The 72,089-nt window shown below is 41.8% G+C and overlaps 3 protein-coding genes across 3 annotated transcripts; 2 read left to right on the top strand and 1 right to left on the bottom strand.

Moving 5' to 3' along the window:
- Nucleotides 1-5,442: 5,442 nt before the first annotated feature.
- On the bottom strand, nucleotides 5,443-30,069 carry ALDH7A1 (aldehyde dehydrogenase 7 family member A1). Its single transcript, XM_084628245.1, has 18 exons — nucleotides 29,835-30,069; nucleotides 29,172-29,225; nucleotides 27,373-27,438; nucleotides 25,634-25,714; nucleotides 22,382-22,505; nucleotides 21,193-21,325; nucleotides 20,551-20,595; nucleotides 19,386-19,463; nucleotides 17,959-18,056; nucleotides 16,906-16,947; nucleotides 14,552-14,646; nucleotides 12,812-12,896; nucleotides 12,449-12,555; nucleotides 11,086-11,202; nucleotides 10,469-10,566; nucleotides 10,219-10,292; nucleotides 7,422-7,497; nucleotides 5,443-5,943 (listed from the first exon to the last, which is right to left on the bottom strand). The coding sequence occupies exons 1-18, from the start codon at nucleotides 30,024-30,026 to the stop codon at nucleotides 5,889-5,891; spliced, it is 1,620 nt and encodes a 539-aa protein (XP_084484371.1). The 5' UTR covers nucleotides 30,027-30,069; the 3' UTR covers nucleotides 5,443-5,888.
- An 8,875-nt stretch (nucleotides 30,070-38,944) lies between these two features.
- Nucleotides 38,945-54,196, top strand: PHAX (phosphorylated adaptor for RNA export; the record flags this gene model as incomplete). The annotated part of the gene is given in 6 exon segments (XM_084628728.1): nucleotides 38,945-39,013; nucleotides 39,015-39,281; nucleotides 40,901-41,517; nucleotides 44,073-44,193; nucleotides 48,213-48,296; nucleotides 52,073-54,196. Coding segments are annotated over 6 exon segments (1,428 nt in total). The 3' UTR covers nucleotides 52,343-54,196.
- Nucleotides 54,197-54,759: 563 nt separating this feature from the next.
- On the top strand, nucleotides 54,760-60,086 carry SPMIP10 (sperm microtubule inner protein 10). Its single transcript, XM_084627767.1, has 3 exons — nucleotides 54,760-55,196; nucleotides 56,167-56,275; nucleotides 58,985-60,086. The coding sequence occupies exons 1-3, from the start codon at nucleotides 55,162-55,164 to the stop codon at nucleotides 59,189-59,191; spliced, it is 351 nt and encodes a 116-aa protein (XP_084483893.1). The 5' UTR covers nucleotides 54,760-55,161; the 3' UTR covers nucleotides 59,192-60,086.
- Nucleotides 60,087-72,089: the final 12,003 nt, after the last annotated feature.

Consider the following 72,089-nt stretch of genomic DNA (forward strand, 5'->3'; position numbering starts at 1 on the left):
GGCTGCAGCCCCTGTTCCGGCATCTCACAAATCTTTTATTACGTTTTTGGTTGCATTTTTCCCCTCACCTTTTTATTTATGCATTCCCCATCGTGGCCTCACAAAGTCGCAGGATCTCCTAGTTAACCTTCTCCTAGCCCTAGCTAAAATGGCCATCTATAAAACCAGAGTGAGGAGGTTGGCCAATGGAGTTTCCTCTGACCGTGGGGCCATTTTCTGATCCTCAGTCCATTCACGTATCTGGGCGGAATTCCTCTGGGTGGCGTCCACCAACTCCCTTGATGCTTTTGAGGAGCGGTGGGTGCCGTCCAAGGCTCTCTGCTCGGTGTCCCCGTCCGGCTTTCTTTGTTTTGACCCTTTGATTGGGGGAGAGAGTAAGGGACCCCAGCCCCAGCCATTGCTGCTGCAGACACCACCACCTTACAGGGATCCTTTCACAAGTGATTGCACATGCTCCCCCTCCCCCCGGGTTGTCCACCCCACAGCCTGCCCCTTTTGTTGGGTACTTTCAGAGGAGGGAATTGTTGGTGACACTCGGGCGTGGCGCCAGGTAACTTGAGGGGGTGGCAGACCTTGAGAGTCGAGGAAGTCCCCCGCTCTAGGCCCAGGCAAGCTTGAACACTTCCCTCCCCTGAAGCTAATGAGAAAATAATGGTGATTGGTTGCTGTGTTACACATTGCATATGCTGTTGTTTTGTAAGTGTGTTATGCAAATAAAAAAATACCTTTTTTTGCTTAAAAAAAAAATTACTCTCCTGTAGCCATCTGGCCCGACCCTGTCACAGTATCTAGTGAACTACATTATGCAGGAGAAATTGCTATACCAATAAAATAAAAACCAGCAGGATCTTATTAAAGGGGAAAAGGCAAAATACCACATTTATTGTAAATACAAACAGAATCATAGTAAGCAGGTAGTTATAGCTATAACATTCCATTCAATCTCATATTTATTCACACATTCATTCATACAAACACACACACACAGGTTCTGCAAGGTTGTTATCATAGTTACCAGCCTTAGAGTTGCTCATGCCAAGCCACTGGCCAGGTGACCTGGACATGAGGCGGGAGCAGGGCCTTGTCAGATGCTCATCTGATGCTCCTGGAAGTTGGTTTGCAGAATCAGACCCCCAAAGTTCTCACTTTCTAGAGTCCATTTTTATAGGAATTTCTTCCTATACCAGTCTATGGGAATTGCTTCATCGTGCTGTTGCTGAATCAATCAGCAGATAGCACATTCCTGACGGCTCCGTGCTGCCAGATGTTATCATGTTCTTTGGTTCTGCCAGTCTTGAGGCTGTTGGGTGGATTCCAGTCTGCCCTTCGGGGGGGTCCTCTGGTTATTTCCACTTGACGCCTTCTTCAGCCGATGGACACTGGATTCTTAGGCTGGCACCTCCCTGATCATTCAGTTATTATCCACACCAAGCATCCATCCACATACATCCTCTATCTCTATTTTAGTCACAATTGTTAACAAAGCAAGATGAATACAACAAAAGGGCGGGGAGTCTCTGGGTGCTGTTTCTGTTGTTACAGAGTACTGCTTTGAGTCTCTCTCTGTGTGAGTAGTTGTTATTACAAAGAATTGCTTTGAGAACAGACTCTGTCTTAGAATGTACTAATGCAATTAGCAGCTTGCAAGTTTCACACATAGAGGGAGAGAAACAGTACCAAAGACCAAGAGACCTCTTAATTAGTAATACCCTGGAATTTAAACTATGGGAAATCAAACTCATTTGTGATTTTAATACAGAACTTCTTTAATATGATCCAACAAAACGTGACATATGTTTCACAAGACAAGCTGAGCAAAGAGCTTTTCAGCATGATCATCGATTCAGGGACAGCTTTCATTGAAACTAATGCAAAGACTTCCACTGATTTCAATACAAGTTGATTGGTTTCTCATACAGTAGAGACAGTGGCATCAAATTAGAGTTCTGGTAACCCCAAGGTTTTGAATCCCTATGATGTTCAGCAGCAAAACACAGATTTGTAAGAAGGATATCACAGAAAGAGCAGAGTGGTGTAATAATATGTGAGGTAGGCAATTCTGAATTTGCTGTTGTATTAGTACTAGATGACCACGAAAACTTGCAAGGTTGTTAAATTCAGCATCGTGGGGCAGCTATTTTCAAAAATACAACCTGAGACTCACTCTTAGCTAATAGTATTCACTAGTTCTTGAGCCTGAAAGCAATTCCAATGCCAGCAGGCTGGTAGTTTATTCTTTTATTACAAACTGTGCTAGGATACAATGGAATGTAATAGGAACAGCATTTCTTTCCCATGGATTTGTAGGTGATTTTTCATGATTAGCTGGTGACAGAAGCCACTGCTACACTGCTTATAAAAGGCATTAGTAGTATGTATATGTTTAATTGGCTACAAATAAAAATGCCCCCCAAAAGGGAAGGCATTTGCAAGTGTCTTCTCTTCAAGGTCATTTCATAGTAAATGATACTGTACTAAGAAATTAATTATTGACCACATAACATTTGCAATTAACTGATGTTTCACATTCAATCGTAATCAAGTTTATGCACCAGAAGCCACCAACAGCAGTTGCATTATATTGCAAACTGCATTATGTAGCTCACTAGCAGCTCTACAACATATATTTCATAAATATTCAAACCGGCTTCCTCAGCGTGCAACAATCAAATGACAGTTAATACAGTTTAGTCTGAGTGAACTCTGTAATTCCACAGAAATTAAGAAACAGCTTGTTCACGGTATCTTTGAACTTACCCGACTTATTAATTCACAATATATATGGCTGCTATGGGCATCTAATCTATGGCACAGGTATCCATGCCAAAAACTACCCCACCATCATTTACACCCTCCCCCCGACCAGCTTCAATGAAAGCCACTCTGGTGACCAAATCAGAGACCATCTAGTTACCCATTTTTACAGAGCTGCTAGAATCACCCAAGGGTAGCAGGACCAGTCTAGGGATCTGATGAAAGTGTGTTAAAATACAACCAGTCATATGGTGAAGGATTGAACTGTAATTCCAGATCAAATTCTAGCGACTACACTAACATGAGCTTTGACCTCATGATTTGGATGTGGAAAAAGCTAATGTACTCAATGCTTTTTTTGCCTCTGTCTTCACTAACAAGGTCAGCTCCCAGACTGCTGCGCTGGGCATCACAACATGGGGAGTAGATGGCCAGCCCTCTGTGGAGAAAGAGGTGGTTAGGGACTATTTAGAAAAGCTGGACGTGCACAAGTCCATGGGGCCAGACGAGTTGCATCTGAGACCGCTAAAGGAATTGGCGGCTGTGATTGCAGAGCCATTGGCCATTATCTTTGAAAACTCGTGGCGAATGGAGGAAGTCCCAGATGACTGGAAAAAGGCTAATGTAGTGCCAATCTTTAAAAATGGGAAGAAGGAGGATCCTAGGAACTACAGGCCAGTCAGCCTCACCTCAGTCCCCGGAAAAATCATGGAGCAGGTCCTCAAAGAATCAATCCTGAAGCACTTACGTGAGAGGAAAGTGATCAGGAACAGTCAGCATGGATTCACCAAGGGAAGGTCATGCCTGACTAATCTAATCACCTTCTATGATGAGATTACTGGTTCTGTGGATGAAGGGAAAGCAATAGATGTATTGTTTCTTGACTTTAGCAAAGCTTTTGACACGGTCTCCCACAGTATTCTTGTCAGCAAGTTAAAGAAGTATGGGCTGGATGAATGCACTATAAGGTGGGTAGAAAGTTGGCTAGATTGTCGGGCTCAACGGGTAGTGATCAATAGCTCCATGTCTAGTTGGCAGCCGGTGTCAAGTGGAGTGCCCCAGGGGTCGGTCCTGGGGCCGGTTTTGTTCAATATCTTCATAAATGATCTGGAGCATGGTGTGGATTGCACTCTCAGCAAATTTGCGGATGATACTAAACTAGGAGGAGTGGTAGATATGCTGGAGGGCAGGGATAGGATACAGAGGGACATAGACAAATTGGAGAATTGGGCCAAAAGAAATCTGATGATTTCAATAAGGATAAGTGCAGGGTCCTGCACTTAGGATGGAAGAACCCAATACACAGCTACAGACTAGGGACCGAATGGCTAGGCAGCAGTTCTGTGGAAAAGGACCTAGGGGTGACAGTGGACAAGAAGCTGGATATGAGTCAGCAGTGTGCCCTTGTTGCGAAGAAGGCCAATGGCATTTTGGAATGTATAAGTAGGGGCATAGCGAGCAGATCGAGGGACATGATCGTTCCGCTCTATTCGACATTGGTGAGGCCTCATCTGGAGTACTGTGTCCAGTTTTGGGCCCCACACTACAAGAACAATGTGGACAAATTGGAGAGAGTCCAGCGAAGGGCAACAAAAATGATTAGGGGTCTGGAACACATGACTTATGAGGAGAGGCTGAGGAAACTGGGATTGTTTAGTCTGCAGAAGAGAAGAATGAGGGGGGGGATTTGAGAGCTGCTTTCAACTACCTGAGAGGTGGTTCCAGAGAGGATGGTTCTAGACTATTCTCAGTGGTAGAAGAGGACAGGACAAGGAGTAATGGTCTCAAGTTGCAGTGGGGGAGGTTTAGGTTGGATATTAGGAAAAACTTTTTCACTAGGAGGGTGGTGAAACACTGGAATGCGTTACCTAGGGAGATGGTAGAATCTCCTTCCTTAGAAGTTTTTAAGGTCAGGCTTGACAAAGCCCTGGTTGGGATGATTTAATTGGGGATTGGTCCTGCTTTGAGCAGGGGGTTGGACTAGATGACCTCCTGAGGTCCCTTCCAACCCTGATATTCTATGATTTGTGAGATCAGCAAACCCCTAGATGGAATTATAGTCCCAATAATATGCAGGTGCTTGTTACTTATTCTCTATAAAGGAGCTAAATGGTGGCAGTAGTCCGCAATGAACAAGGGCAGTGGCAGAGGTGCTTGAAACTGAGAATTTCCCTGAAGTCTCTCCAAGAACTGAGGAGCATCAAGAAGGGGAAACAGTTTAATCATGTAATGACTAGTGATCAATCTGCTGCTCGGGGACTGGGCAGTCTAGTTTTGAATGTCTCAAGCAATGCACTTTATGTCTCTACAAAGGCTATGTCCTAATTTAAATAAGTCAGTTTATAATCAAAGGCTAGATGTTCAAAAATGTTTGGGATCGGCCTAAGTCTGCTAAAATTCCCATTGACTGCTCGGGTAGTAGAATCAGGTCAGCTTTCAGTTCTTTAGAAAGTGCCACCCAAAACACTTCCCATGCTATAGAACTATCAAGTATTTTAAGTTGATAATCTATCTTGTTTTACTTATAAAATTATTACATGCTATGAAGAGCCCAGGCTCAGCTAGTGCTGCAAGAAGCAGGATTGTGACATTTGTAGCCAAATCATGTGATAGCTCACATAGGACCAGTAAGGTGAAGAGTCCTATCCCGATGTCAGTCATGGAAAAAAAAGTCAGAAGCATCGTGAGTCTCTGAAATGTGCTTTTATTTATACATTTAAGAGGGGTTCAGCAGCCCCCGTACTACAGTCCCTGATATGGGACCAGTACTGGTTAAACACTAAACATGCATTTCTGAAGCGTGGATCTAACAACCACACCCGCAGCAAGATCAGTGTTTGGACAAGGGCATAGAAATTCTGCTGACACTGCAGTACATAGAAAAGGCATGGTAAAATTCTGCAAGCCACTTTAATCCAATGCAAAACCCCTCCCCCAAAGATCAAATAAGAATTTGATACACTATTTAAATTGATGCAAAATATAACAATTGGCTTTCTGGCATGGAAGTACGGTAGCTGCTGCCGTTATTTTGGTGCAATATAGTTTCAAATCATTATCTCAATTATAAAGGTTAGAAAGTGCGTGGCTCTGAAATGTCAGGAGTTTTCAGAATACCCTGTTTCACAAGGTTGTTATTGAAACTTGATTCCTTGAGCCAAAGGCAAATCCTTGCTGTAGTTGATTGTACTGAAAGAGAAAACAAGAAGAATTTAGGAAATAGACTTGATCATTGAAACCAATTACAAGAACCATTTCAATTATACAAGCCTTCCTTAACGCAGTTGCCAGTTTGTTTTAAATTAAAAAGCATGGCGAAAAGTCATTTTTACCAATCTCTATAGTGTAGAAATTGGGCAACACAGGAGGATTGTATCCCCTTCCTAACTACCTCCTCTTCACCCGACTGAAGAGAAGATATAATCCTCCATTTGTCTCCAACCAAGAGTGTTGTGGCAGACAGATTTCTACTACTGAAAGCAACTTCTACTTCCTCGTCTATACTATGTGGCCCTCTGCATACAGAAACAAGGATGTTAGTTATTGGCATACATATGGTTTAGGACATGTGTTTGCTGCTGTGTGTCAATAGTCACCCAGTAAAAATGGACATTCATAGAAATTAAGTATTTATCTAAATACTTGTCACTATCAGTAGTGACCTTACTCTCTGTAGAGACCAGCTCACAGATTTCCTTACAAATCAGAGCAATTATATTTTACTCAGTCAAGTTCAAGATCAGGAAGATTAAAATGAATATATTTAAAAAGATAATAGAATCATAGAATATCAGGGTTGGAAGGGACCCCAGAAGGTCATCTAGTCCAACCCCCTGCTCGAAGCAGGACCAATTCCCAGTTAAATCATCCCAGCCAGGGCTTTGTCAAGCCTGACCTTAAAAACCTCTAAGGAAGGAGATTCTACCACCTCCCTAGGTAACGCATTCCAGTGTTTCACCACCCTCTTAGTGAAAAAGTTTTTCCTAATATCCAATCTAACCTCCCCCACTGCAACTTGAGACCATTACTCCTCGTTCTGTCATCTGCTACCATTGAGAACAGTCTAGAGCCATCCTCTTTGGAACCCCCTTTCAGGTAGTTGAAAGCAGCTATCAAATCCCCCCTCATTCTTCTCTTCTGCAGGCTAAACAATCCCAGCTCTCTCAGCCTCTCCTCATAACTCATGTGTTCCAGACCCCTAATCATAATACCCCCTATAATACCTTCTATAGATGTCAGGGCTTTTCCCCCTTTTCCAAAAAGGATGGGTACCTAGATTTTTGGCCTTGTATTGGATGTTTTTAATACTGATGTTTTTAATAATGTTTTAATGTTTTTAATACTCTACTTCCTTCTTGGAAGAACAGATCTCCTTTCTGTTCTTTAAAAATGGGCAGATTCTTGTAACAAATAGTTAACCAATTACAGGTATAATCTGTTGGTCTCTGTAGCTCTTTGGGCAGTCTAGCCAGCAGACCACTGACCAATCTCTGAGACTACTACTAGCTAGGAAGTTCCAGTAGTGCCCACACTACCACTAAGGGACTATTACTGCTGCTGTGGGAAGTTCTCTTGCAACTTAAGATTTACAAGCTATCAACTTTAGCAAGTTTCCCTGTGCATTTTTACATTTATATGTAGCTAAATTATGTAAGCCTCGCTCTTACCAAGTGGACCTTCTCATGTACAGTTTCCAGGAATCACTGCCAGATTCTCTTCCACCACCAGTGTGCTTTTCACCACCTTAACAAAACAAAAACAAAAAAAAAGCTACTCCACTGTGGGATAGAAGCTCCTTTGTGGTTATTTTATGCTCCCACACTTCAACCAAAGTTATATTTGTACTGCAGGGAGGATGAGAGTTTTTTTATAAATTCAGTTAAAACTCTCAGAAGTAAAAAAGCTCCTCTCCTTCCCCAACTTTAGAAGAAAAACAGAGACCCACTTCCACATACTCAGGTTGAAATTGCTGGCCTTCACGCACTATTGTCTCTCTGCCTTCCTGTTGATAACTGTATTATATGAATGGTTGGTTTTAACTGAAGAAAATAACTATGTAGTGTGAGAGCAATGCTGTGACAGTTTTATTTTCTTTTGTTGCAGGGTGGGGAGGTTTAGGAGAGAGAAGTGCAAAAGGTGAATATATGTTTTACAGATCCCCTTAGGAAGAAGTGCAGTAGTTGGCATGATGTATACACATGCACAGCAGATCTTTAAAAGCCATTTTTCTTATGCATGCAGCAATTGGAATTTTGGTTTTAACAGTTTGTGCTTTCAGCCCAGTGAGAGGTTGTTCTCCTAAGCTATGAGATCTTTTCTAACATCCAAAATACCTTGTTGATGGGTGTTACCTTTCCTTCATAGCAATAAATGTTCCATATGCTATTCTTTAATTAGATAAAGGGTTTTTTTAATGGAACAGAAAATTTGTCACTGGCCAAATTCTAGTCTCTGCTACACTAGCAAAATGCAGAGCAATAACATTGATTTCTGTATATTTACAGTGAAGAAATTGGGCAGATGTTGGCCTTTAAAATCAAGTGAAGTCAGAAGACCTGAAATAAGCAATCCTTAAAGTGGCAATGCTATGACTAGTCTTTACCAAAAGCTATGCAAGAAAAAAACAGTGTGTTCATAAGAAAAAAAAGAAAAGAAAAAAAAAAGTACTTTTTTAAAAAATTGAACCTCAGGTTTATACCATAGGCCCCACTGCTGTATAACAGGATCATCTAAAAGCATCATAAAATAAGAATGGCCATACTGGTTCAGACCCCTGGCCTATCTAGCCCAGCATCCTGTCTTCTGAGTGGCCGGTGCCAGATGCTTCAGATGGAACAACCAGAACAGGGCAATTATTGAATGATCCATGCCCTTTAGTCCAGTTCCAGCTTCTGGCAGTTGGAGGTTTAGGGACACAGAGCACCAAGTTGTGTCCCTGATCATCTAGGCTAATCGCCACTAATGGACCTATCCTCCATGAACTTATCTAATTCTTTTTTGAACCCAGTTATACTTTTGGCCTTCACAACATCCCCTGGCAACAAGTTCCACAGGTTGTCTGTGTGTTGCATGAAGTACTTCCTTATATTTGTTCTAAACCTGCTGCCTATTAATTTCATTGGGTGACCTCTGGTTCTTGTGTTGTGAAGGAGCAAATTAACACTTCCTTATTCACTTCTTTATTCCACACCAGTCATGATTTTATAGATCTCTATCACAGTCCTCCCCTCCCAATCATCTCTCTTCTCAGCTGAGCAGTCCCAGTCTTTTCGATCTCTCCTCATATGGAAGCTGTTCCATAACCCTGATCATTTTTGCTACCCTTCATTGTACCTTTTCCAATTCTAATATCTTTTTTTGAGCTGGAGCGACTAGAATGGCACGCAGTATTCAAGGTGTTGGCATACCATGGATTTATGGAGTGGCATTATGATATTTTCTCTTTCATTATCAATCCCTTTCCCAATAGTTCCTAACAGTGTTAGCTTTTTTGACTCCCGCTGCACATCGAGTGGATGTGTTCAGAGAACTAACCACAATGACTAAGATCTTTCTTGTGTGGTAACAACTAATTTAGACCTCATTATTTTGTATGTGTAGTTGAGATTATATTTTCCAATGTGCTTTACCTTGCATTTATCAACAGTGAATTTTATCAGCCATTTTGTTGCCAAGTCACCCAGTTGTGACAGATCCCTTTGTAACTATTAATAAAGTCCAAAGCTGACTGCCATTTTGAGTAATTTTGTATCGTCTGTGAACTTCGCCACCTCATTGTTCACCCCTTTTTCAAATCATTTATGAATGTGTTGAGCAGCACTAGTCTCAGTACAGATCCTTGGGGGATCCTATTTCTCTCCCCTGTGAAAACTGACCATTTATTTCTACTCTTTTTCCTATCTTTTAGCCAATTACTGATCCATGAGAGGAACTTCCCTCTTAACCCATGACTGCTTACTTTGCTTAAGAGCTTTTGGTGAGGAACCTTGTCAAAGACCTTCTGAAAGCCCAAGTACACTATATCCACTGGATCCCCCTTGTCCACATGCTTGCTGACACCCTCAGAGAATTCTTATAGATTGGTAAGGCATGCTTTCTCCTGACAAAAGCCATATTGACTCTTTCCTAACAAATCATGTTCATCTATATGTCTGATAATTCTATTCTTTACTATAGTGTCAATCAATTTTTCCTGATACTGAAGTCAGGCTTACTGGCCTGTAATTGCCAGGATTGCCTCTGGAGCCTTTTTTAAAAACCAGTGTCACATTAGCTGTCCTCCAGTCATCTGATACGGAGGCTGACTTATGCGAGAGTTTACATACCAGAGTTAGTAGTTCTGCAATTTCATATTTGAGTTCCTTCAGAACCCTTGGGTGAATACCATCTGGTCGTGGTGACTTACTGCTATTAAATCTATCAATTTGTTCCAAAACATCAAGGTAGGAAATGTAATTGACATACCAAAAGCACCTCCAATCTCAGCCCCACTGGTTGGAATGTTAACATTTACAACACCACAGTCTGATCCCTTAGGCCTAAGAGCAAAGACAAGATAGACAAATGATGTGATCTTCTGTAGTCACATGGTAAGGAAAAGAGCCAGGTGTCTTCTCTAAAAGAGGCTTTAATGTTGAAGAAGTAATATTTGACTAAGTGTTTGCAAATTAGACAATCCTGTGTTTTAGAAAGAGGAAAAATGTACGAGTTATACCCAAGCCAGCGGAAAATCCTGCCCAAATCCTTGGTGAAGATGCTGCTAGAGAGACCTTGTTTTACTTCATTATTCCAAGCAAAGACCTCTTCTTCTGTCTAGAAGGAATTACATAAGTAATTATGCCAGGACTACTGAAGACAAGCAGTGAACACAACAAAAAGGTACCATGAAAAACAGAATGCTAACTTAAACTAGCGCCATGATGCATCTTGTTAATCACATGGCAAATATGTGACTAGATGTACAGCTATTAGCATGCCAGGCTGTACAGAAAGGCAATGACAAAGAGCTTTTTTCCCCCCAATCTATGCAATAAATATCTACAGTCCTGTATAGACTCCCATCTTTAAGCCTGGGTGCTTTTTAAATAAGATATATAAACATAACCAAGTCCTGAGCCATGCAGTTATGCTGGATACCCCTACAGTTGAGAACCATAATAATTGGCCAATAATACACCTATTAGGACCGTTTCATGAACATGACACACACGTGGGAATACTTCTCTCTTCCTCCCTCTCCCCCTTGCATGGTTTAATTTAACATACAAGACATATGCACTATTGAAACAACACTGAACCAAAGCTCATTTAATTCCTCCTATTTTGTTTTACCTTGAATTTCAGCACATAAAGAATGGGGGCAAATGTCTCAGTGTGCACGATGGATGCATTATGGGGAAGGCCAGTCACAATTGTTGGCTCAACATAGTTACCAGGGCGATTTAGAACCTTCAAAACACACACAAAAAAAGTGATAGCCAAGTTATTGCTTCAGACAAATCAGTCTTTGGCTTAGGAACTAGGTACACTTAGTTGCATCCCATTCAGTGGTTTGGATGCAGTAACTATCTCTTGCAGTGAGAAACAGAAAACCTTCTATGAGTAGCTAAACGGAACATACTGTACCAAGTTCTACTCAGTAACACATCTAGAATAGAAAAGAAAAATGTACAGAATTACACACACAATTATACACACAAAATCAAATTACAGACAGCCAGGTAAACTTCTCTCTTCCCATTTGTGTTGTGAATGGCAAGCAGGGAAGATCACTTTACTGGCGATGTTCTGAATGCACTGAAGGTGAAGACTCAGACTTTAAGGCCAGAAAGGATGATCACGATCATCTAGTCAGATCTCCTGTACATTTCAGGCCAGAGGACCCCACCCACCTACTCCTGTAATAGGCCCCTAACTTCTGGCTGAGTTACTGAAGTCCTCCAATCATAATTTAAAGACTTCAAGTGACTGAGAATCCACCACCTACACTAGTTCAAACCAGCAAGTAACCCGTACCTCACGCTGCAGAGAAAGGCGAATTCCCTCTATCCCCAGGGTTTCTGCCAATCTGAACTGGGAAAAAATTCCTTCTCTACCCCAAATATGGCAATCAGTTAGACCCTGAGCATGTGGGCAAGACCCACCAGCCAGAAACCTGGGAAAATATGGGTGTCAGGGAGATTGCAATAATCCAAATGGAAGGCCTGGTTAAGAGCTTATTATCCTGCTCCACGGGGATGCTTACATGACTCAGGCTGTCATTCAGAGCCCTAACTTCTGTGTTTCATTGAGAATGGGAGGCCAGGGTTTGGAGGGGAGGGCAGCTGCTTTTCTTTTTGTGAAAATGTGAATTGCAATTAAACAACACAGGAATAAGGAAAGCAGTATCCTCTTTCCACAGATTGTGGAAAGTGCAAGAGACTTGTCCAGTGCCAGACACTGAGTTAGTGGAAGAGCTGACATTGAATTCAGAATTTCATTTTCCCAGACTCGCCTCGATTCTCTAAAACATGTTGCCTCAGACGTCAGGTGGAGCCATCCCCACCCTCCACATGTCTGACTTGATAGACTTACATATTTGAAGTCCCTGACAGCACTGGATACATTCAGTCGGAATATGCTCTCCATGACCCACCAATCTGTGGTCATTTTTCTGATGCTCTATTCTAACAGCCCGGATAGTAAAAACAATCACCTTCCCACCATACACCACCGAGCCACCCTGCTGTTTGGCTTGTTCCACTGCATCAAGGAACATCGTCACTGCTTGTTTAGTGTGGAGAGGCCCATACAGAGTGGTAGCTGAAAAGTAAAAGAGCATATTACATAGAGTTCAAAGACATTATTTTAAGACAACTGTATACATTTCTAACATGCCTATCACCATGATAGCTGGGAAAATAGCCACAAACAAAAGGAAGATAAACAAAACAATTAGGATTAATTAGATTCCTCCTTCTTATTTCACAGCTTCAGTTAGAAGAGGGGCTAACTTGATCATTTTGTAACAGTCTTTTCCCTCCATAAGTAGAAGCAAATAAAATAAAACCCTACTTACAGTCCCATGGGTCACCAATGCGAATCTGTGCATAGGCCTTAGCGAGTTTCTCCACCACCTCATCATGGATGCTTTCATGCAAGAACTAAATAGAGTCACAAGAATTTTATGTACAGTTAGTAATATGTCACAGCTGTTGAAATTTGCAAAAAAACTTTGTGTGTTGAGCTTTGGGCAGCCCTGCAGAATAGGAGCTATATAATAACCTCAAGCATTCAAAAAAAGTCCAAATAAGGCCTCAAAAATCATGAGATTGGCTTAAAAGCTATTCTCTTTTTTAACTAGGGGGGTCTGAATTTGCCTTATGGTTTCTGGGTCTTCAGGGAACGCGCAGGTCACATTTTCAAAGCTTTCCTCCACAAGGTCTAAAAGGCATATTTTTCCAAATGAAAAGTTGAGATTCCCTCTCTCTCTCTCCCTCACACACACACAGCTATAACCTGGGGATTTTAAGGAAGAAACCCTCCAAATATCCTAAGACTCATGATAACATTGTGAGAGTTAGCAACAAAATGCCTGTAGAAGAGGAATCAATCCCCAGTAATACAAAGAGAAGATAAATAGATTTTAAATCTATTGAGCAACTCTGAAATATTTTCTCTCACCCCACCCTACCCCAGCTCACTGGACGGAAAATTGAAGACATGTAGCCTCTCTCACTACAAAAGTACTGAAATGTACAGCAGAGCCTTGATAATCTTCACACTCCAGTCAGTTTAAAAAAAAAAAACAAACAGATTTAGCTGGGGTTGGTCCTGCTTTGAGCAGGGGGTTAGACTTGATGACCTCCTGAGGTCCCTTCCAATCCTGATAGTCTATGATTCTATGAAAAAAAGTGCTACTCCCCATCTCAAGCGAAGTTTGATATCAAATTACTGTTGTGAAGTCTCATGCTACACAAAAATCAAGAGCTTACACAAAAATCCAGTACATAAACTATCAATTTAAAACTAAACACAAGTCAAAATAAATGGTGAAAACACATTGATATGTTATTCTTGCTTTGTTTGCTTATGGTTAATTTGCAACATTCATTTAGAATGGATCTCCCTCATTCATTATAAATGTCTTTCTAAAGCTTTTACCGAGTTTGAGAAGAACTTCCTCTTACCAAAATTGCTTTGAAGTCTGAAGTGTAATAATTAGACAAAATATTTGAGCGCTAAACACATTAGTTTTAGAATCCTAGACTGGGCAAACTAGCTGAAGTTTTCCTGCTCAAATTATTGTTTTGTTCAGTAACTATTCATGTAAAAGGGACATCAGTTAAATTAGGATCCAATATTTAGATTTTGTTGAAACAAGCTTTTATAAAATAATATCATCGGAGATGGTCAAAACAATTTTAATCTGACAAATTACTTGTTTAAAAACTAAAGAAAATCCCTGTATGCTGTAATCCAAACACTGTACTACTTGCTAGCAGGAACTGCAGTATATTTCAAATAAATGCAGATGACTGCCTTGGCAATGAAAGCAAAGTGAAATTCAATAAGTATAAAGGATGAGAAATATTAGATTTTATATTTTATAGTTTTAGTGTCATTGGGCATTTTTAAAAACAACATGTAAGGAAATAGTTCTGGAACTTTCAATCATGACCTGCAGGTGAATAGTCATTTTTCCTGTCGCACTGGCTTTAGATGCATTAGAAGTATGTTTTAAGAATACTACTGCCTGTTCTCCAACTTCATACTGGATGATTTAACTATCCCAACTGTACAATACATATTTACTCACCAGCCTTCTGGCAGTTGTGCATCTCTGGCCGGCTGTCCCCACAGCAGCAAATAGAGCAGAGGGGATGACTAGGTTAAGATCTGCATCTTCAAACACTTAAAAGAGGAATTGAACATCAAGGTGTAAGTTATTGGCTTCAAGCCCCTCTAAATTCAGTATACACAAATTAGTCAACATAGTAAACTCTATCAGGCCTTTCAGGTAGCACTAGAAAAGAGATGAATGAATAGTATAGGTTACGGACACTTTAAAACTAGTTTCCTCTATGTATTTGGAATTAAGCACAAAGATTTGGTTCTCCAGGCCACTTTGAACAAAGTTCCCAAGCAACACAACTTGATTGTGAATCAAGAAGCTGCAACCAGCTTCCTGCATCCCTCCCCTCTCCATTTTGCTTGAGTGGAACCCAGATGGCATGGAGAAACACCACCAAAGGGCCGTCAGATAGCATGGAGGATCAATGCCGAAGGGCACAAGTGACTAATTCAGTGGAGCCAGGGCAGCAAAATAAAATTTAAAAAAAAAAAAAAATCATGAAGCAGAAAAAGAAGGGGCAAAAATTAATATAGCTCAAACTGGTGTCATACTGGGGTTTGACTGTTCCAAATGCCTTCAGACAGATTAGCCAGCAGGAACTTTGTAGGTTTACAAGATTATTAAATAAAAGGCAAGAGCGATCAGGCAACTTTTACACTTGTCACACAAACAAGCCCACGACCACGAAAGGCAGTACGTTTAAAACCACAGAAAGAGAATCTATGCTACTTCCTGCCACAAGACATAGAAATAAAACTTAGCGAGTTTCAGAGGGATTTGATATCCATTGGCATGGTTAGAAATTTAACAATCTACGAAAGCTAAAAGTGTGCAATAGAAGGGAAATGTGTACCAAGACATCAAGTGTTAACTCGCGTACATTTCTCCTGCCCCCATTAAGGTTACATCTACATAGCAGCAAGGAGGTAGAATTCCCAGCTCAGGTAGTCATACGTGTGCTAGCATGAGGTAGTGTGTTAGCATCAGCATGGCTGCAGTGGCACAAGCTGCAGCTCAGGTTAGCTGCTCAAGTACAATCTTGCCCGACCTGCTGAATACAAACTCAAGTACGTACCCTGAGCTGCAGACCATGCTGCCATGGCCACCCTGATCTTGTAGCACATTCACTTGAGCAGAGGTAGCCTGTATATAGCTACCCGAGCTGCTCCCTAAGACCTTGAACCAACTCCCTGGGAGTCAATGGAAAGACTCACATCAACTTCAATGGGCACTAGATCAGGCTTTAAGATACTTAAATCTGAACTATACTACTGGGCAATAAAAAGAGGGAAATAGGTATTTTTCTTAAGAATGTTTTCCCAGAATTATGTGCCTATTGGCTGGCACTTATATATATAAAATAGTATAAATATATAGTATAAATATATTCTAGAACACTAAAAAACACAGCTACCCGCAATTAAAGCCATCCTTAAACATGGTCCTCAGCCCAACATTTGAATGTACCAGAATAAATAAATAAAATCACATCCCCACGGCCCAATACATAGACAAATTTTTCTTGACCTTTTTTCACTGGTATTTTCCTAAATTAGTTTGTCCCCCAGAATACTGCAAACCCAGAACAGCAGTGCACTAGTACACAACAACCGGGATGGAAAAATGACCATTCTAGACTTACCGCCCAAATAGAGTGCAATGCAAAAATAAATAAATAAAGCAATGTTGGGAAAAGCAACAGCTGGAAAAAATAAATTCAGATTTTACAGTTTTTAGTTAATAGAGAATAGAGGTAGTAGCTTTACTATTTTTAGCTTGAGAAACCCTATAAAATAGCGGTCTTATGATCCAGTATTTATGTTCAGCACAACCATGTGAAACACCTGAGTGCAATTTATAAACCCCATCCCTCAATGCCAAGATCAGAGGCTGCCTGTTCAGCTTTTTAAGGGTGTTTTGTTCCACAGTGATCCCTCTGGCCAGTTAAGGAGAGGCACTGACAAACCAAAGGAATTTCCATCTAGTCCTTGACTGGAAGATAGCGACTAAGATGTAGAGCCTTGAGAGCTGGGAGGTAGAGGACTGCTCATGAGAAGGGAGGTGTGTGTGGAGGGGGAGGGATCATTATTCACATATTACTTAGGCCTGATTCAGCAGGGTATTTCATGTGTTTCAAGTCAGGCACTTGCTTAAGGAACTTATTAAATCTGGGCCTTCAGCTGTAATAGCATTCACTGTATGCTAGGTATTTTCCATACACAGAAGACAACAACCCCTGATAAAAAGATCAGTCTACTATGTTAATATTAACATTAAAAGTAAATTGGATGAGAAGAGATTATTATATTGGGTATTACCAATAATGGCGTTGTTTCCACCAAGCTCTAACAGACTCCGTCCTGTTAAAATAAGTAAATAATAACGTGAGTTAAGAAGCTAGTTGTGAGTAACAACCATAGACCGTCCCTGTACAGTGACTAATACTTACTCCATGAATGCTCCCACTGAAACCAATGGTACTACTCGAGGACTAAGGGTAACACAGTCTAGCCTACAGTGAGAGTTTTTGCTTTAACAAAAAAATAAATAAATAAACCCACTAAAGTAGTGCAGAGTGTGAAAGACATGGACAATGAGAGAGATGCTAATGAAATCAAAGGGAATCAACAAGAAAAATTAGCACTTGTGCTTATTTTCCTGGCAAGTGTCCTAAATCTCTAAATTTGGGGGAAGGTATGGCCTTCCATTCTTTGATGAGCCCTTGATAGTGAAAGCTGCTCTGAATTCTATAGTTCAAATCAGGGAGTGACTGAAGAGGGTGCAAAATTCAACCCAAAATCCTCAAAGGGATCGAGGGATAGTGGCCCAAGGCTTTTGGGTTATTTGGAGAACTGCCCATTGAAAAATATCTAGATGTTGACAACTGGGCATGGATCCAGGATTCAGCAACACTTCTGCAGCAGAGGCAATCTGTGATGTCCTGATAACCTTTCTTTAAAAAAAAAAAAAAAAAAAGGGTGGGGGGGGGAGAAGATGGGGCAGCTACACTTGGTGGGGAGGGGCAGTTGCCCAAGAATCCTTTTGTTGACCCCTCCCAGAAATCAGTGCTGACCACAGTGGCATCATCACACACTAGACAAGAATCAGTTAGATTCAGAGAGGCCATCAAAAACCAATTTGCAGGCCCACTGAGTTCAGCAGAGGCCAGATTTCAGGAGAATCTAAAAAAGTCCTGGATTAGGCTAGAATTAGCAGGAATGCAACTTTGCTGCTGCCCTTGTAACACAAGTTTAAAAAAAAAAAAAAAAAAAAGGCAATGAGACAAGTTCTATTTGTCAAAGTTCCCTCAGCCCCGCTTCCTAAACAAACGAAACACTTACAGGGGAAAAAGCAAAAATCTACATACTTACCAAATCTCTCTTGAACCATAAGTGCCACTTGCTTGCCCACCTTAGTGCTGCCAGTGAAAGAGAGCAGGTCCACTCTCTCATCTCTTGCCATTGCTGTGCTACATAAGAGAACACATGACTATCCTCAAAAGCATGTACAATTGGAGCAAGCTGACATGAAAAATAGGTTTCTTAATTATAACTAGGGCTATGATTTTGTCACAGAGGTCTCTGGAAGTCACAGATTCCGTGACTTCTGTGACTTGAGCCCGCAGTGCCTGGGAGCTGCAGGGGGTCCCCCCCCCACCCATGGTGGCTGGGAACTGCGGAGCTCAGAGCTCCCAGCTGCCACAGAAGGTAGGGGAGTGCCCTGGGGGCTCCCAGCCACCGCGGGTGGTGGCAGGGACCCTGCAGCTCCCAGGCACAGCGGGTTCAAGTCATGGAGGTAACGGGGGGGGTGGAGGGACCCCACAGCTCCCAGACAAGCCCCCAGGGGTGGTGTGGGGAGCCCCCAGCTCCCAATTTTGTCATGCATAAGATAGGTCATGGGCTTCTGTGAATTTTTCTTTATTGCCCATGACCTGTTCGTGATTTTTACTAAAAATATGCGTGACAAAATCTTAGCCTTTGAAAGCCACGAACACACAACAGATTTAAAAGAATCAAGTCAGTGACTAACTGGAATGCAACTCAAAGGAGCGTATGTGCCAGAATAAGTGCCATATTTCCATGTCAGATTCTAGTACTGCGACATCTGCACTAACTCTGAAGTCTAACCCTGCATACAGGAAGAAAGCTGCCTATGCACTTGGTTGCTGTTTGTACAGCACCAATGGCATGCCAAGTACCCTAATGCTTCCTTCAGGCCCATGCTATCAACTACAACTTGGGGTGTATGCCTTCCAAGGCTTTAGGCACTTTGTGGGCTCCCATGCACCTCTATGGAGTGAGCATCCCCAACTGGCATGCCCATGAAGGTTGTTGGGGGAAGGGGTATAGGAGGGACTACACACCGGTTGTATTCTTTATGGCTGTTCAGAGAGTTTGTTAGATGTGGCTACAAAGTAGGGGGAGAGGGGAAGAATAAGAGTTAAAAATGCGGACAAATACCCTCACCAAACTAGAAGCTAGATTCACAGTTTGTTACATTTGTAGTAACATGGTTGGTCCAGCAATGGTCCATGGAATTATTAGTTACATATTTACAGTAGTGCCAGCAATGTACTGGACGCTTTCCAGATAATCAAAATAGGATGTTTCCTGCACTAAAGAGTCTATGGATAGACAGGCATGTTCAGGTTAAAGGCAAATAAAACAAGGTAGATTCAATTGGTTTCTAAGTGGTAGTACAAGGCCCACAGAGAGCAAAGCTATTTTCAAACTAGACTATTCCCGTAAGCCACCCTTCCGCCATTCCCTTCTCCACAAAATACAAGAGTTTTGCCTACCCAATATCTGCTCCACCACATATCAGGGAGCAGATTGCACCGGGCACTTTGTTATCCTCCAAAACTTTAGCTACTATCCTAGAAAAAAAGAGAAATTTCTTGAGAGACTGGGATTTGAGAGATCTCAGTCAGATGCAATGTGATAAAAATCAGCAGTTACTATTTTCACCTTGTCACAAAAAAATAAAATAATTAAAAAAATTAAGAGTATCATCTGTATCAGGTGCACCGTTTATATATAAATATATTCTCCTCTCCAAAAATATCTTTGTCCAGTGTAATAGTAAGGCTTATAACAAAATCCACATATTTAAAATATAATGCATCTTCCAGGATGTAACTGGCAAAGAGAAGACAGGTGAGCACATAAAATCCCAATTATAGCATTATTCATAGTATTTCCTTTGGAAATTCAATGAAATTATTCTCAGAAGTAGCATCTAGCATTGGGGGGGGAGAGGGGCATACTCTCAGGAATGAACAGTATTTTAAATATTGTAGTACTTTCGTTACTCAAAATGGGTTAAAGTACATAGCAAGCCATCTCCTCAATGTACTGATAGTGTCATCACAGCTGTCACCGAGTGGCGCTGTTACAATTGTCCAAGTTTTCTTTCTTTGCATGTGAGCAAGTTTTGATTCTTGGGAGGACATGCTGGCTTGTTAGTTTTGGATTAGGCCAGGTTCTGTTTTGAGGCAACTTCAGGAGGGAGGGAGGGGAGAGAGAGAGAGAGAGAGAACTGCGCAAGCAGCAGAAGAGTTTGCCTCAAGAACTGACAGTAATCAGAGCCTGAAGTTGCTTCCTGACACCTAGGCACTGGTGTTGGGCTGAGGTTCCTGGAAGACAGGAGCGTCAGCATGCTGTTTCAGTGTCTCACTCAGAACTGGTATGTGCACATACAAAACATGTTACACTTACAGCATCATGCAGACTCTCCATCATTGATTTCTCCTCCACTGAGAAGCTGAACTGCAAGACCCCAGACATATGCTACTGCTCAACAGAGGACTCAAAAAAGGGGTAACCAAGGGAACGAATTTATTCAATATACGTTGTTATTGTCTGTACGGCAGGGGAAGGAGACAAAGCCACTCTCATCCCAGCCACAAGATCTCAGAGACAAAGTGCAAAAGCAATTATATGTACAGATATTCAAAAACTTACTTTGTAACAGCTACGCTAATGAGGGACGTTGTAGGAGCACCTTTCCTTTAAGAAAAAAAATGCAAAATCAAATTTCATTCCCAAGAATACAAAATACTTTATGCAACTCTTGTATTATGCAAGAAATCAGAGTTAGAGGTATGGCACGGTAAGCTTAGCCAGACATTTTCAGATTTGAGTGTCTAATGCTAGATACTTAGGTGGAAGTGGCTCAATATTTAGAGGTGTTACAGATCCATAACGTCTAGTGAAGTGAAACTGAGCTACAGGTACCCAGAGCCTTTGAAAATCAAACAACTTATTCAAATGCCTAGCTCTATGTACCCAATTCTTAAATATCAACCATATTCTTTATTATTGGTATGATAGTAGAGCCTAGAGGGCTCAATACCTAATTGGGCTGTTTCAGTCATTGTGCTGGATGCGGTATCAGGTAGAATAGAGCTTTTAAGCAGGACTTGAAGCCAACCTAGAAATATCAGATGTGAAGAGTTCATAAATGTGGGATGAAAACCAGACACCTGACATTTCAAATACAGTATTCCTTGCATGCCTGAGAGTATCCTTACAAACATAGTTCTGCTGTGACAAGCAAAGACTACCACTATCAGTATTTTAGTTTAAAGTATTTGAGCATCTTACCAGAGGCAAGCATTCCCACAGATCATTGCAATTGCATTATTCCAACCATACACTGCTACGGGGAAGTTAAACGCAGTGATAATTCCTACCAATCCCACAGGATTCCACTGTTCTATAAGGGCATGGCCAGGTCCTGAAAACAAAGACACAAATTAGAGCAATTTGATTGTGTGCACGTGCATGACTGTTTTGCTCAATAAACAAGAAAAGAAAAGGCATGGACTACAACAGATCTTCATGATCTGAGACAGAGCCAAAGTTTGTTGACTTTTGGGACCCATCTATTTACCCAAGTGTTTATCAGAAGTAGGTGGATAGTTTATCTTATTTGCATTGATGTGGGCAGCACTCAATTTATTACCTTTGTATTGGCAATTGTGGGACATTTTTTAACACAACATAAGTTACTTGTTGGTAGATTCACCAGACTTCATTCAATATTTCTAATAACCGTTAGGACAGACACAAAAAAGTCAATGCAGATAATCTGCTAAGGAACAAAAGGAGAGAGGCCGGTTTCAGCAAAATTGTATTAGAGCTGTCCTGGTGCATGGCCGTATCTTAATATGTAGAAAGGCTGTTTACATTCCAGCTAGATGATCTGCTGGAAAATACAGTGAATATTATTTCAATAATCCACAAGCCAGATATTTCCATCAAATAGCATCATCTCATTTTTCAGCAGAACTTTAATAGCTTTAGTGAAGTCTATTTGTAGGAACTAATTACTCATGCAATATATGCTATGTTACAGTTGTACTCTACAGCATGCTGGTAAACTAGTTGTAAGGAGTAATCATGTCAGTTGGATAATGAGGGAAACAAGAGTACAAGCATGTTTCTTGCTGATGGCTCATCAATCTGTAAAGCTGAATTGACAACAGGTTTCTCATGTCTCAGTGCAAACTAGCTAGATTTTGCTGTACTCATTCTATACTTCGATTTAGTGACTTTGTCAATGGAGAGGAACTCAATTCTCTGTCACCGTATGTATGTAGTTTCTAACTGAGGCAAAAATGGACGCACTCTGTAGCGCCAAAACAGGTCATCACGTAGATCAGCCAAGTCACAACAGCAGATACAGTAAACTGGTAACTTGCATAAATATATAATCCACAGTGAAGTAATGTAGAAAGAGCTCCATTATATCCAGAACTTTATAAATACAAATGTTAATACACGTTCTTACTTTCTGAAGGCAAGACAGGTCCACCGATCATTCGGGACAAGCCAACAGCATAGTCACAGACATCAACATATTCCTGAACTTCACCAACACCCTCGACAAAAATCTTTCCCATCTCTAGTGAGACCTGACAATGTTAAGAACACATGGGATCATTTTTTAGACTCTCAGACTTTAAGGCCAGAAGGGACCATCATGATCATTTAGTCTGACCTCCTACACATTGCAGGCTACAGAACCTCACCCACCCACTCCTGTAATAGACCCATAACCTCCAGCTCAGTTACTGAAGTCTTTAAGTCATGATTTAAAGACTTCAAGTTATGGAGAATCCACCATTTACACTAGTTTTAACCTGCAAGTGACCCACGTCCAATGCTGCAGAGGAAGGTGAAAAAAACCCAGGGTCTTTGCCAATCTGACCTGGAGGAAAATTCCTTCCCGACCCCAAATATGGCACTCAGTTAGACCCTGAGCATGTGGGCAAGACCCTCCAGCCAGACACCTGGGAAATAATTCTCTGTAGTAACTCAGAGTCTTTCCATCTAGTGTCCCATCACCGGCTGTTGGAGATATTTCGTGGTAGCAGTTGCAGATCAGCTACGTGCCATAAACTTATCAAGATCAGTCTTGAAGTCAATTAGGTTTTTTGCCCCCACTGCTCCCCTTGGAAGGCTGTGCCAGAAATTCATTCCTCTCATGTTCGAAACTTTTGTCCGATTTCAAGCCTAAATTTATTGATAGCCAGTTTATATATTTTTGCTATAAGCTGAGGACTTACCAGTTGGAAGCGACAGAGAAGACCCAAATGTATTGGTTGATGTACTGGTTGATGAAGACCAAGATGTATCGGTTGACAGGATGACTATGAGCCGCCAACCTGATGGGCTCGTGAAAAAGACTAATGCAGTGCTGTTCACCTTTCAATTCTCATATTAATCCCCATCTTCTCCAATTTAACTAATAATTTCCCACGTGGAACTGTATCAAATGGGACAGGGCAGGCTGCAGAACAGGGCACCTGCTACTGCTGCAGACACACAACAGGCTAGGAGTCTGAGCTCTGGGTTCAAAGGGCAGCTTGTCTTTATGGCCACTATGAGTCTGCACCACACTGCACTCAAGATCAGCCACACAAGGAGAAAGAGGTGCCCTCGTCTGTGACTAAGGGATGGACGTTGGAGGGGCACTTTAATTTTTTTTTTAAATCCACCAACATTCATCTGTATCTGTAAAGGTGCTGGAGTGATTTCTGCCTCCCAAAAGGCAAGGAGTGGGAGTTTGAAACTACTAGGGATCTGTATGGGATCTCAGTACCACATTAGGAGTCATAGAGCCAAGATCCAAAGATACCATTATGATCATCTCCTGTGTAACAGCGGACATAGATTTTAAGTAGGGTTCTAGTATTTTTTTTTCCCATATCAGGTTGAGAACCATGTAATAACTTCATGCTTTAGCAACTCAGAGCTGCAGCACATGCTGTCTTTAGCACATTTTTCAGTCCTCTGTCTACACTAGGCAGAAAAACAGTACTCTGCGTAAACACAGAGGTACCTAACACACTAATTCCATCATGGAAACTGTCTAATGGTCCAACAGCAGCAATCCTCTGACTTTTATATCCTGCACCAGCACTTACTGAGATCCTTTCACAGACCATCTCACCTCCTAAAGCCCTCGTTCTCCACATCTTAGTTCTCACTATTTTTCAGATCACCAGAAAGAACCCAGGTTGAAAAGCTCTGTATGAGAGGGAGTCTTCTTTCAGGACCATTTTAATATCAGTGCCCTGTCTCACAGAAAGGTGGGAAAGCAGCATGGTGACAGTTGAGCATGGTAAAGGTCTTTGTTTGGAAAGAGGACAGTTTCAGAATCACTTACATTTTTTCCTGTTTTGACAGGTGTGTTGAGGACAATGCTCTTAGGGGAAAGGGAGAAACTGGAGATGACAGTGTGACCATGAGCCTAGTGTAGTTTTAAGACCATTTGTGAATTAGAGAGCTGATTCATTTGTGAATTAGAGATATAATTTTTTTCAAGTGCTAGCTCCCGAGTCCATTTAAAATCACTGCGAATTTGACGACTGGCTCAAATGGGAGTCAGAGGAGTTAGACTAATTCTGAACACCTTTGAAAACCCCATCCTAGATTTATTAATTCATAAATGTTTGTGGCCCACTTCCTAAAAAACAAACTGTCTTTTAAAAAACTGAAGCAGTGCTTCCCACACGTAGACACAAGTTACAATAAATACAGCTTTTGTGAACTGGTACAAGAAGGAAAGGAGAAAGGGCAGTGGATGAAAAAGAAAAATATTGATCAAATTCTGAGCCTGAGAATTGTGATGGCATCGCTTTAAAACTCTAAAGCAGAGGCGGGCAAACTACAGCCTGCGAGCCACATCTGGCCCATGGGACCGTCCTGCCCAGCTCTTGAGCCCCCGGCCCCTCCCCTGCTGTCCCCCCTCCTCCGCAGCCTCAGCTGCCAGTGGCTGCTGCTCTGGGTGGCGTGGCTGCCAGTCCTGCTGCTCTGAGCAGCATGGTTAGAGGGTGGGGAGTGGGGGGGTTAGATAACAGGCAAAGGGTCCCGGGGGGGCGGTCAGGGGACAGGGAGTGGTTGGATGGGGTAGAAGTTTGGAGGCGAGGGGGGTGGTCAGGGGATGGGGGGGTTGGATAGGCATGGGAGTCCCAGGGGGCCTGTCAGGGGGCGGGGGTGTGGATAGAGGGCGGGGAAGTCAGGGGACAGGGAGCAGGGGGGGTTGGATAGGGAATGGGGTCCCAAGGGGGGTGGTTAGGGGCGGGGGGTCCCAGGAGGGGGGCAGTCAGGGGACAAGGAGCAAGGGGGTTGGATGGATCAGGGGTTCTGAGGTGGGCAGTCAGAGAAGACGAAGTGGGAAGGGGCCAGGCTGTTTGGGGAGGCACAGCCTTCCCTACCCGGCCCTCCATACAGTTTCAGAACCCTGATGTGGCCCTCAGGCCACATAGTTTGCCCACCCCTGCTCTAAAGTGAAGTGGCATTATTTTTAAAATAGGGCACCAAAAATGCAGGCTTACATTTAGTTTCCTTTTAAAAAAAAAAAAAAGAAAGAAAAAATCTTACTTGTTACCACAGATCATTAGTGGAATCCAAAAAGTATTTATAAGTTATTAAAACTAACAATTTCTCACTTAATTACACAGAGCTACATTAAAACCAGAGTTAAACATAATTTTGACTTTTTTCAGATGTGTACACATTGCTCAGGACACCTTACCAAGCTTCCCAGATCTTTGATTTTCTTTCTCAAGGCATCACCAATCTGCCTCACTATTTCTCCACGTTTAGGTGCAGGAACCTAGACAAAAAAAAATTATTTTTTTTTTTTTAAAGAAACTGATTTAGAGACTAAACTGCACCTTCTGCTACAGACACTTGCAGCCAGGCCATCAAGGGAAGACCAACCAGTACCTTTGTCCTCTCTCCTCCCACTGACTACAGTGAGCTACTCATGTTTAAAGTTAGGCTGAATTCTTGCTGAATCAGGGCCTCAAATAGAACTGCTCATGAGACTAAGGGTTCAGGGGTTCTGGTGCTAAGACACTATCATTGGCTGAATGCAGACTTCAAATTACTGTTCTCCTTATCCCATTCCAGCATACATGTGGACCATTTTCAAACAGATATGAGCTTTAGGGACCTGTCAGAAAGCAAACTTCTCACATACCACGCTCACTATGTATTTTTACTGCCCTCCTTTGTAGTCCAGCCAGCCCTGATATCACATAGTGAATTGTGAATATCTTGCTAGACTGTAGTGTATAATGTACTTACAGGGCAGAGCAGTCGGCAACACAATTCCCTGTTTTAAGAGATGTCTTATGTAGCTATGCTACAGAAGCTAAACTATCCAAAAAAAAAAAGCCATCTAATCCTTTTGGTTGCAAAAACAACCTTCGAGACGTGAGCTTTATGTAATCACTCCAGTAATATCTACCAGAGTCTGCAGGCAGGCTGAAACTATAGTACTGTTGATATTAATGGAAACAATTCGTACTCAGCTGCTTATTGATTCTGAAACCTACTATGAATATTTTAAATGTTAACCTTGTTAACTATTTCACTGCTGATAATTTCAGCAGAAAACGCTGATGAGCCAAATTCTCAACTAGCATAAATATGCTGATGTACCCTAGCCAAGAATTTGGCCTGATGTATTTATCCATCATTGTTGGATGTATTATTATTGGGATAAGAGCAGCTATTTTCACTAAAAGGTTTCTGAGGTGAGAAAAATAATGAATTGCAATATCCATCTTTCCCAAAATTAAAAAAGTTATCCAAGGGGAAAGTAGATTAGTGCCTTCCCTATTACCACAATGATCAACTGCCCTCCTAGATACTAAAACCTCCTCCATGGGCCGCTTCAGGGTGGCGGGAGAGGACAAACCAACCGAACAAGAAACATCTTACACACACACACACACCTTAGCCTTTTTCTTACTTAGCTTTAAAGACTTTTAGCTTCCTTCCACTCCCTACAACAGCTTCTATAGTACAAATGCACATTACAATACAAAAGTCTGTGGCACACTGAAAGTTTGGAGACACATTTAAATGGTTTGCATTTTATATCAAACGAACACATTGGACCTGGAGGGCAGTAAGGGCTTGGAAAAGGTGCTGTGTGATCATGAGGTCCTTGCTGCACAATTTAGGTTTAAGTACCAGGGGTTAGCCGTGTACGTCTGTATCCACAAAAACAACAAGGAGTCCAGTGGCACCTTAAAGACTACAGATCTGAAGAAGTGGGGTTTTTACCCACAAAAGCTTATGCTCAAATAAATCTGTTAGTCTTTAAGGTGCCACCGGACTCCTTGTTAATTTAGGTTTAAGGTATCATATAGGACATGGAGTCTTAAGTCTCCAACAGAAAATGGTAATTTTGTGGTTTCAGGGGTCCTTATCTGCTGTAGAGACACTTTCAAAAATATGAATAATCATTTGTCAACTTACATCTGCCCATATTTTCCATGCCTCTTTAGCTTTCTTTATTGTTTCTTCATAGTCCTCCAAGCTGGCCTAAATGAACAAGGATTTAAGCAGGGGGTGGGACACAAAACACAGAAGTTACTTTGCTCTTGGTTGCTTGAAGCTGAAATACAGAAGAGGCAGTGAGCATGACTCAAGCAGAATGGATTTTCTGTGGACGGTGCCGACTTGGGAGGTATCATTCTTTAGGAAAGTTATATTCTAAGCAACTGTGTTCACAGTGTGACATGCTGGTTTCTAACTGTGCTGACAAGACAGTTGCTAGAAACAAAAATTAAATTGGAAAGTTAATACCACAAGGTGTCTGGGGAACATATCTACTATCCTAGCTAAAGTTTACAGTTTAAATAAAGTTTTCCTTCAGCTGTATTCCCCATGGGAAAAAATCATGGGAATACATAGCCCATTTATCAGACGGGTAGCCGTGTTAGTCTGGATCTGTAAAAGTGGCAAAGTCCTGTGGCACCTTATAGACTAACAGATGTATTGGAGTATAAGCTTTCGTAGGTGAATACCCACTTCGTCGGATGCATGTTAGTCTATAAGGTGCCACAGGACTCTTTGCCACTTTTATAGCCCATTTAGTGACATTTTGCTTTATTATTGTAAATCCCACTATTAACACAAAATAAAAAATAGTGATAATAAAAAGTACTGCAGAGTATCTACCCTCCCAGCTTTACTCCTTTGCACCCAGCCCATCTTCACTGGATCTATGAAGCCTGAAAACTTGGAGGGTGGGAGAATAAAGAGAATAGACTAACAAGCCCTCTCTCCCACATGCTGTATCTCCTCCATCTGGATCTACTGGTTTGTGCTCACCACACCTATAGGACCAGACGGGCAGCATTTGAGCTTAAGGGTACATCTACATTGAAAGAAAAAAAATGGGGGGGGGAGGGGGCTTAACTAGGGTTAGCTAACTCAGGTTAAAACAGTAGCAAAGACAAAGCAACTCTGCTTTTAAACTTGGGTTAACAAGAGTTAAAGCCTACGGGAACCCAGTCACAGGACTCTGCCCCTCGAGCTGTGAACCCGAGTTAGCTGAGCTGCCGTCTTCACTGATATTTTAACCAGAGCTAACCAATGTTAAGAATACCCTTTTTTTCCTTTTTCCCCACAGTGCAGACATACGTTTTGGAACGTTGTTTTTGTAATAAAGGGAGCAGAAATTTAGTTAAGCTCCACAGCACGGAAGTTGATGCACAGGTTGACCAGTGAAATTGTGAAGACTCTTGTTCCATGTCATTGCTGCTATGCAGTGAAACCATGAAGAGACATGTCAGTTTCAGATACTTGGATGAGAAAGTTATGAACAGAAGCAACAGGCACTAGAGCTAGTCACAAAATAGGAGCTTCCCTTACATCCCCAACTCCTTAAAAAAGATTATGGAAAGGGAGTAGCAGCAGAATCTCCTCCTTTTCTGCAGCACCTCCAGGACTAGAGAGAGACTGAATAGCAAAAATGTCCCTCTCCCTCCACAAGACAGGCAGGAGGTTGGGGAGGGAGAGACCATTCCAGCAGCAAACCAAGAGCTTCACATTTACCAGCCACCTGATTGCCAGAGAATAATATGGGTAGAGGACTCAGACAGCAACTTGATCAGAATTTCATCTCCCTCTCCTTCCTAGCAGCTGGGGTGGAGGACTGGCCGTTTCACCAGGGTGCTGGACTTTATCTTCCAAATTAGCCTTTGGCTACCATGTGCCTTTTTGGAGCCCTTGCTCTAAGTAGGCACCAGAAAGAGAAAAGACAAACTTACCTGTCGCACACTTGCTATTGGCTCATGGTTAGCTGGGCAATACGTTGTCACAATCTAAAGAAAGAATATTTTACAGTCATGTTAGGAATATGCATAACTAGGGGGAAATATTGGTGTGTATTGGATGGGGGGGGATGGAGACACAGTGACTTTTTTTATGCAAAAAGGAATTTAAGCAATAATGCAAACACATACAAAAAATATACTAAACACAAAGCGTGTCAGAAAAAACTACACCAACCAAGGAGAGATGTTCCAAGTGGGAGACAGACCAGACTAGATGCAACAAGATAACATCGCCCTACAAAGGGGGTAAGCCAAATAACACATACCAAAAGCTGTAGCCTAAATAGATTACCACATACAAACCTGTGATTATTCAGCGCTAGTGACGATTAACTTCAGAGGGCCTACAACGGGGGGATGGGGCAGAAAAACGTTTCTACTCTGCTCTCCCACGGAGAAATTTTTTTGCAAGAAACAATAACTTTATAGGGTTTCAAAGCTGTCCGATTGCAACATAGTTATCAAGTTTCTTCCTTTTTTCGGCAGCACATTGATTTCAGGCGCCTCCCGCTTTTAGCAGCAGCTTTTCCTAATCCAGAAAGTCAGCCACTCTTAATCAGTGCCCCTGGTTCAGGGTTCCTCGAGCTACAAACCTACCTCTCCTCTTCCTCCCCAGAGCCCATTATACACTCCTTCATTTTCTTCTTTCAGTCCCAGGTCTTTCAACCACGCATACCGGGGCTGATTGATCAGGAACGTAGTCATGAATGCAGCAGGCCTCTTACAAGATGCTAAAATTCTCTTCCTCAGTAAAACGTGCCTGGAGAGAGCAAAGCTCAGCGGCAGCATAGCGAACGGCAGCTATAACACAAGCCACGAACCCGCCTGCAGGCAGCCAGCAATACGTAGCGCTGACCCGCCCCCAAAGTCGGGGAGACATGATTGGTGAATTCAGGGGTCTGCCCACATTCTTGGTGCGGGCAGGTTATTCAGCCTGGATTGTCAGACACGCTGTCCTCCAACTATCGATAAATGAGAGAGTTTATTCTTTCCGAAAATAACATATCCTTTTTACAGACTGGCTAGTGAAAGAGGGAGCGAATGAATTAGTTACTGCCATCTAGTGTATAAAGAAATCAGTGCTAAGGAGGAGTGTTTGCTTCACTGTGCAATGAAATATATTTTTAATTTTGCAGTACAGAATTTTAAACTATGTAGCTTCTTTTTTTGTGTCAGAGTGAGGCTAACAGACAGCTTTGTAATAACTCATGCAGGGATTTTAAACGAAGGCATTTGAGAACTCTGAGGCAGCAAAACCCTCCAAAGCCTGAGTTCTGGAGCTGCACTATATTCCCAAAAAAAGAACAGGAGTGCTTGTGCTGGAAATGGCCCACCTTGATTATCATACACATTGTAAGGAGAGTGATCACTTTAGATAAGCTATTACCAGCAGAAGAGTGGGGTGGGGGGGAGGTATTTTTTCATGCTTTGTGTATATAAAAAGATCTTCTACACTTTCCACAGTATGCATCCGATGAAGTGAGCTGTAGCTTACGAAAGCTTATGCTCAAATAAATTGGTTAGTCTCTAAGGTGCCACAAGTACTCCTTTTCTTTTTGTGGATACAGACTAACACTGCTGCTACTCTGAAACCTGGCACTGTATTCCATAGCTCAGAGGAGATAAAACACAGTGATCCATCAATACCAAGGCTGCAAATTGAGATCCACTCCAAAATATTTCACAAAGAAAAGATGCCATCCTAGAAAAGAACAGGGCAGCCAGAGTCCTGGAGTACTGTCATGCTGAAAGCTCCCAGGCCTAGTTTCCCGTGGTTTCTGTTGGCACACAAGATTACTGCTCTCTGGCAATATTTAGAAGATCTCTGGTCAGTTCCCCTCCATCTGTTGATACCTGGTTTCCCTGGCATATAGTCCTTGAAACAAGTTAATACAAATGGGAAAGGGTTGCTGTCTACTGATGACTTGTCAGATTGCTTCTTTCTCCTTTTGCAGTGCTACCAGACCATCAGTCTTTCACAGTCCCAAGCAAAGGTGTATATGATCCTTTGAAAGGACTTTTAGTAAAACATCAAGTTTACAGCACTGCTTCCCCTCCAAAGGATCTCTTTAGAAAGGCTATGGCAAAAAGGTTCAGAAGTAACTACTGATTTTTGGGGTGCCTCCATTTTAATGTGTCTGAATGGAGACACCTTGAAGCTAATATTCATAGGAGCTGTGCTGCGAAGTCAGTGGCAGCTGCAGGATTCAAAATCAGAATCCACCTTTAAAAATGTTGGACTAAACCTGTAAGCCCAAATATAGACCTCTGAAGAAGGCCAGGCTCCTCCCTGAGCTTCTGCCTCACCACATCTCCCTTCAAGCTTTGCCCCACCAACCAGGGAAATACGGAAACTAACTCCACTCTTGTTCTAATTCCACAGCTTTACATGCAACCACAGCATGGCTGACTCAGACTTTTTGGGGCTACCTTCTCTAGCTCTGTGGCACCTTGATGCTGTCTCCATTTTTGAGAGCTGCCTCGTTGGTCAACACTCCACTCACAAGTAAACATCATTTTTTGTCAGCCTTACCACTAGACTCTCACAGTCTTCAGCCAGAGTTTATTTTATGGGCCTCCAGAGCTAGCATAAGAGTGACATCAACTCATTTTAGATCCCTTTGATGTCAGGTGTAGGGGCAGTGGTGCTGGAACAATTTTTATAGTGGGGTTGCTAAAGACGGAAACCATGTATTTGGGTTGTTATTACTACCTCAAGCCAGAGGCACCCCTAGTTCTAGCACCTATGTGTGGAGGGCAAGTTTGTAAGAGTAACTCTCTGATACTTTTGCAGTTACTGCTTGTTATGCCCTCACCCTCACTGCACAGGTTGATTCCAGACTCTCTGAATCCTTATGGCCCTATTTCCCCACTGCCTTGCACTTTGTGTAGTCATTTACACCCATGCAAAACAAGTGTAAAATATTCCTGTTCTCATTTTACACTCAGTTTGACTGACTTTGCACAGGTTAAAGTGACTACACAAGGTACAAAACAGTGAAGAATCAGGACCAATATCCCCACCACTTCTAATGGCAGGTCAAGAGGAAGAACTATAATTTAGCTTTCATCCTCAAAGTCCTCCACCAAAGTTGTCAAGTCCTCCAGTAAAAAGAAAGAAGTCAGGACTTGATATTCATAATGTAGAAAAAACACTCAAAACACACAGGACTTGAAAGCATTAAAACTACAACCATGTTTATACAACATAAAAGCGTGATAGAGGACAAAAGCACATATTCTTATGTTACTTGCTTAAAGGAATACTGTCAGCCTGAACTCAGTTAAAATCTCACAAAATAAGTTAAAGCTGGTTTCAGATACTACACCTGCCATTTTGCACCGCACATGCCAAAGTTTGTGGTTTTACAATTGCATTTTCCTATTTTTAAAAATGCTCTTTCCCCCTTTTGTAAAAACTAGCACAAACAACAGGGGGAAATGACTAAGGTACTAATTCTGCATACATAAATGCTTAATTTTGAGCATGAGTACTCCCTCTGAATTCACCCTCTTCAATGTGACACTATTCACGTGCTTAAAATAAAGCATATGCATAAGTGTTTGAGTGAACAGGGTCTGTCAAAGAAAACACCCGGTATTTTGTTGTTGTTTGTTTGTCTAACTGCTTTCAGTTATAGCACTCGTGATACTTGTATCTTCTCCCTTTAAATTGCAGTTCACATTTTAATGCTTAGGGGAATTTAGATGACTTACTGTTGCCACTAGATAACTACCATATATTTTCAGGAATTCAACATGTTGTGAATAAAAAATATAATTTAAAGTGCACACTAAAGCCCTGATCCTGCAAGCACTTAGGCACATGCTTAACTTTAAGCATATGAATAAATCCTGTTTACCTCAATGGGACTACTCACATGTTTAAAGTTAAGCATGTGCCTAGGTGTTTGCAAGATCAGGATCTAAAAGCTGTAAACAAGTATTATATATATATCATAGTATTAATTAGGGAATATATTTATTTATATATATACTACTATAATATATATTACATATTATATATATTTATTAGTAGTAGTATTAATAAAAATAATGATAATTTTAATTTATTAGGCCTCTGCAAGAAAAAGTTACAGAGTCTAAAATGTATAGTATTTTGGAATTATATGTGTAATAAAATATTTAAAAGTAGTCTTACTGAGATGAAAAGAAAGATATAAAGACCTGGTTAAAAAAAAAAATAAAGCCACAACAGAATTTTAGTCTACAATCAAAACAAAGGGATATCTTTTTGTTGTTATGTTACTATATATAGACTTAGCTTGATAACCAGTGGAATGTATATGTGTTATATTAATCAAAGGAGAAGTTCATTCCTAGTGGACAGAGCACTGGACTGGGACTCAGGAAACCTGTGCTCTGTTTCTGGTTCTACTATTGGCCTGCTGGGTGGCCTTGGGTAAGTTATTACATCACTCAGTTTCCCCAGCTGTAAAATGCAAATGACATTGACCACCTTTGTAAAGTGTGTTGAGATCTACCAAACAAAAGTGCTATACAAGAACTAAGTATTATTATTATTTATTATTCCATAACAGTGGTCATATGCAATGAAAAATTCTGCCTGGATGCAATAAAAGAGAATTGCAAAGGAAAAGTAATCAATCATTTTATTAAAAGGCAGCTAAATTCAAAGTGCATTCTATTGATGATTCCAGAAAACACTCTTACCAAAAACAAACAAAATGCTACATATTCAGTTCCACATCAAAATGTGCTGTTGACTTCAGTGGTTACAGGAATGGGCTCTATCTGGTTTATCTGAAGAATATTTTTGGATGTTGTAGGCACTTGGGTTAAAAAGGAGGTGATCCATTTAACTCTGAGGGGAAATATATGAACATTTTTAATAAATACCACTTGAAAGTAAAATCAATCATTCTGAAAGGTACCTAATTTTCCTCACTAGGAGATGAAGTCTTCTATCTATCCGCACAACAAGCACAGCACGCAAAACAGTAGTTCAAGCTTCCTCACCCCTTTCTGACAGAGTGCCCTCACAACTTTGACCTGGAGGTCTCTATAGATTATAAAGTAGTTCCATCTCCATGGCTATTCAATCATTGTCCACTTTGCTAAACTACCAAGAAGGATGCCAGCTGGTATTAGAATGATACCATCAACTCCTTTCACACTGGCCACCACAAGACTGGTTAGATAGTAAGTTTAAATCACTACAGATCTGGGCTGGGTTTGAACTGGTGACCCAGAGGTAAAAAGCACTGTATCCCATAACTCCTTGAGTCATTCAGCCTCCCTGTACTTGTAACTCTTAATGCAAACCTTATTCCTAAGGTTAATTTAATACCTTTGTTCAAGCAGGTTCCAGTTGGCTGCAAGTTATGCCGCTTCTGATGCAGTTGGAACTTCAGGAGCTCCAGAGGTGGATCAGGCAAGGGCATGCTTTTAGAACAGTACCTGATTCACTTAATTAAGAGGGCTTTGTGGCCATAACTGCTGTGGCCTACCATTCCCTGACACAATGAACCCCCAGAAAGAAAAGGATCCCAGGCATCTTTTTCGAAATTGACAAGAAGCCTCACAGAGATTATGAACTCAGATGACCCTTCTGAAACTTCAGAGAGTTCATGTTCAGAAGTTCTGACTCTGACACCTCTCAAAGGGACAATAAAAAGACACTAGAGAGGTACACTGCTATATGTAGGTTTGTCACTAGAAAGACACGGGTTTTCTCTCAATATTGAACACTGAAGTTCTAAACCTAGTGCATAAAGAGTGTGTGACAGATCCAGCATGAAGAATTTTGAAAGGAGATTTTACTAATGCATTTTGAAAATCTTGCCCAGACCTTGTCTTTTCAGAAATATGCCCTCATTTGTACATTTCACAGTGACCTTAAATCCACAGCGTCTATAAGGTTTCTTTGCATTTTGGCTTTGGAGTGCTTCTAAGACAGAGGTGGGATTGTCCAGTGGTTTGGACACTAGCCTAAGAGTTAAAAGACCTGGGTTTAAGTCCCTCATCTGGCACAGATATCCTGTGTGACCATAGGCAAGTCACTTACCTCTCTGTGCTTCAGTTCATCTGCATATGAGGATAATAGTACTTCTCTATTGAAGATAAATATATTAAAGATTGTGAAGTACTCAGATACTGTGGTAATGGGGCAGAGGGACACTTAATAAGTACATAAGATAGTCTTATTGTGTCCCACATTTGAGCACTGAGGACTGAAAGACTCCACCCTCTGAATAAAGAAAAGGAGGACTTGTGGCACCTTAGTGACTAACAAATTTATTTGAGCATAAGCTGTCGTGAGCTACAGCTCACTTCATTGGATTTATGCTCAAATAAATTTCTCCTTTTAAAGTACTCCTTTTCTTTTTGCGGATACAGACTAACACGGCTGCTACTCTGCACCCTCTGAATGTCTTCCTTTTCTATCTTCCCTATTTTTCCATCTGCTCCTTATAACTATATAATATAACTATGTTAAAAGTTTACTGTATATGTATCTTGAAGTGAATTTAAGTGTGAAATGTGCTAGATTTACAGACTTGGGGCTTTAAATCATCTACCCATGGAACAGATATAGCATATGCAGCAGCACACAACTTGTCCATACTAGCCTGGCAGTCTGCATCAAAACTGATTTGGAGGATCTATAGTATATAGTTAATACCAGGTAGTTTAACACCCATCTTTGGCTACTCTTCTGATATTGCCAATAAGAGGGCAATTAGGATTTTCTTATACTTTCTTTCTTAGAGAAGTATAAGAATTAGATAAGTTAATGGAGGATAGGTCCATCGATGGCTATTACCCAAGATGGTCAGGGATGCTCTGGGTGTGCCTAAGGCTCTGACTGCCAGAAGCTTAGGGACTGCCAGGAACTGGATGATAGGGGATGGATCATGCAATAATTGCCCCGTTCTGTTCTTTTTCTCTGAAGCATCTGGCACCGGCCACTGTCAGAACACAGGATACTGGGATAGCTAGAGTATTGGTCTGGCCCAGTATGGCCATTCTTATGAAATTCTCTCTCTTGCCCTAAAGTTTAAACAGGAGACATTGAGAGACACCCACACATCAAAATATTCCTCTAGTGGTTGGAGCACTCTTCTGAGAGGTGTGGGAGACCACTGTTCAAATCCTTTCTTCACCTTTAGGCAGAGAGTAGAACTAATGTGGGTCTCCCTAATAAGTGCGCTAACCAGTGGGCTAAAAGTTATAAGGTTGGCACCCTTTCCTTGCTTAGACTTTGAACAGGGCCAAATCCATGAGGTGTGCTCAGAGCATGCATGTCAGATCAGGCCCTGCAGGGAAGATATGGGAGGAATGCCCATTTTCCCACAGTTTGTGGATTGTGCTGGGTTTCGGAGGGAGATAGAACAGTGCGCATACCCAGAGGCAGAATCTTAGGCACCAAGGGAATGTTTACCTTGAAAATTTAGGAGCCAAGCGAGTTTAGGCACGTACAGGGAGTGGAAGTTTTGTGAATCGCAGTGAAGCCTAAAACTGAGACATAAGCACATAAATCTGTGGTTTAGGTATCTAAGTACCTTTGTGGATCTGGGCCTAAGGCCCCTATTCTGCAACGAGCACCACATGAACACAGGGTTCTGCCCACATGAAGCTTATTGCAGGACCAGAACCTAAGTAAAAGCTGAACTAAAACTTCAGGATTTGGACCTTAAGTATTGCAGTCCATAGAGCTAGTTTTAGTATTTATTTGTGGCAGTAACACAAGGAACCTACAGGCCTGTATCCTGTAAGACATTGGCTTTAGCACTAAGCATAAGGCTTGAGGTCTATGAACTTTCGGACACATAAATGGCCTAGTTGTCATCCCTAAGTTTTGGGGAACTGGGAATAGAGTGTTTAAGGGGGAAGTTTGTACAGAACAACACCAGGCAACCACAAGAATATGAACAAACACCAGTTTTTGGATATTTTAGGATAGGAACATCTGCAGATGTCTGACCACAAGAGTACCATGGCAACAAAGTGACAGATATAATGATAAATTGAGATTATTAATATACTAACCTATAGAAGAAGGGCACCTCAACATTAGTAGGGTGAGGAAATACAAATAAAGAAGAGGGAAGAAACCTCTACTGAATATGCATTGGCATAGTGGTGTCAGCATAACATATTATAAAAGTTGTATCCCAGCCTGCGTACAAGAGGAGAGAGTGATGTACCCCTTGGGAGGTGCCAGGATGTTGGCCACTGGTGATGATGAGGAAGGTGATGAGGAAGATAATGGTTAATATTTCAAGTTTTTCTGCAAGGCATAGTGAATATATGGCTGTTCAGATGTGCATTCTTTATTTTCTCTCTTTACCTTGCGGGGTCAGAATTTTTGTGACTTTGCTAAATGTATTAATAAACTATTATAAATACAGAAGGGTTCCTAAATCTGTTGCAGCTGTGCACATTGTGATTTCCAACTGAACAGTAAGTTTAATAACACTGGGCCTGATCTTGGGACAAGAACTTGTCAAACTTCAGAATGATAACTAGGAATTCTTAAGTAATCAATATAATTAATACACAATCCATAGATCAGGCTACAGTATAGACATCCTGTTACACTGTTTTACTGTGAATTAACCTTGGAAACTGGGGTATATAATGAGTCACATTTTATCCTGGCTGTGTGTAACAGTGGGCTAGGCCATACTTGCACGGAGGCCCTCAGTAACTTACTCTGTAAAATTGGAATAATCATGTATAACTATCTAATAGCAAAAAGAAAAGGAGGACTTGTGGCACCTTAGAGACTAACCAATTTATTAGAGCATAAGCTTTATGCTCTAATAAATTGGTTAGTCTCTAAGGTGCCACAAGTCCTCCTTTTCTTTTTGCGAATACAGACTAACACGGCTGCTACTCTGAAACCTATCTAATAGCAGTGTTCTAAAGTTTCGTTAACATTTGTAAGGTCCATTACAGTCCTGGGAAGGAAGGTGTTATAGAACTGCACAATATAATCATCACTTGATGATAACCTGTCTGTTCATCCCTTTGGGGCACCAGCCAGTGGCCACTGTCAGAGGACAGGATACTGGGCTTGATGGACCTTTGGTCTGACCCAGTATGGCTGTTCTTATGTTCTGTTCTTATAATTATATAAGTAAAAACAGGGACTGTAATTGGCCCTGAAGAGTGACAAAAGATAGCAACACAATCATACAGAATGGCTATCTGTTGAGATAAGAAAAGGAGTACTTGTGGCACCTTAGAGACTAACCAATTTATTTGAGCATAAGCTTTTGTGAGCTACAGCTCACTTCATGGGATGCATAAAGATGAATCCGATGAAGTGAGCTGTAGTTCACGAAAGCTTATGCGCAAATAAATTGGTTAGTCTCTAAGGTGCCACAAGTACTCCTTTTCTTTTTGTGAATACAGACTAACACGGCTGCTACTCTGAAACCTGTTGAGATAAGGTGGCAACACTATGCCACCAGGAAGTGACAATCTGGTGACACCTTGCTGATGTGCTACCACATGGTATGTGCACAGAGATCTTTTCTATCAACCTCCCATAACAGTGGTGACAGGGTGACATGCTCTAGCAAAGCAGCGGGATGACGTTGCCCATGCAGGGACCTGACGTAGTGGCTGATGTCGTAGAATGTGGTAAGATGACGTCAGGACAACGTGCCTTTAGGGCTTCTTTTGCCCTTGGAACAGTCCCACACAGGCCTTCCATGGGGATTTCCGGCAAAGACTACAGATCCCGGCATGCCCTGCGGCCCGCCCGCCCGCGGAGCGCAAGCCACGTTGGGGCACGTAGGCGCTGCGTCTGCTCCCTGCCTGAGCGAAGTTTCCAGTAGGCGGCGCCATTTGCTTCCCCTTCTCCCCTGCGAGCGGAAGCGCGGGCGGTCCCTGGCCCCTGCCCCGCCCCCTGAGCGCCGTGGTGCGTTCGCGGTCTCGGGGAAGATGGCGCTGGAGGCGCGGCGGATGGAGCAGGATGCGGAGGACGGGGAGATCTCGGACTCGGACTCCGACATGCCGGCCGGCGTCTCGGCTAGGGGCCCCGCGCAGGTGAGGGGAGGCCCCGGGGGCTCGGCCGTCCCCCTGGCAGGGACCCCGTCGGGGCTCCTGACCCAGCCCCGGCTTCCCGCCGCTGCTGCTGCCTGGCGGCCGGGGCGGGCCTCAGGGCGGGAGACACCCGCGCGGTGCTGGGGGAGCCCGAGGAAATGCCCCGTGCCCGGCCTCTCCCCTGCCGGGGCGGTGCTGAGATGCTGCCGGGATGGGGCCGGGAGAGGTGGGTTGGGAGCAGCCCCATTGACAAACCGCTACCCCCGCCCCCCGGGCATATTTCTAGTGCGGTCCTGGTGTGTGGCACAGTGAGCCTGTGTCCCTGGCCGGGAGGGACCTGCTGTTGCTGTCCTTTGGGGGGAGGAGGGTGGGAGGCGAGCAGTGGGATTTGTTGTTAGGAATTGCTGGGTGTTTCTCTTCGGAAGAGATATTGTATGAGTCTAGTTAGTGTTTTTCTTATCAGATAGGTACTGTCGTCCCGTGAAACATGAGTAACCCCCACCCGTTTGTCTAATTGCTGCTTTTCCTCTACCCCCGTTTGCCAGCGCACGTGTTGTTGGCTTTTAATGGTTGGCTCTGCTGTATTGTCTCTTATGGTTTCAGAAACAGAACAGCAACCGAAAATGTTTGGAAAGGACATGTCATGACAGCAGTTACTTCTTTCTGAATTTAAGCTATGTCTCTTTTTTGTGTTTAAGCCTTTACCTGCTGAAGAGAGACTGCACTTAATTAGCTTTCAAACTTTTTTTTAGTAAATACTGATTTTCATGTGTATATTATCAGATCATATGAGAAATATATGGTGGTAGAAGTGCAGAAAAGAACTGAATAGGATAACAGAGTGTACTAAATTGAAGATATAATAAGGATTTTTATTCTCTCTTGGTACAGATATATGTAGTTTTGTCTTGAGATGTGCACCAGGAAAGGAGCATGTAAACTACAGATGCATTTTTAATGCTTACGGCTATGCTCACCATGTTTTTTCCAAAATCTTGTGCTATCAAATAGCCCTTTAATTCAAAGCAGTTATGTATTTTATACAGTGGTAAGACAAGCTAAAGAATCTCTACTTCTGTTGCTTTTTGCCAGAAAATAATGGAGGAATGTTACTGAAAGAGTGTGTGGGTTAAAGAGAGGAATATATTCATCTAAATATGGAGGGACAAAATATTATTTTAAAGATTATCTTGTTTTTTAGGAGCTCTTGTTTTGATCATTTTTGAAAGAACTGGAATTATCTGTAAAGGATGCTAATTTTACAATGGTGGCAGCAGTATGTCTTGTGATGTGCCTGTGACTAGGAACAAGAACTGGGTTATATTATCTATTCTTTACAGATACCTCGTGTAACCTTGAAGATGTCTCAGTTTACCCATCTGAAATGGAGAATCATCAGTGGGTATTCTGAATGAGACTTGGTGTCAGTAGGGTGCTCTGAAGTTCTCGGATGAAAGTTCTAGTTAAAAGTAAAGTATAGCTAGTCTAGTTTTAAAATTATTCACACATATGAATCAGAATAAATTAGTCTATTATTGAATCTAATTGTAATCAAATCATCAAGGTAGTATTTTTAAAAGGAAAGCTAATTGAATTAATACAAAATGACTTTGCCATTTCAGAAACCACATGATGGCAACTGTTCCACCAAACCTTTCCAGACCTCCATTTCATCCTGTGCACCAAGCGTTCCTTATCGAACAACCAATGGTGTGGACTCAAGTGATGAGAGCTTCTCTGATTCTGATGATGATGCTTCTATGTGGAAACGAAAACGACAAAAATGTTTTAACCTCCCTCCTGCTAAACCAGAGCCTTTTCAGTTTGGCCAGAGTCACCAGAAGCAAACTGTCGTAGGGGGTAAGAAGATCAACAATATTTGGGGTGCAGTGCTTCAGGAACAAAATCAAGATGCAGTGGCCACTGAACTTGGAATTTTAGGAATGGAGGGTAATATTGACAAGAGTAGGCAGTCTGAGACTTACAATTATTTATTGGCTAAAAAGCTGATGAAAGAAACTGACCAAGATGTAGAGATATTAGACAAAGAGCTAGATGAATATATGCAGGATGACAAAAAAACAGTGTCAAAGGAGGAAGAAAATGGACAAGGACTTCTCAAACGGAAACGGCCTGTCAAGGACAGACTGGGTGAAAGACTAGAAATGAATTATAAAGGGATGTACGAGATTACTGAAGAAGATTCTGAGGAAAAAGTGGCAGAGGAAATTTCTTATCGGTGAGATCTTATGTTCCTTCGTCCATTAGGTTATGTAAAAGTTACTGAAGGGAAGAATAAGACTGTGTTCTTGTTGAATGCTTGACTGTTTTAGGTGGCCATGTTAAACTACAAGATAGGGGGTTGAATGGCTTGTTCAGGTTCCCAGAATCCTGAAACCTTAATGCAGTATTATTGGTGGGGCTGGTAGCACCACTTTTTATTAAGGTTGCCCAACTCTTCCCATTATGAGACCCTGTTTTCGGTTGGTTAAAGTTTGTCAACTTCATAAACATTTCAACTTGAATTTTCCACGCAAGGTGTCAACCTGAGGCTGAAATTTTTTTTTTAAACGTCAGCCAAAAGTGTTCAGCCATTTCTCAGAATGAGGCTAGGGGTGTTAAGGAAAAGTTAGCACATGTGACTCCATTTTGGTTTGGGGCCCACCATTGTTTAAATGCCAGCACATCATACACCAGGAGGAGTAATCTTTAGATATTGAATCCCTGTGAAAATCCTCCTCCTTGTCTCCAGCCTGCCTTGACTCCCAGTATCTGGTTTTTGTCAGTCTCTAACTCCCTGTCTCTTGGCCTTGATGTGAGGCCTCCCATCCTGATAATAAAAGTTACTGATGCATGGCTTTAGGACCATGCTGTGTAATTAACATACTGGTATAGCACGAGGAATGCACCAAGCAGGGATAAGTGGTAGATAAGACAAGGGTTTGTTTATTGGCTAAGGTTTCCGATGCACGAGGGCAACATGCTTTGCTAAAAGGTATATAACCTTTGTATAATCTGCATTCAGTGTCCCCTCCTGGCTAGCAGGGGGGCACCACGCTCGAGCGTAACAAACTTAGTGTCTTTTGGAAACTCTGCAGTTGTGGACTTTGTTTCTGTGTCTCAGCCTAGATTCGAACTGTGCGTGTCCTACCAGGTGTAATTCGTAGCACTTGTGTGCGTGTCCTATCAGGTGTAATTCGCAGCACTTGTGTGCGTGTCCTACAAGGTGTAATTCGTAACAGGGGAAAAAATAACATTTTGCTCATGTTGAAAAATTGTGGAAACCTTTTAATTAAATAGCTCTAGTGCCTTCACCCACATATGCTTCAGAGCAGGTACTTTAAATTTGCCATGGGGAGCATCATTTGTTTCAGACGTGTCTTTTGCCATCCTTGGGAAAACCTGCCCAAATTTGGCTAAGTTACAGCTCTTCAAAAAATTGCAGTTCACAAATGCTCAGTAGAGATTTAATTTTAGTAGCTAAATGCCCTCAAAGATCCTGTCTGCGCTGGGTATGCTCCAGCCCAGGAATGAGCAGGACTTTCCCTGCAATTGCCACTCTGGGCTTCTCTGAGCTGTGCCTATGCCAGGTCCAGCATTTGATTTGGGAGCCTGTCTCTCCTGTGCTCTTAAAGATTCATCCCTGCTGGTCCCAGGCAGCATGGAGGAGGAAGACACCCGATTTGAATGCAACTGAGCCTGGAGGCGAGCGAGGACTGGCTGGGTAATGAGATTGGGAGCCAGAGATAATGGTATGGGGAGACTGGGACTGAGGACCAGTTGTGGGGAAATGAGGCAGCAAAGAGGAGGGAACTCAGACTGGGATGAGAAACCTGATGAGTAAAGACTGGAACTGGCTAGTGAAGAAAATGGAACTGTGATGAGGCCCAAGGGATGGGGAAAAGACAGGATTGGGACAGGTCAAAAGGGATGGAGTAGAAGGGATAAAGCATAGGGGACAACCTACTACTGCTCTGATACTCCCTTAGCTCAAGTGGCAGAGGTCTGTGCTGTGGATCTAAAGGTTTTGACACTGCTGATGAGCATTGTGGGTGTCAATATTATGCCATATATTGAATTTCAGGGTTTTTTCAGTTTGCCTTTTTTAAAACCTAGGCAATTACACAAACTGTTAGAAGAATATTAAATTTGTAAATTCATGCACTCAGAAAATAGTGTCGATGCCAATACCAGGGTTCTTGTGCAACTTTATTTCAGGCCCCATTCTATGTATGCATCATAATACAGTCTTTAATTGCATGACAACATACTATTTTTCCCTTAGTGAGCACTGTCAATCCTATGCACTGAATGAGGCAGGTGTCCTGTGGGGGCGAAAATAGTATGTGATTATGTAATTATCATACAAAATTATTTGTATTATGCATACAAAATTGCTGAGACAGTCTTAATTCTGGCATTTCCTAACTTTTGAGGGTTTGACTTTGCAAACTTAACAACATTCTTTTAACGTTTTAGTGTGTAATAGTAGATAGTTTGCATAAACTTACCATTGTGGAAAGTAACAAAAACCAAAACTGATACAGACAATAACATTTGTATACAAAAATGTACACTAATTATTGCCATTGCCTGTTCTTACTAAATATCTTCTGTTCCTCTGAATTTTGAAAAATTATAGTACAGTAAAATGAATTCTAGTTAACTAAAGCTTATCTCCTACAAACAGTAGCATTCATAACATTACTCATTTGAGTTGCCCCATTTAAGTCATATGCTTAATTTTACTCATGTAAGAAATCTCATTGACTTGGGGGGGATTGCTTTTTTTAGGCTTCGAGAACCAAAGAAAGATTTGATAGCCCGAATAGTGAAAATAATTGGAAATAAGAAAGCTATTGAACTGCTTATGGAAACAGCTGAAGTGGAACAAAATGGTGGACTCTTCATAATGGTAAGAAAAAAGGTTCTTTGCAATCTATCTTCATACTAAATACTATTGCAGTGCTTTCAAAAATTTTCTCAGATTCAAACTCAGTCCTCACCATAGCCTTCTTTCCCATCCCTTTTCCATTTGATCCATGAAAACAGTCAACAAGTAAACATTTAAATAGATCATGCTTACATATAAGTAGACTTGGCCAAATAGCAGTTTTTGTTATAATTTTGACTATTTATTTTTAGGTGCTTTTTTTTTCTTTCAATGTAAATTTTTGCAGTTGTGGGAAATTATGGGGGTGTTAGACCACGGGGGCGGAGGGGGAGGATGTCAGACAATAATGATTTAGACATTGAGTTAAAAAAATTAGCTTTAGAACAGTTAAAATTGTCATCACATTTCAAATTGTCAACATCACATTTCAAAGTGTACAAAGTAAATATCCTTAAATCAAACTACTAAGTTCTCAAGCAACATTTTTCTTTCTTTGCCCATCTAAATTTCAGTTATGAATGGAAATATTTTTTGTGGGTTTGTGCGTGTAAGATGAAATTGACATTTCCATCATTTACAGATAAAAATCTAATCCTTAAGAGCCAACATATGAAGTGTAATCAGGCTTTAGCGTAAACACTGCATTGAAATAAATGGAGATGAGAGTTCACATCTCTTAGCAATTGTTTCAGGCAGTCAGCAGACTCAGGAAGACAATACTGGGATGTTGTCCTCATAAACACGAGGACTAAGTAACTTTTTATTTTTATAATGAAAGCTTTAGATTACTCCGGGGGGGCGGTTTCTGCTAAAAAATTAAAAATTCTGCACACAATAATTTAAAATTCTGCAAAAATCGGCATATTTTATTTGTCAAAATAACACAATATAATCATATCAGTTTCAATTATTTTGGTAATTTATTGCAAAATACCTATCAGCAAGTATGTCTAACAATACAGACCAAAAAAAATGAGGAAATGTGTTTTTGACAGATTCCTTATAAGCATATTAAAACAGAACCTTGAGTAATTAATTTAAACTACAATACAGAAATGTGGTCCCCGCACCCCTCAGTGCAAAGGCTTGGGGGAGTCGAGAGTAATGAAGGAGCTGAGGGAGAGGAAAGGAGTCTGAGAGTGAACCTGGAAGGTTGTTGGGTGTGGGTGAGAGTAGTACAGAACAGTTTCTTTTTGGGGGAGGAAGGCTTGTTAGGGAGTTTGGGAGCATCCCCCATGTAGACCCTGGCTGACATTGAGCCTCTCCTATTCAGCCAGGCACATTTGCCCTTGTCCCCATGTGTCCCTGCACCTCATGTGGCTCTGGAGCCCCACCCCCACTCAGCCTCTGGTTCAATGCTGTCACCCCACTAGCTCCTGAGCCTGCATCCCATTCTGTCCCTTCCAGCTAGCCCTTCTGAACCCCAGTCTGTGATCCCTGCAGCACCCCACTCTGCCTCCTAACTTGGCTCCATAGGCAGGCTGCTGTGATTAAAGCAGGTGGCTGCTAGATGTTATTGCCATTCAGCTGCTGTTCTGGCACCACAGCAGCCTCTGGTGGGCAAAAGGCAGAACTGCAGCACTTCTTGGGCAGAATGTATTTTCTGCAGGGGAGAATTCTGCACTGGACATGAATTCTTTGTGTGTGCAGTGATGCAGACTTCCCCCAGGAGTATTAGATTCTATAGTATCTGAGTCTACCACATAGGCCACGAAATACATTAAGCAGGTTGGGAGTTGGATAGCACTATCCTACATAAAAGTTTAATCCGCATACCACTAGATGACAAGTTGACAGGTTCAACATATGGCTTAGGCTTACTCCCAAGTACAAATTTCTGAATGTAGTTTCAGTAATTCTTCCCTGCTTTGCTGCCTAAGTTTTCGTAGTAAAGGGAAGGAAACTTGTAAATTTCACTTTACAGTACCATAGCAGCTACAGACTTACAGCTTGTTTGCATGCCTGTGATGAGGAGTTACAGATGACTGATTTGTTGGGAACAGACCCTGCTAAGTATAGGCTTTCTTCTTGGCTGTGGGTTATCAAAGTTTGTAAAACAACGGAGCTTTGGGAAGAGCATAATATATTTAATCATATATTTCTAGCAACCACTCTTGATAATGAAACGTAACCTATTTGTATCTAAACATTCCAGTTCATGATCTCGTCTTAAGAAGAAATGCTACCTTAAAGGATTAAAGCATTTGCCAGCTCAATTGAAAAGAAAGAATGTAACTTCTAACGGTACTTACTCCTCGTACTCGTCTGACAATAAATTCTTTTGTGCACATGCCACAGAAGTATTTTTGACAACACCTAAAGAACATCTCGTAGTTGCTGCTAGTTTCTGTGTTAGGGTTGTATGCACAGTCAGAGTGATAAGTGTATATTGTCTCCAGTTATTTTTCTTAAAATGATTAAAGGTAAATGCACTAGAACAAATTTTAGTATTAGTATTGATATTTGGGTTGTTCCTGTTCTTTATTTATTTGAAAAAATTGGCCTCTTTAATGATGTAGTGTTTAGGTGTTTAAACAGTATAAAGGAAAGAGTAAATTTTGTTATTGTTAGCACTATATCAGGTCTCAACGTTCAGCTCCATTCATGCTCTAGTATGACACCATTGCAACATGCCGCTGTTGATGTTACCTCAACCACTGAACTTAACTGGAACATGGAACTACTGTTCAGGGAGGAAGGTTTCAGAAGTGTTTTTAACATCTATCATACCTCTTGAGACAAAAATGCTAACTTTGCTAAAATTAAGCATTTGAGTTGCTAAATAACAGGACACTACAGAACCTGATAAGTGAGATTTTAGAAAGTAATGTGCTGAAGTAACTGCTCACATTCCCATTACAGAAAACCATTGAAAGGATCTGAACATCTACTTTCTTAGACTGTTATGGTCTTTGAAAAATATAAGTAGTTATGACAGAACTTAGAATCCTATGAGTTAAATGATTATTTATATATATATATATATATATATATAAAAATAATGATCATATAAATGATCAACTGCCTGCTGCTTCCTCCCCTCCACCTCACAGACTTATATGAGTAGTTTGACTCTTAACGCCCATCCATGAAATATGATTACCACACTATGGACCATCTCTCATTCATTATTGAAAAGTCAACTCCCTACCTCCAATCGGCCCAGGATACCATCCTCCATTACCCATTTGTTAAATTTTCAAACAGGCATCTTCATGCTTTCTCCCATGCTGCCCCTCACTCTTGGGAGAAGCTCCCCGTAAAGATCTGCAAAACTAACTCATTATCCACCTTAAAACTCTCCTTTGCTCTGAGGCCTACAAAAAATTTGGCAATGGTTAAGTTGCAGGTGTACTGGGACCACTGCCTATCATGCTTCTAAATAGTATTTTGTTGTTTCCTTGTATTCCCCTGTCTGTATGCATCAATTGTCTTGCATCTTATATTTCGATTGCAAGCTCGTTGGGGAAGGAATTCTTTTTTCTCCCCTGTGTTTGTACAGCACCAAGCATATTGGGGTCTGGTTCATGATTGCAACTGCTAGGTGCTATGGTAATACAAATTAATAATAATCATCATAATACCTGAATAGGTGAATTGACAGCTGGTGTGATCTGATACACCAATTCTTGCCTCTTGACTGGTGCTTAAAGCTTTAAATGAAGTTTTAAAAAAAAATCTCATAACTCACCTGTCCAATTATACAGTGTCCAATAGGTCCTTTGGCCACTTTTGATAGATGAAGCTCAAAAAAGAAACTCTTCAGGGTTGGAACTGTCTTTGTAATATGCTTGTGCAGCACCTAGCACAGTTGGGCCTGGGTCTCTGGATGCTACCTCAGTACAGCACCTAGCACGTGCGGTCATAGTACTTAACTGGGGCTCCTAGGCACTACCAAAATAGTATTTTTATTTATATTTTGTAAAGAAAAGAGTTGCTCCAATAAAAAATTAAGGGAAATTTTAGATTTCTTAAATGACAATTATTTTGAATCTGTTTTAGACTTTTCGTTATGAATAATTTATTTTTCCCTTATGCAGAATGGTAGTAGAAGAAGAACGCCAGGAGGAGTTTATTTAAATCTGCTGAAGAATACACCCAGCATTACTGGAGAGCAAATCAAGGTAAACATGTTAGATTTTAAATCATAATGACTAAAGTACATGAAATCCTTTTTTGAAGAACTAATCATTTTTAGAGTGCTTTTTTTAAAGGGAGGAGGGTTAAACTAATATGAAAACATTCATTGTGTATTAAGGGTGCAAAGTCAAGGCCTCAAAAGTTAGTGAATGTCAGTCTCCTTAATTCAGCTGCTTACAGTGTATGTGTAATGACTATGGGTCTATTTAAATTGCAGAGAAATCGCACACTTTTTGCTGGTTGGTCATGGCATAAATAGCAAGTTTTGCAGATATTTTCATACAGTATATGTACCAAAATACTGTACTGTACTACTGTTACATTTGTAAGTGGCCAGCTCTGAAGGCAGTGCTGTTGCTGCCAGCAGCAGCACAGAAGGGTAGCAATACCATGACCCCCACCTACAACAGCCTTGTAGACCACCCCACCCCTGCAACCCTCATTTGGTTTAGGATCCCCAGTTTGAGAAATGCTGGTCTCCCCCATGAAATCTGTATAGTATAAGGTAAAAGTACACAAAACACTACATGTCATGGGGAGACCAGATTTCATGGTCCATGATGTCTTTTCATGGCCAAGATTTTGATATGGCCCTACTTATAACACAGCCGTTAATTATACAATCACATACTATTTTTTTCCACAGAACTCCAGCCTCACTTAGTGCACAGAATGGACAGTACTCATTTAATGAACAGCGGTTCAGTATTTAGTTTTCTCCTCATTGTTCAGTGCGTGGCCACATGGCTTATTTACTACACATTGTTCGAATCCTACTTTAAGACAATTGTTAATTTCCTTATGGAGTTTTTTTTATGGCCTCATCACTGTAGCATTGAGTGCTTTTCAAATATTATTTTCAAACACCTCCTCAGATGAGGGGGGATATTAGTCCCATTTAACTGATGGAGAGCTGAGGCAGAAAGAATACGGTCAAAAGAATCCACTAATTTTGGGTGTCCAATTTTGAGACACCTAGGACTTGATTTTTTGGAGTTCTTAGCATTGTATAGCACTTCCTATGTTCAAAACACAGCTCCCAGTGACTTCACTTGCATCTGTGAGTCTTCAGCATACCTGCAAATCAGACCTAGGCTCATTTTCTGCGTTCCTGACTTGAGAGGAACACATAAGTGACCACCTATGAAAGCTTTGGTTTAAGTGATTTGCCCGTTACACAGGAACTCTGTGGTAGAGGCAGGGATGGAATCCAGTTCTGCAGAGCAGCAGTCAACTGCCTTAACCTTGAGACCATCCTTTGTCTTCCTGCAGTTCCCTGCCTCTTTTTCTACACCCCTTCCAACTGCAACAAGTGCAGCAGGGATACTACAGGCAACAGCTTCCTTCACTGCACAACCCTGATTCCTCCTCAGAGCATGCTCCATCCAATGCACTGAATGAGGCAAGGGTATTGTGATAAAAATAGTATATAATCATGTAATCAAAGAGTATATTAGGACGCATATCTAGAAGAGCCCCAGAAATAGTCACACAAGTGACCTTAGTAGCTATCTTTCAAGTGCGTGACTTTACAAACTTAATTATGTTCTTATGTAATTTTGTGTGCAATTTCCTAGGTTTAAAAAAAAAGCAAACTAAAAAAACCCCCAAATTTATCGTGCAGTATATTGACACCAACTCATCAGGAGTGTCAGAACTTTAAAATCCACAGACCTCTGCAATATGACCTAACAAAATAAATGGTAACAGTAGTAGATTGTCATCCTATCTGGACCAGTACTAGAAAAGAACAAAACATATATTTTGGCCATTAGGCTTCACAAATATTTATTGACAGCAGAACAATAAAGGGTTCCATTCCAGATTCTATAGGGAAGTGTTCTCTCTCTAGTGGTCACAATCCTTCAACTCCTCCTCCGCCACAAAACCTGACCCCATTTGCTCCTGTCTCCTCCAACCTGTCTTCATGCCAGTCTTGGATCGTATTCCCTCACCCCATCCCACAATCTTTCCCGGGTCTCATCCCAGATCTAATGTCAGTCTTTACGTGTAACTGGTCCCAGTTTACACCCTTCTCCCCCTCCAGTCTTCTCATGCCAGTTCCAGCCTACCACTCTAGCCTCTACAACTGAGCCCTAGGCTCTGCTGGCTCTCTCTCTGTCTCATTTTCTATAAAGTTTGATCACCAGTGAAATAATTAATAGTCTTGATGTTTTAAACTGTCCTATTTAGGTTTCTGTGTTAACACCCTGTTTGAAATAACTGGAGCAGTTCACTTCTATTTAAAGCTGCTGTTTCACCCTTTCTGCAGATTCATGCAGACAGTCTTGCAGTAGCTAACATTTAGTTCATATTTTCAAGGTTATTTTTCAACCCATATGAATTAGTGACTTTAAAATAAAACACATATATTTTGGCGCACAGTTATATGGCAATTTGAAAACGATGGGCAGCTGTCAAATATTTTTCAAAAAATTTATTTATTCTCTTTCTGTTTTTGTCTTTGTAATCAGAATCTTAAGGAGGGTCACTGAGGTTGCTTAATCAGGGCAAACTGCAAAGAACAGGGCAGATGATCCCCCAAACTGGTGGTTATTCTAATACTTAGATTCACTAAGCCAGCAACAGAACAACTTCTACAACACTTTACTGGTTACACAGAAGCCAGAAATACAGCTCCCTTAAAGCAACCCAGCCTTGGACTCCCACCCAGACAGCCAAGTCAAATATGATGAGGATTACTGAAAATCTTGTTCATTATATAAAAGGTTCTTCCAGTCCCAAAGGATTGGACACATTGCCAACCAGGTCAATGAATATTTCAGATCTTACCCAAAGACACACTCACAACCAATTCTTATTAACTAAACTAAAATTTATTAAAAAAGAAGAGAATATTGGTTTAAAAGATCATTATACATGCAGATATGAATAGCGTTCTAAGTGCAGTTTCACAGTAGAGATGGTGAGCTTTAGAGCTGCAGAGTGTCCTTTAAGCATTAGTTCCATAGGTTATAGTCCAATATCAAGGTGACTGACTGGAATTGGAGACCTTAGTCTTGTGACTCAGACCTCCCTGACAAAGCTTAAGCAGAGCTGAGATAATAGGTTCTTTTATCTCAGATAAAATCTCATTCTGAGATAATGAGTTCTTTTCATAGTTCTCTGTCAGCCTCTTGACAGCAGGTATTCTTTGGGTAAAACATTGTGGCTTTAAGTAAAACCTCCTATTTCCTATGTATTTACAGGTAACTAGTTGCATTCATTAGCATAAGGTAATTATCCATTAAGCAAACTTATAGACAGTTTACTACAAACTTCAAAAAGAAATATAGACAATGATATTATTACACCCAAGTTCCATCTAAATGTCCCCTTTTTGATCTCTGAATCAATAGACTATAGTAACAGGAGCGGTTTGGTTACATTGTTAACCTCTAGATTGGTAACCATAGACTACTACAATCACTTTCTTCTTCCAATTCTCTAATAATACAAGTTTACATTTCAAATCTCTAGTCTATTTAACATGGATTTGTTAGGTATTTATAAGGAATAGCCCCGATTACCATTTATATACTTTTCTAATATGTCTTTCAAGGTTGAATTTGGGTCACTTAGCCTGCTAGTTGCTTAACCCTTTCTGGCTTAGTGGCAGTTATTATTTTAAAGATTAATAAAGGTAGTAATATTCATGACTATGTATGTAGTGCCTTTTCCACTTGGTTTTTTTTCCTTTGCAGTTATAAGGCAAACACTTGCATAATCAGCATATTAAATAAATATTTTCCTCTTCAAGGAAATCTTCTATGTTGAAAACCAGAAGGAGTATGAAAACAAAAAAGCTGCTAAAAAGAGGAGAATACAGGTTCTAGGAAAGAAGATGAAACAAGCTATTAAAGGGCTCAACCTTCAAGAGTATGATGATGCATCTCGAGAAACTTTTGCTAGTGACACAAATGAGGCCCTGGCTTCTTTGGATGATTTACAGGAAGGACATGGTGAAACAAAGCTGGATCCGGAGGATGCCATTGAAATTGATAATGCTCATGATCTGGAGATCTTTTAGTCATTAATGGACTGGATACGTAGGAGAACTAAATCTCTGACCCATTAAATCAGCCTTTTATATTATACTTCTCTGACTACTTGTTTTCAGAAATTGCACAAGTAAATATGATTGGAAATACTTGTATTTTGGAGGTAACTTGATATAATTAGCTAAATATAAGTGCATAGTAGAGGCGTTACCTGTCCTATTTTATCTGTCTGGTCATTGTGTCCTTCAGAAGATGTTAAAATGTTTTAGATAATTCTCTGTCATGCAAAATCTGTTGCCGATGATTTTCACTTAGTTGGCAAATTTGGGAATAAACTCAGGGCTAGTATTTAAACAATAAACCATATTTAATCTGTCAAAGCTAAAAAGTCATACTCCAGCAGGCGCTGCTTCTAAATCTAATGGGTGGGAAAAAGCATTTTGATAATATAAAATACATATTGATATTAAAAGTCCTATATTTTTAATATGGCAAAGTACTGAGAAATATTTTTTATAGGACTAAAAGTCCTGTAAAACCTTCTCTGGTGGGTTTGCTCAAAAGCAACTAGGTTACTCTGCGGTCTTCACTCACTTAGGTAACAACCTATTTTCTCAAAGTAATCAATGGTGGGTAGTACATTAGGCGTAACTTTATAAAAGGCTCAGGTCCCTCCCATTTCTTATGACGACGAACTGAGCTGGCTACCTTTTTTGTATACAGTTTTGCAATATTTGGGACATAAGTCATTCAAACCATTGTTCTGAATGTCTATTGATCATGACTGATCTTTTTGCTGAATGGGTCAGATGCTAATTTGAGATTTCCTTCAAGGATTTGTCTGCTCCACATTCTGTATGCATGCGGAAACAAAAGTGTTAGGTTAAAATTTTTGCATGATTTTTACCTTTACAATATTCAGAGAATGTGTAGAGAGATTTGAGCACAGGACTGTCAGGAATTTTGAGTTCTAATCCCATCTGTCACCTTGCCTTCTGTTTCATTTTTTTCCCATCTGTAAAATGGGGATAATACCTACCAAGATCACAAAGGAGTTGTGAGGGGAACTCAGTTAATGTTGGTAAAGTACTTTGAAGATGGTACTTGGTATAAGTGCTGAGCATTCTTTTTGTTTGGAATATAGCAGAAGAACTTGAGTGTGCTAGATTGTTCATGCAGCACTAACATATGACATCTTAATGTTACTTAGAGTTGGGTGTTCTGTGAATGGAACACACATTAGTTTTCAGTCTAAAATGTTTCCAAAACAAAAAGCCTGATCCTGTAACTTTTGCCCATCTAAAACTTCCATTACTTTCAGGAGAATACAAGAGCAATAGAAAAACAATATACAGTAGCATCCATATGCAATTCTGTTTAAAATGGTTAAATTCAACACATTCCAAAATATCTGAAGCTTAGGAAAAAAATCTTTCGGAAGAGTATCCATAAATTTGATCATCCTTCAACAGTAGTGACTTGTGGAAGTGTGTTTTGTATCTACTGAAAAGGTATGGCTGTTCTCAATTATTTAATTTTTAAAAGAATGAGAAATTTAGCATCCTCAGGACTTGTGTCCTCTGTTGCTACACTTCGCTGTTTAAATTTATAGAGCCCCTGTTAGCAAAAAGTGAGTTAAGTGGCTGTATACCATACCCAAAATTATATGAACTTTTACCAGCCATAATAGTGAAGTAGGAAAAAGATGAATGGAGTAGTTTAAAATCACTTAGAAACACATTTGCCTGACCTATAGCAAATAACATAACGACACTGCATTTGTGAGATCTATCTAGGAGAAGAGAGGTGAAGTTTCCCATATTTGGCTCAGTTTACAGCTGTAGAGTGCAAAAAATAAAATAAAGATTACAGCTTTAAATTTTTTTGGTGCTTCTTGTGACTTTCTTAAAAGTTTTTCCAGGTATTAACTGCACAAAGCAATATGATCATCTGTAAAAACATGAGAGCAATTTTTTTTACTGCTGAAAAACTAACCTGGGCTAGGTATTAATATGGGGATGAGCTATCTTCCCTAGTGTGGCTTTAAGCTGATATTAATTACCTAACAATTTGTGCTCAGGCGGTGCTTAATTTGTAATGAAAGAGGTGCAAGGGCTCAAGCAATTTTTTTACTTTCATAAGTGAGGCAGCAAGCTTAGAGGGGGGCTATGACGGGCCAAGCCTAGAGGTGCGAGGCTCAGCGCCGGCACAAATGAAGTACTGTGCCCAGGTCACTTCAGAGAACCAGTATCTTTGGCACGATGGCGATGACGCCGAGCACAAGTTCCCTCACTGCAATGAACCAAAAACGGGGTTAATCACTTTAACCCTTCCCCTGCACATTCTCCCCTGTTTGTATCTCCCTTTAAACCTTAACTCCCACGGGTCCCTTCCGCCTGACGAGCGTTCTGGGAAACGTACTAGTTCAGGGAACACTTAGGCGTCCCCTTAGGTACCGGGAATGAATTCAAGGCTGGAGGGTCGACCTTCCCCCAGCGCCGCTGGTGGTGGCGGTGGTCGAGCGCGTTCTCCCTTCCTGGCGTTCCGCGCTCGCCTCCGCCTTTGACAGTCACGTCTGCAGCGCGAAGGCTCCGTGGTGTCTGGGCTGGCACGAAAGGCTGCGGAGGCGGGAGGGGTATCATGCCCCTTGCCCTTGAAGCCTCGGGCAATGCCGTCGCCGGAGCAAGGCCAGCCCTGGCTTGGCCGCAGGTGCAGTGCAGAGGCGCTGCTCCGCGAGCCGCAGCCCGGCCGCCTTCTGGAACGGCAGCGTCACAAAGGCGCCCACGCCAGAGCGGCCCCGGCGCTGGAGGGGCCGGGCGGGGGGAGTCGCGGGTGAGCTGCAGCCGCCATGGTCTCCGTCGGGACCAACACGGACCTCAAAGGGTGAGGAGGAGGAAGACGGAGCTGCGGCTGGCGCGCCCAGCAGCTCCCCCACCCCCGTACCCGCACATCCCCCCCGGCACTCCCGTGTCTGCTTTTGGACAGAGCCAGCTTGAAGGGGCTAATGGGGGTCCCCCTGCTAATCTCTCAACCCTCCCGAAGAGCCGTCAGTCACCCCTCGGCTGTCCCGCCCTTCCCTTCTCTGCTTATTCCCTCCCACGTGTCTGAGGGAGCGGGTCTGCAGAGATTTCAGACTGGCAGCGGCCAGGGCTTTCCCCAGGCCAGGTACCTTCCAGCACAGAGGTTGGCCCTGCCTCAGACTGCCTGGTATTGGCAGACACCCCTTGTTCTGTGGCTTGTTTCTAAACTAGATTGTTGCCGTCCTCAGGGCAGGAAGCATCTTTGTCTGGGAAGTGCCAGGCAGGCCCCTTGTATCCCTGGGCTTACAGACGGAAATACCACCATTCTCCTCTGCCTCAGTGGGCACCCTGCACAAAGAGTAGAGCACCAGGACCACGCTCAGCCAGATGCAGACCCCAGGGTCCCACCACAAATGGAGGACTAACTCACAAACTATGCCCCTGCTAGCCCCTAGCTGTGCCAGTGTACAAAGCCAGCTCTGCTCCTATCTGGTGTCTGCGTGGGGGTGAGGAGGGCATGCAGTAATTGGAAGCATAAGAAATCACACTCCTCAATTCATGTGATCAAATTAATTTCTTTACTGTTATGCTAAATACCGGAAGAAAAAACATTTGTTGGTTCAGCATAGTGTCCCAGGAAAACATGAAATTTCAGTTAGATGATAAGCTTGCCTGGCAGTAAGGGAAGAAGCAATATTTTTATTAATTATAATTATATTAAAGACTTCCCCCTCTATGAATTATATGGACTTGGTTGTGTCAGTTAATAACCCAACCAAATCTTCTGTCCTAACACTGCCGCACTGTCTTTTTAAAAATGTTTTTTCCCACAGGTTTGTTCACTGCCATTTGCCAAAGCTTTCACACAAACATGGGATGATTCCTGTACATTATGTGATGCCCTGGAAAGAAGATATGAAGAACAGGAAATTCACTTTAAAGGTAGTGGGACCAGAAAAATATTTCCTCCTGTTAACCATATAATAGTGGCCTAATTTCCAAAGATGCAGGGCACACACACTTCCCATTGTCTTCACTTCTGAAAATCTGGCCAGGCAACCGTATTTATTATTGTCTCTGCACAATCTTGCCGCTGTTGGTGGAAGTACATTTTACTCTGTAGCTTGTGCCATCAGAAACAAACTTCCTGAGTTCTGAATTTCTTCCTCTTGACTGTACATCTCATATGAAATCTCAGCTGAAACATGTCTTTCCTTCCTTGGCGATACCTCTCAGTCCTTCTTTCTCCCTCTCTCTCCCTCTGTACAGGCATTTAGCAATAGTGATTATTGAAAGAAGCAATACAAAATAGGTAGGCTAAGTAAAGTCTTAACAAACTGAAGATTGACTAAAGCAACTCCTTAGAAGGCAAATTTGAACTGGATTCTGAAATAAATGATGAGCTAGTGGAGCTGTTGGAAGGTGGGAATGTATTGTGCTTCTTTGTACGTGTGAGAAGGTGGGCTGTGGCATTCTAATTTTCTATATGTAATGGATTCTGAAGAGGTGGTTATATGGGATACCTTGTAATAGTGGTGAGAGGAGATAAGGCAGAGATGGTATTGAGGCAGTTGTGTATATGAGTGATATTGTGAACATGCTAATGGATAGGTCTGCATAGGTAGATGTAAAAGTAAAAGATTTGCAGGAGCTGATGATGCTAGGATTACTACTAATGGGGACAAATGGAAGGTCTGAGGTGAGAGCCTAGGGGTATGTCTACACTAGAAAGGTAAGTGAGCATATTAAATCAACTTACAGCCACTGCAGTAATTACTATGGTGGTGCATGTCCACACTACCCTCCTTGGGGCGGTGATGCGGGTCCTCACCAGGAACACTTCCACCAACCTAAGAGGAGCAGTATGTAGAGCTGAGAGCCCGGTCTCTCAGCTCTGTTGGCAGCTCTCTGCCAAGAGCCTGGCTACCCCACAGGCTCCTGTCAGGCTGCCAGAAGCAGGGGGGAAGTCCTCTGGGCTTCTCACCCTGGTTCCCAGCCAGGAGTAGGGTCCATTCTTGCCCCAGCTCCCAGCCACTCAGTTCTCCAGGAAATGGGGGGCAGCTGGGCTCTAGCTACCTGGCTTTCTTGTCAATTTACGTCTCCTGCCACAGACATTGCGTTGCCCTTACTACACCTGCATAAGCCTTACACCTCTCGTGGAGGTGGAGTTATTATGTCGGTGTAGTTGGGCACTTACATCGGCGGGAGGAAGGCTGTAGTGTAGACACAGACATAATTAGGTCGACGTAAGTTACCTTAACTCAACTGAACTGTGTAGTTTAGACCAGCCCTAAGTAGAAGAGGTTAAGATGTGTTCTTGAGGATGTTTCACTTTCCCAAGGAAAGCCATTCTCTCTGACACATTTTGTTAAAGGAAACTGAGAAGCTGTAAGTTTATTTGGTCAAGACAGGCTACGTTATTAAAGGAATGAAAAGAAATATACAACAGAGCATGATCAGCATAAAAGTGGCAAAAAATGAACCAAACTGCATATTTTTGTCTGTAAAGCACCACACGCTGGGGTACATTTTAAACCATTCTCAAATTCAGAAACATTTAGACCCATAAAATATTGAGTAATATATTCCTTCTTGCCACTATAATGTCACAGAGGGGACACTAGCTATGGCTAAGATAGTTATCTCACTACAGATGTTTATTTTCAGTCACTTATAGCTTTCTCAAAATATTTCCTTTTAGGCTTAGATTTGTCATTCTTTGTTTCAGCCTTATCGTAAATTTAAAAAAAAAAATCTGCTGAGCCTTTCTAGAACTACTAAAACGAGGAAAAATGTTTCCTTCTTTTAAAAACTTTCTTATACTTTTTTTTATATGCTTGATAATTCAAGCATCATTAGTTGTTTTAAAGCTTCACACGTATGTAAGTCCTTCCTGAGAAAGGCACGCTTTGCTAATCAATTTGCAAAGTTAGAAGTAATTCAAATTCACATATAATGAGTTTGCACCCCCCACCCCCAACAGTTTGAGTCACTCCCCACCAGCCACACTTCCCCTCTTACCCTCAGCTGTCGGTCCCTGCACCTCCCACATGTTAGCTTCCAGTGGAGAAACAGTAGCAAACAGCTGGGAGCTGCAGGGAGGGGCCACTGCTCTCCCTGCTGCTTCCAGCTGTTTGCTGCTGCCTCTCCCCATGGCTGCAGCTCCCAGCTTGCCAGCTCCAGCTGCCATGCAGGGAGGGGACCCGTCAGCACCATGGGATTGAGTGGCGTCAGCAAACCCCTGGCAAAAATCTGGGGGGGTATGTGACCGCACGTGCCTCCCCCATGCATCACCTCTGGCTTCTGCCCAGTGGGGAGGAGGGTCTTGATCCCTCAGCCCCACAGGGCACACCTTCCGGGGCTTGGGGCTTCAACAGGAGTGGAGCTTAAGCCCTAAGCCCTGGCAGGCATGCCCCAGCTCTCGAACTTCTGAAGATTGTCATATGTGGCTCAGAAAGTCAGTAAGTTTGGCCACCCCTGGCCTAGAGTTTTTGGTTGTTTTTGTTTTTTTTGTTTTCCTCTATTTACTGAGCCATCTGTTAATAGGTTGTTATATCAGTTAGGTTTTTCAGTTAATAGTATAATTGTTAAAGGAGTTAGTTCAGCAAAAATTAGTTTTTCATAGGCAACCATTGGAATTTCTTTACACAGCATGCAGATGTTGTTGGGATATATACTGGCGCCACAGAAGATAGTCTGTTTCTGGAGCACAGAGAAAGACTTTGCCATGGAGAAGAAAGAAAACACATACGGGAGAAAATTCCTCAGGAAATGCTGATTGCAGATATTCCCATACATTCTCATCTCTCCAGATACCAGAAGTCTGTGATTGCTCATGGATGGAGGATGAAACTCTGACCTTCTTTTTCCCTCAATACACTCATGTTTGAGCTGTGTAGGCTACAAGGTTTAAATCTGCTGCAAGAAAACACAGCGTGATGCATTTTTTTCTTGAAAATAGAATTAACATGTTTATAAAGCTGATTAGAGATGTTCTATTTGAAATGAAAAATAATTTCTATCTGCAATTTGACCTGCATATTTTTGATTAGGAAAGAGAGAATCTCAAAAGTTTCAGACTTCCCAGTTTGATTTAGATAAGCATCCAAATGTCTCTATGATGCTTATCTGAAGTTTATACAAACCTTTGGACTCTACTCAGCTTTCCACCACTATCTCCAAGAGACTGGTATCAACCCCACTCCTTATCCTCTATTGCTTTCTTGGAGAGAGTCCCACTGGCTGCCTACCAGCCCTCCTACATCTTCTGAGGGCGACTAGCTAGCTTCCCTCTCCTGGCTCTTCAGGAGGAAGCTGGCTGTTCACTTCCCCCTTCCTTTTGTTTAGGTGATAGTTGCATTCCTCCCCCTACCTCAAATGCGTGGGAAGATACTTTCTACTAGGCAGGTAGCAACATCAGGATCTGGAAATTCTCCAACTCATACTGTTGCAGCTCTAGGTCTGAATTGTTCTGAAGTAATCTATAGTAAAAAGAAATGCCCATTATTGGCTGAAGAAGGAATTCCGGGGTTACAAAGCCACTGAGATCATGGGGAAGTAAAGGAGACAAAATCTGGGGAAATACTAAAGGGCCATCAATCAAAATAGATGCTGAAAGGCTAAACAAATATAAATGGAAATAAATAAAATACATAAATGCGAACAGTTGCTTCCAGTCATACAGGAGCTCTCTGTATGGAATCAATTCCACTTGTCAATCAAGAACAGATGCCATTAAAATGATTTAATTGAATTTTGCATTATAATGGCTCTTTATTCACAAATGCTTATTCTAAAAATGCCACAGGTTCAAACTCCAGAGGGTGAGAAATGAAGAAAAACAGAAAATGAAAAACCTTTTAAATTTAAAAGCTGCTAAGTATTTATAGATGTTCTGGGATACAGAACACACTTTCCGCATAACCGGTTTTGTTTATATTTCACATCCGCTGAAAGGAAGACAATTAAGAAATTTTTGGCTTGTCATTTTTATATGCTAATATTTTTTTAAAAAATAAATTGGCACGTAATTTTAAAATATTGCTCTCTTCACAAATGCACTTTCTTTCAAATTCTGATTAAATGTAACACTATAACACTTTCTCCTCTGGGTTGAAGAGGATCCCTCCACCGCTGACTAGATCAAAAGCAGAAAGGAGTTGTCTTCAAAGCCTAAGTACTTATAAATTAAACTATAAAGTCACCATGAGCAAATGAGCAGTAGAGTTTCAAGAACATTTTTATACATAGTTAAAATGTGCTCAGTATTTTGTGTCTAGAAATATTAATCACAAAATAGTGTTTTTCACCCTAAGTGGTTCCAAATCTGAAACACTTTCATTTATAATTTTTTTTAGAAAAAATATAACATTACATTTTTATTGCTTATGGCTTTTCCCTTCAGAGCTACTGTAGTTGTAGATAAAATCTACATCTGACATAATTTTCTCTTATAGATAAGGAAAGAAAAATATGACCTAAAGCATCACTGCCAAAAACTATGAGTCAGATTGACATCCCTGGGACATCAGCACGCCGCCGGGGCTGTAAAAGGCTTGTAACTGTTGGGAGGAGAATGTCCCTGATAATGAGCATTGTGCTGGGCTGCCATAAGTAGCTCTACTCAACTCTCTGCTCCCTTGTGCCCAGGTACAGAGTGTGTGTCAGAGATGGGGACATGTAGTGCTGTGTTAATTTTGATGGAATAAATGGGCACAGAGAGTCAAAGGTGTTAACATAGCCTGTGACTATACAACTCTAAACAATTAAACATTTTGGGAGGTTTTGAATACAGAGACTTTGGCCTGCTTAGTTCCATGGCAACAACCACCATTATATATCTTTATTAATGATACAGAAAAAGAAGAATAAAGAATTTAAAATGTGAAGTATTAAGGAAAGTTTTAATTTTAACAATATTCCTTATTCCCCTTCGCTCTAACTGTAGAGAGTTTCTATATGGGAAACTGCCTGTTTGACAGTATTGTAGATGGTATTATAGATTATAATAACTGTCCTTGGGGACAAGAGAATATTAGTTGAGATGATCTGGTGCTGTTGTTGCAATCTGATTCTGCTTCCTTTAAAACAAACCAACAAAATAACCCAAATGCACACAGAAAGGGACAGAAAAGAACAGTGATATTAAATGCAACTCCTGTCTTCGGTGCTGACTTTTACTTGCAACTTCACGGCTAAAGAAATAGACACGGCACCCCATCTTATTAGCCACTCCAAGACCTAGCAAACTTGTACCAGCATTGGGCTGTATATGACATTGCTTTTAGCTGCCTTTTGGGTCACGAGCTCATGGCAGTGTTGCAAAAGAGACAGTCTTGGCCAGCTAAGCCAGACTTTTATTAAACAGAAGGCAAAAATAGAGAGAGAGGAAAGAAAAGAAATAAGATAAGGAAGGAAAATGACGTGGAAGGGATAAGGGTAGTGGGTGAGCGACAGCAGGAACTCAAGTGTCGCATCCCAGGTGGCATTCAGGATTTAGTGGAATCCACTGGAAGTGGTGATGTCATCAGTCCCCTGACTGTGGCCCAGTCTAGTCTGAACATCTTTCAGGATCACAATGATGAAGGCCCAGAGTGTCAGGGTGGATCCCAGGGCCCCAAGAGATGGTGAGAGCAGCTGGAATGGTGAACCTTGCCCTTCAGTCCAGCTGTCCCCAGGGTTCCCCCCCTCCAAGGTCTTTTTTTAAGGACCCCAAAAGGGAGTGATGGGTGCAATAGTCTATCCCCTCGTTATTTGCTCCAATTAGACCTAATTTCCAATGCACCAGTGGCAGGCCATTAATTTCCAGTTCCATTCTCCTCTTGTTTACCTGTCATGATCTTAACACAATCCTTGGGTTGCAATCCTTGGGTAGACTTTTAAATTTGAACTAATTCAGTCTGTCTTTAACTTTTACTGACCTGTATAAAGAATTTTATATAACAGACTGAGCTGGACCTTTGTTACCTTGGACAACTTAGAGTACAGGCCCCTGCACAACAGCAGGGCATAACATTACGGGCATTCTTGATAGCGTGGCGGCCCATAGGCAGTCCGGGATAGGCTGCTGTAACTTAGGGCATCTCCCGGGCTTCCTAAGTTACTCCAAAGGCCATTTCAGTAGCATTTCAGCCCCTGAAGCAGCCCAGAATCAAATGGGCGGTGGAATTAACGTTGCATAGGTAAGCTTAATTCTGGCATTTCTGAACTATTGAGTGCTTGACTTTGCAACCTTAGTGCTTTTTTAACATAAGTTTGTGTGTGTAATTTATTTTAAGATGTGGTTACTAGATACACAGTCTAATTGGTTTTGTAATCTGATTTCTTTGCATTTGAAGTCAAACATTTGAAGCGACGCCATCATCTTCAGGACTCCCCAAAGTGTCACCTTTTATATATCTGTTGTGCAATGTTCTTTATGTTCTAAATGACTTTTTATTTTTAATTCACTCACTGGTCACTAAGAAATGCAGTGAGGGGAAAATAAAATGTCACTATAAGATGTGATCACACCAAAATACAATAAGCCTGTATATTCTGCAAGTGAAGGGGACCCAGAGAGAAAGCAGTTAGGACAGTGAATTGACCCAACGTGTCTCGGCTGGTAGAGTACTACTTCTAGGCCACAGGGATGGGCTTGCTTGTCTGACAAAGTAATAACAAAATGCTTCTCTCATATTTTAATTTTGGTCCTGAAGCTCTTTAATATAATGGTGAAGAAACAGTGAAGAAAAAAATAATGCTATGTAAAGTTTAGGGCTGGATCCTGTGAGGGGTCAGGTGTCAGCAGGCATGCAGCTCATTGCAAGGCTGCCTCCATAGTGAGGAACACACCTGTCATAGTAGCATCAGGATCTTGGAGGAAGAAGTTGACCTCAGGAGAAAATCCTTCCCTATTCAATGTTCTCTTTGGACCATATTGTCCATGGTCTTATGTGAGGGTGGAAGGATGAGTGTCTAACAAATTTTCCCCACTCCTTGCATAACCCACCTAAGGGCAGGCAAAACTGTAGCCCCTGCATTCACAGCAGCACAGGGGCTGTTCCATCTCTACCCTGCTGAGGGCACGTGGCACCCCAAAAGGGCTTGAGAGGAGGTGGAGCCATGACTTTGTTCCCCCTATGCACCAGCCTGTGGAGCTGGCCCCACAAGGTACATCCAACAATGGGATGTAGTAACAGGTGTGCAGTCTTTACCCAGAGTTCCAGGGATGCATTCACATGTACCTGCTAAATGGGTTCTTAGATGTCCACCTACATCCTTCCTCCTGCTCCTTCATGAGTCACTGGGCCGGATTCATGGCCATAAACCTACCATTAACCAGCAGAGGAGGATTTCCTCTGCCTAGGAGAATTGCCAGTTGCCAAAGAGATACTAGAGTGCCTCTGACACCTCCATCACCAGCTCCTAGAATATGGGACATGGCTCAGAAAAAGGAGATATGACTAGAGCTCTTCTACACCTGTCTGATTTGAAGCTGTGGGTAGCTGGGTATAAAATAGAGCCCTGGAGCAGCTCTGTTTTATGATGAGGCCCAGACCGAGAGTTTTGCAAAGCCACCTTTTCCCTTCACCCCCTTTCTGGTTTTACAGTGAGCACACCTCAGCCAAACCATAAAAATCTGCCCATTAAGTTAAGGGCAACAGATAGGATCTCCATACTAGTGATTGTGTTGGTGGAATGTGTTGCTATGGGACAAGTCTCATATCCTCTTATGCATAGTTTCCCAATCTGTTAAAAAGGGTATGTAATAACTACCTCCCAGGAATATTGTCAGGATTAAATAGTTAAGGCTGTTAAAGCACTTAACAATGAGTGCTCCAGTTTTGCCAAATTAATATTTGATGGTAGCAATTATATTTCATTTTCTTTTTTCTTAAGCTGGCAACAAGCAGGCTCTGCTTTTCTTATACAATGATCACTGTGTCATTTTAAACCCGCATGCTTTTTTTCCTGTTAGTAAATTGCTTAGTATTTCTTGTATTATTTTTTATTTGATTTTGCTATTCTGAGCTGTCTGTTGTCTGATAACTGCTTAATTTCTCATTTTTTCAGTCATCCCCCCCACATAAGAAGGACTCGGGATTAGTTTCCTTCAGAGAACATTTTTAGTTGCATAAGAATCTCTGGTTCTTTAGTGAAGTCATTCATTGTCTTCAACATGAACTTCAGAGGTGGATTTAACCTCTTGTATGATCAAGGTGTCATTTCGCAACAAGTTATTCATGCTCGAGCTCTGTATTGTAGTGGGTGTGGTTGGGTTGTCATTTCTGGACAGATCAGAATGTGCTCAGCCATAGAAAGAGTCTCAATGTCACATTTCTGTACTAGTAAACAAAACACTTTAAAAATTGCTCTTATTGTGAAAACACTTCTAACTGGAGTAAGCACAACGTCTGGAGTACAAGTGTGGGATCTCCATCTCTTTCCTCTTTGCCTCCATGTTACAATTGGCTGCATTCTTTCCTTCCCTAGATTTATGAGGTAGTCAGAGGCGTCTATTCTCTCAATTTAGCCAAAGTGAAGTGGAACAAATTAATGCCTAAGTTCTGCAGCTGCAATGGAGGCTGTACATTCTCCAGCCTAGTCCATGGGGTAAGCCTTGGGAAGAGGGTGGGGCCCAAACAAGCAGAAGAGGCTGAGGTCTCCCCAACCTACATATCCAGCTAATTGTATGGAAGGCCTTCCCCTCGATCCCCAGCCATGGCAACACAGCTCTGAGCTCTGCAGCTGTCACTGGCAGCATTAATTCACCATGAGTTTTCCTGCAGACAGGCTCAGAGTTTTCAGTCGGGGTTTGCCAATCGGTTTTGCTCCACCACAGTTTCTTCCCCTACCTCCCTTCCTTCACCTTTGGTTCTGTGCACTTTTCTCACGCATACCAGGGACATGTGGATTATTTGCAGAGGTGATCTCACAAGCAGAGAGGAACAGTGATCCATTTAGCCATTTTTCCTGTCCACAAGAGCTATGTCCTCCTGACAGACTTACAATATCTGAGACAGAGATTAATGGACTGGACCGTGGTGGTTTATAAGGATGATACTTTGGGGATGTTTGAGGCTGCCATCTTGGACTCTGAAATTTAAGCTTCCTCCCTGTGAAATGGAGCTAATAATGCTGCTTACCCACATTTATGAAGAGAATCGAGATCTATAAATAAATAAGTTTTAAATCATTATATTATTATCACTAAAAGAAAGTGGCTTATAAGGAGAAAAGGAGAGAACTCTGCATCTTTAATATTGTGAAATGCTTAGATATGATGATGGTTGCTATAGAAACACAAATAAAATAACATAGACATAACTCAAAGGAAAATGGCAGCTGGCCCTCAGGGGAAGATGGAAAGAACAGAATAAGGAGAAAGGGAAAGGTTCTCTAAGGAGCATTATTTTCCAAGGTACAAATCATTTAGTTTGTATTTGTTTCACATTTTTCTTGGGTTTTCACTGTTTTTTAATGTATTTGTTTATTAACTTTGCAGTTGGGGGCAGCAAAGTGGGATAGATAGCCCCAGAGATGAAAGTATGATGAAAAATTAATTGAACAAGTAAATTTTGAGGAGGGATTTAAAGGAAGCAAATAAGGTGAATTACACAGGGAGCTGTGGCTGCCCTTTTCTTCAGATATCCCACATCTGCTGCCATACTGCTGCAGCTCCATTGGTACTAGCAGAGCCATGAGCACTAGTATAAACTCACTACCAGTGTCATAATATTATTATTTTATTTATTTGTATTATCATAACACCAAGGACTCCAGTGATGGCCCAGGACCCCAGTGTTTTAGGTGCTGAACAAACACAGAATTGTTTAATAACTCTGCTCAGAAAGCATAGTGTTAAAATGTCTGTGGCTGATCTGCTTTCTTGATCCCATGGTTGTTAGCACCAATGGAGCTGCAGGGGTATTTCAGCAAAAGTGGAGGGTTTTTTGGTTTGTTTTTTTAAATCCTCAGTGTAGACAAGGCCATTGAGAAGCAGGCTATTCGTGGGGAGGCAGGCACTGGGTAAAGCATGGAATCATGACTAGGAGGAGACAACAGTGTTGATTTAAGGTCAGTTATACAATAATTCTTTTCATATTTGTGTTGAAAAAGTAATTTTCTTTTACAAACTTTGCTACTGCTATTTCTTTAAGAGTAGTAAGAAAGAAAATGTTACCTACCTGTTGTATGTGTATTGTGTTCCTCGACATGTAAGCGTGTCTCCAGAATCTTGCAACCCATGCATCATTGCATTTGTCCCTCAGTGTCCTCATTTCCTACAGAGGGATGAGTAAATACTGAATCTAGCTTGATCACCTTCAACTTTAGATAAGTCTGAGCTGCAAAATTTAGATCCAAATCCTGATTTCAAATACCTCAGAGCCTGAGTGCTTGGAGCAGGGGTTTGGTTCCATTTATTTCAGAGGTATGTCCCTTTGAGGTGTAACCTGTGCCATGCTTAGCCTCCCTCCCTCCCTGAGTGGAGGGAAAGATTATGAGTCATATGATGGGGGCCATCTGACTAAAAATCAGTCTTGCTGTGACATATGAAGGTAGCCTGAGTTCATTCAGGAGAAAATACTCCACTAAAGAGTAGCAGAACAGCCAGGAAGGAGCCAGTGATGAGGCTTAGGGTGGCTAACTTTCCAGAGCTTCTAGGTAGAAATGTTTGGCGAGTGACATGTAGGGAGCAGGAGCCAGTAGGGTGACCAGATAGCAAGTGTGAAAAATCGGGACAGGGAGTGGGGGTAATAGGTGTCTAGAGAAGAAAAGCCACAAATATCGGGACTCTCCCTATAAAATAGGGACATCTGGTCACCCTAAGAGCCAGCTGAAAGGAAAGCTTCACTAGGGACAGGCCTACCCATGAATCAAGGGTGTGAGCCATCTGGGAAGATTGGGTGGAAGATGATCTGTGTTGTTTTGAACTTTATTTTAATACACCAGACTCCCAAAAGGGGAGCTGTACTGAGAAACACTTGCTGTCTGAAGTCTGATTCCCTGTAATGAGACAGCATAGGGATCAAAGTAAGAGTGAGTAAGCCCTGTTATATGGTGCCTTAGGTCCTAACTGTAAAACCTATAAAATCAAGTTTAGGGGTGTTGGGACTTGTCTGTATTTTTAACTTGTCTCATCTACAGGAAAATGAAAAATAGCAAGACATAGGAGAAAAGAACAATGTTGAGAAACAGCATTTCTCCTCTCCCTCCACTGAGTGTCACTCTTACTCCAAGCTTTTCTTAGCAGCATTCTTATGAAGCATGGAAACAGCTTCTTCAAAAGAAGCTAGATTTGCCGGTCAAAGATTTTGTTTAATATTTACTACGGCTGTCAACTAATCACAGTTAACTCAAATAATTAACATGAAATAAATTAACTAGATTTTAAAAATTCATGATTAATCACAGTTTTAATAGCACTGTTAAACAATAATAGAATACCAATTTAAATGCATTATAAATTTTTTTGGATGTTTTTCTACATTTTCAAATATATCAATTTCAATTACAACACAGAATACATAGTACAGTGCTCATTTTATATTATTATTTTTGTTACAAATATTTGCACCGTAAAAAGATAAACAACAGAAATATTATCTTTCAATTCACCTCATACAAACATATAGTGCAGTCTCTTTATCATGAAAATGCAAATTACAAATGTAGAATTTTTATTTAGGTAAAATCACTCAAAAACAAAACAGCCAATCCCTAAGACAAACAAGTTTGTTTATATTTACGGGAGATAATGCAGCCTGCTTCTTATTTACAGTGTCACCTGAAAATGGGAACAGGTGTTCGCATGGCACTGTTGTAGCTAGTGTTGTGAGACATGCTAACCATTTGTATGCCTCATGCTTCGACCACCATTCCAGAGGACATGCGTCCATGTTGATGACACAGGAGGCAGACAAGGGAGTGGGGAGAGTTTGCGGCCATGAGAGAACACAGAAAACCCCCACCCTTATCTTAACGCTGCTGGTAGTGGTCGCCCTGGGTTTGCAGATTCTGAGTTCAACGCCGATCCCGGCCAACCAGAACACTGGCATGTTAGGTAAGCCGTACTTGAGGGATCCAGAAATTGCCATAGGTGGCGGATGACAGGCTCTATTATTTGTGGTATGAGCACTTGTAATGAAAACTTCCACCGTCTACTGTAGGTGACCCTAAGTGATATCAGTCTCTTGAGGGTTACAAAGGCAGCAAGGGAGCAGATGCTGCAAGGGTCTGGGTACAGATCTGGTTCTTATGCTGCTCTGCTGTGTATCACAATGATGCCAGCAGAGTTAATACTGGAGTGGCGTGGGAAAGTGTCCTACCGTGGTGGAAGAAATAAAGCAGCTCTCCCCAGAAACCTTCTGCAAAGGATTGCAGAGTACCTCCATGAAAGTTTCCTGGAGATATCCATGGAGGATTCCCAGGCCATCCCTGTACACATAAACAGTCTTTTCCAGGGACCACCCTCTGCTTAGCTGGAACAGCCACTGAGAAGCAGGTACCCACTGCACCTCACTTTTTCTTCATATTGAATATAAAATATAAGAGCATGTAATGCTTACAGTTTGATTGGAATTGCATACTCACTAGAAGAAAAGGAGGACTTGTGGCACCTTAGAGACTAACCAATTTATTAGAGCATAAGCTTTCGTGAGCTACAGCTCACTTCCTCAGATGCATATCGTGGAAACTGCAGCAGGCTTTATATATACACAGAGAATATGAAACAATACCTATTCCCACCCCACTGTCCTGCTGGTAATAGCTTATCTAAAGTGATTTCCAGCACAAATCCAGGTTTTCTCACCCTCCACCCCCCCACACAAATTCACTCTCCTGCTGGTGATAGCCCATCCAAAGTTGTGGATGGGCTATCACCAGCAGGAGAGTGAATTTGTGTGGGGGGGTGGAGGGTGAGAAAACCTGGATTTGTGCTGGAAATCACTTTAGATAAGCTATTACCAGCAGGACAGTGGGGTGGGAATAGGTATTGTTTCATATTCTCTGTGTATATATAAAGCCTGCTGCAGTTTCCACGATATGCATCTGAGGAAGTGAGCTGTAGCTCACGAAAGCTTATGCTCTAATAAATTGGTTAGTCTCTAAGGTGCCACAAGTCCTCCTTTTCTTTTTGCGAATACAGACTAACACGGCTGCTACTCTGAAACCTGTCATACTCACACTAGAGGTGCCTTCCCCAGCATCACATGCTGCCACCATGCTGTCCTGCTCCAGGGTTTAAAATAGCTGTTGGCTCTCAGGGAGAATGGATTCCCTGCTCACCTGTCTCCCATTCTCCTCCTCCTTCTCCTCTTCTTCCTTGTTCAGAATGTCCTGCTCGTTGTTGCCTGAAGTGGCCCGGGATTCAGACTCCTGGGAGGTGTCCATGCTGCATTTGGAGGTAGTGGTGGTTAGTGTTCCCTTAAATTGTTTCCACACATCACCTCCATATTGGTGCATATAATAGAATTCACGTGGCAGGAGTGGGGCTCAGGGGTTTGGAATGTGGGAGGGGGCTCAGGGCAGGGGCAGAGGGTTTGGGTGTGTGTGGGGGATGAGGGCTCCAGCTGGGGGTGCAGACTCTGGGGTGGGGCCGGGAATGAGGGGCTCAGGGCTGGGGCAGAGGGTTGGCGTGCAGGGGGGATGAGGGCTCTGGCTGGGGGTGCGGGCTTTGGGTGGGTCGGGGATGAGGGGTTTGGGGTGCAGGCTGTGCCAGGGCTACGGCAGGGAGAGAGGACCTCCCCCAGCTCTCTCTCCCTGCAGCAGGACCTGGGGATAGGTGCCTCTTCCCTGGCTGTAGCAGATCCGGGGCTGGGTTGGGGCCGTGGGAGAGGTGCCTCTCCCCCATCCACAGCAGGTCTGGGGCTGGGCTGGGTTAGGACCGTGAGAGAGGTGTCTCTCCCCCGGCCACGGCAGGTCTTGGGCTGGGTTGGGTTGGAGCCAGGGGAGAGGCACCTCTCCCCCCACCATGCAGGGACAAGGTTGGAGAAGAGGCATCTCTCCCCGCCACAGTCCTGAGCGCCTGGGCTGTGCTTAATAGGCTGCTGTGTGACCATGCATCTGCACAGCTTAGAGGGGACTTAGGTGGTGGGGTCACCAATGAGAATCACAAGCAGTTCATTGTAGATGCAGTATGTCTGTGATACAGAACCAGAATGACTGTTCTCCTCCCTTGTCTTCTGGTACGCCTGCCAAAGTTCTTTGATCTTCACACAGCACTGCTGTGTGTCCCTGGCTTAGCCCTTCTCCCTCACACCCCGCATAATCTTTTCATAGATGTCTAAGTTTCTTTGGCTGGATCAGAGCTGTGCCTGCGCTCTTCTCCCCACAGACAAATAAGATCCACCACCTCCTGTGTACTCCAGGCTGGGGCGCATCTGGGGCATTGAGTTGCCATGATCAGCTGATCTCCATGCTGTTCAAACAGGACATGGGAATTCAAAAGTTCCTGGGGCTTTAACAGGGGAGGAGCTGTTTCCTGTGTACCTGGCTGCTGTGCAGCAGAGTTGAAAGTAATCACCAGAGTGGGCACAGCAGAGCACTGTGGGACACATCCTGGTGGCCAATTCAGCCAACTTACACAACACTGCATCTATACTGCCTCTTTGTCAACCCATCAACATCGAATTAAGCACTATACCTCTCACAGAGGTGGAGTAATTAAGTCAACGTTAGGTTGGCTGAAGGGAACTGGTAGTGTAGACACATATATTATTAGGTTGACATAAGGTGGCTTCCATTGACCTAAGTAGTATAGACCAGGCCTTATCAAGATATGACAGATGAGACTCTACGGTGCGGGATATTATGAAAGTAGGAAAAAGATAAATATACACTCAATAAAAAAAGGAACTTGCCGCTAAATAGTCTTTTTTGTACTTGCTATAAATACTCTTGTTTCTCTTCTTTGGCCTGGGAATTACTAAATAGCTTTGAATAACCGTAATAAAGAAATACCTGACTGCTGGCAGCTTCATGTTCAGCGCTCGATTCTTAACTCCCATTGCAAATTAGTATAGACCTAGAGTGACTTAATAAGGCCATATCTTCAGTGAGGTTTAGACCCAATGTCAGCAACTGGGGATCAGTGCTGGGAGAAACCCCTTGTGTAGACAAAGAAAGCTGCAGTTTGTCTTGATAGAGCTAACATTGGTTTCAAGGCTAATCCCCAGTATAGACAAGGCCTAAGACTGGTCATATTTAATATTTTTTATTGATGACCTTAATACAGAAAGTAGAAGTGTGCCAATGAAATTTGATGATGATATAAAGTTGGGAGGCATTGTCAGTACAGAGGAGAATCGGAATAGTACACAGGAAAATCTAGATGACCTTGAAAATTGGAATGACAGAAATGGGATAAAATTTAATAGTACTACAAGCAAGGTCATGCATTTAGGGTTTAATAATAAGACATTTCTGATACAGGTTGGGGGCGCTTCAATTTGAAGTGACAGAGGAGGAGAGAGACCTATATGTGTTGGGTGATCACACTAATGTGATGTGGCTGTGAAAAAGGCAAATGCAATACTAGGATGTATTGCTCCAGGCATTTCCAGTAGTGATAGAGAAGTATTAATGCCATTATACAAGGCACTGGTAAGATCTCATCTGGAATACTGTATGCAATTCAGATCACCCATGTTCAAGAAATGTGAATTCAAATTGCAGCAGGTGCAAAGAGCTACCAAGATGATCAGGGAAATGGAGAGCCTATCTTAAAAAGAGGGATCTAATAAGAGTTTGGCTTGTTTAGCCTAGCAAAAAG

This window comes from Lepidochelys olivacea, assembly GCF_965140295.1.
Source record: "Lepidochelys olivacea isolate rLepOli2 genome assembly, chromosome: 5".
NCBI lineage: Eukaryota > Metazoa > Chordata > Testudines > Cheloniidae > Lepidochelys > Lepidochelys olivacea.

Bases quoted from the DNA above. Each gene is read 5' to 3' on its own strand.
- ALDH7A1 (XM_084628245.1), bottom strand. From the start codon at position 30,026: ATGCTGCCGCTGAGCTTTGCTCTCTCCAGGCACGTTTTACTGAGGAAG. The intron at 16,948-17,958 runs GTAAGTATGTAG...TTATTTTAACAG, and splicing joins TATGGTTCAAGAGAGATTTG to GACGGAGTCTGTTAGAGCTT. The intron at 11,203-12,448 runs GTGATTGTTTTT...TGTGTTTTGAAG, and splicing joins CGGTGGTGTATGGTGGGAAG to GTTCTAAATCGCCCTGGTAA.
- SPMIP10 (XM_084627767.1), top strand. From the start codon at position 55,162: ATGGTCTCCGTCGGGACCAACACGGACCTCAAAGG. The intron at 55,197-56,166 runs GTGAGGAGGAGG...TTTTTCCCACAG, and splicing joins ACCAACACGGACCTCAAAGG to GTTTGTTCACTGCCATTTGC. The intron at 56,276-58,984 runs GTAGTGGGACCA...TTCTTTACACAG, and splicing joins ACAGGAAATTCACTTTAAAG to CATGCAGATGTTGTTGGGAT.